This window comes from Pinus tabuliformis, chromosome 9 (assembly GCF_031772625.1).
Source record: "Pinus tabuliformis cultivar Carrire ecotype Pingquan chromosome 9, CPIR1, whole genome shotgun sequence".
Taxonomy (NCBI): Eukaryota; Viridiplantae; Streptophyta; class Pinopsida; order Pinales; family Pinaceae; genus Pinus; species Pinus tabuliformis.
In genome coordinates, this window is record NC_142307.1 from 1,085,981,761 (window position 1) to 1,086,053,849 (window position 72,089).

A 72,089-nucleotide genomic window follows, 5' to 3' on the forward strand; every position below is an offset into this window, starting at 1 on the left:
AACTCTTTGTCTTTCCCTTCAGGAGGGCTCTTCTCATGCATATTTTTCTTTCCTTTATCTCTGCCCTTTGACTGCTGGCCAACCTGTATAGTTGGAGAAGAAGGCAAAGCTCCTTTCACCCCCGGTGAAGATAGCATTTACCTGTGGTTTGGTGACAAAAACGAGACCCCTTCCACCCCTTGTGGAGATAGTACTCGCTTGGTAGCTGCAAAGAGAATCCTAGAGCCTTTTTCATATGTGACAAACACAAGAACATGAACATCCTCTGTTTTATTTTCAGGCTCCTTTTGTTGCCTAGAAGGTTCACCTTCCACTCGAGGCACTGATGGAATCACCTGAGGGCCTTTGAAAATCTCATGGGAAATAGATGTATCTCATGGTATGTTCAGCAAGCTTAGCTGATGCAAGACAACAATTTTGATCAGTGAGAAGTGGTAAATACTGTTGAGTTGTTGAGGAAAAGGTTTCCTTTGCACATAGTGAACTATCTTCTCAATATTCTTGTATATAACGTAAGGGAGGTTCATCATCCTTACTCTTGTGAAGTGCATCAACAACCTGATATGATATGCATATAGGCGGGAAAACCTTCCTTCACACGTGAAATACTTGATGGTGAGTTTCATGAGAGGATCATAAATGTTCTACAAGTGTTTGAAAGGAAAAACCCTGCTGATTTGACTGTGATATCCAACATTAATGTAAGGCTCATAATGTTCTCTGCCCACATACTGCCCCTTATTCCACTGCTCACCTACATTAGGGATGCTTGTTGTTGCTGAAATGGTGGCAGGTATCAAGGTGAAAGAGACACCAGCAAGGTTCACCTGGCCATTATGGAGATGGATAACAAACAACCTAGTAGGTTCATGACAAAATTTTACCCTCTCTACCATTTCACAAAACTGATAACAAGACTGGTGTTTAAAGCTAGCTATAGCAAGAGGTAAAGAAAGCAATTCTATAAGAGTGGTGGGCTCCTCCCGAATGATCTTTCCCCATTTTTGTGGCTTTCTTGGCACATGAGCTTCTCTAGAAGAATCACTGAGAGTTTCCTCTTCCCTCTCATAATCTGAATCTCTCTCCATGCTTTTGATAATATGATGGGTGATGAAATTTGTAGTGAAAACAGATGAGCATGAAGAGATTTTGAAATATAAAGTAAGTGAGATGTAAGGTGAGGGTGAATGTTTGAAGGAATTAGGGCAAAGGATTTATGAAGGAATGGGGGAAATGAGGGAGGGAGTAGGGTTTTGATGTAGAAATTAGGGTTTAGTGGAATAGAGCTTGTTGAGTGATGAAAAGTGAAGATGAGCTGGTAAACTAAGTGTAAATGGAGGAGAATGGCCACAAATGATCCTTAATGGCTTATGAAAGGCAGATTAGCTTATATAGGGTTTATGAGAGAAATCTCAATGCTAATAGGGTTTGCATGAACTGATGACAATCACACTCAAAAACTCAATCAACAAATTTTCTTGTGCAAGATAATAGGCTATACTTACTTGGCATGAGCTTTGAGTAGCTTAGAAGATGATTTGATAACCCAATTGATGAATTTTAAACTTCCCAACAGATGCGCAACGCATACCAACAGGTGCGTAGTGCCAGTTTAATGCGCAGCGCCCGAACAAATTTTCACTGGAAACCTGCCACAGGTGCGCAGTGCCGATTTAATGCGTAGCGCTAGGGAGATAATGTGCAGCGCCAGGGAGAAAACTACAAACTCGTCTCTGCTTCTCTACTTTAGCTCAAAATCATGTTTTCTCCTCTCCTTAGCTCTCCAATTCAATAATGAAGTTAAAAAAACACTTGAAATGGCCTTTATACCTTTCTCCTTTAAGTTTTCATTAACCAAGACCCACTCTTCTACAGTTTTGATAGGTTTTTTCAAAATGCTCCGTTTCACTTACATCTAACTTTTGCCTTTTTGCAGGTGGACGTATTACATTGAATTTTTGCAGTGGCAGGAGTTGACTTTGTCACTAGGCTACCAGGAGAAATTCAATTACATATTAGGACAATAAATTTACATAAAATTAAATCAAGTGATTCATTAAATGCAAATGCTCAATTTCACCTCAAAATAGAGTTTTGAGGTGAAAGAGCTTTATTTAGCATAACAGAAGTAAACTTATGACTCTATTAACCTTTTTATTCTCCTCATGTGCCTGCTAACCTCTTTATTCAATTATGAATGAGCATGATTGACAAACCTTAAGACCCAATGGAACTAAACCCTAGGACTATTTTTTATACATGAAATGAAACAAGATGACTGTGAATGACTAAAAAAAATGTGTAAATAGGTCAGCAGGTGAATGTCATGAGGGAAACTGACATAAAACCACTACCATAAGTTGATCCATGACCTAATGGAATGCAACTGATCGAATGAGACACCTAATATGCATGCAAAAGAGCAATTTGATCACCGATGGAAGTGTGAAGACACTGACACTAACACCTACCTAATGGTTATTGAAGTTATGAAAATTGGGTGGAGGGAAAAACAATTATGTATAATAGAATCAATATGTTTAGTTGAATACTCAATTAGAAGTGAAAATATGAAGACATTTATAACCTATAAATGACCGATAACTATCAAATGCACCAAATATTGCAAAGGAAATTTCATAAGTGGATATCATATGGAAGAAGAGGAGGCAAGGACTTGGAACCCTTGCACATCATGGCATGCCTTAGCACTTGGCACATCTTAGCTTGTTTGACATGTCTTCGTACTATCTGGCACATCTTAGCATGCCATAGCATTCCCTAACACACCTTGGCAGTCATGACCTCACAACTAGCATTGCATTTTTCCATGACTTGGGAGCCTTACATTCACTAGAACACCTTGGCACTCCCTAGTTTTCATGCCCTCTATTATCCTCCATAATGTCCCAGGCTGATGAAGAGATCGATGGAGGTAACCATAGACCAATCTTTTAGTTTGGTAGCTAGCCCTACCAAACCAGAGAGGGTTCTCTCTATGAAATCACAGCTAAGAGATGCCTGGAATGTGAAGGATTTTAGGCTAGATAACTAGGGTGAGGTGGGTTTTTGGAAAATTTAGGGACTTGGAACTCTATCCACTAGTGTCTTGTCTGGTAGGGACTTTGTCAAGGAGGCAAGGACTTGGAACTCTGTCTAGGATAAATCACCTAACATGCATGAAAAAAGCTCCCTAGAATAGAGTACCTTCTACCTAGAAGAGTGTCCCTTGCTCAAAATATAGAACCCTTCTCTACTGTGCACTTTTATTAAAGATAAATCTATGCATAAAATAGTACTAAGAAAAACACCTAAATTAAGAAAAGTGAGCATCTAAGTCAAACTATAAAAGTATAATAAATATGGTTTTATATAAGTTTGGGAGACACTAGACAAGCATGCTTTCATACAACAACAATAAGATGCCTAAGATCGATGTGATTCTTTCAATGTTGCTATACCCTCACAACAAAACTAGAATCTATAACATGTACCCCAAGGTTATATGCATTTGCTGAAGGTGTATATTGAAAAGATCTACTGAGATGAAGTACTATTGAAGGATAAACACCTTCAAAACAATAGATAAAGTCTATTGTGAATTCAACCCATTTGCACACAGACCAAGGCTGCTACTGGGTACACTTCTCCGCTGAATGGAATCTACAATGTATTGTAGTGCTGCTAAAGGAAGAACACCTTTAGTGCAACACGGATAAAACTCTAACATATATTGTCACTGTGGCCTTGGTTGTCAGTGATCTCATCAATATAGGTAACAACTTTGATAATTGAAAAACCAAAAGGTGAGATGCATAGATCATTTGCAATGACAGATTTGGGCATACTTTATTATTGTTTAGGAGTGCTAGTATAGAAAATGCAAGGTAACTTGTTGCGTATTTATGTCACATGCCAAGGATACGAAGAAATACATAAAAAATTAAATAGCATGGTATAAGTCAATTGCAGGTTATTTTGAAACGGGAATGGAATTCTCCTTGTGCGGGTTCTAATCTAGTAGGTATAGCTTTAAATAAGAAACTGATAATTATGGGGTTGAAATTGTCTCACAATTCATGAAAAGTCCCAAATGTGTTCAGAAGAAATAAGTAGAGAAATTCGTCAGGTTTATGGAAGGGAACACCCTATTCGCAGGAAGATAAATTGAAATTAGTCGGGCATATTATTTCTCGTCTTCTTGTACGTGTGTGCTTTGAAAAGATAACCACATCCAAGGACTCAATAACAACTCTGGTAAAGTTTATAGATGTGAAACAATTCTGAGAAAACCCATCTCTTAATGAAAATTGAGTGAGGAATATGTCAGAGGATTCAATCTTGCACTCAGTCATAAAAAGGAAGTTGGGGTATCCAACATCTTGCCAACAAACCGACTCCAACCATAATGTAAAAGGCAGGTTAATTGCGAAACCTCTTTCCCACTTTGTAGATTTTTCCCTCTTGAATTCCAACAGGTATCTGGCTGCTTAGATCCATAAAACTTGTGCCACGTAAACTCTGCATGATACAATTGTGACGTGCAAGCTTGACACACACTCTAGTTTCCCTCTAAAAGAGGGTAAGTCAAAATATTATGACAATCTTAACTGTAATTTGATCATACAATATTGAGGTATTGCATGGAATGAACAATATACTATCAATGCACCAATGAAGAACTCAAAATAAATTAATTTCTTATTGCTACAATAGCACCGCTTAGGATTCTCGGATAAAGCACCTAACCTGCATGGCAAAAACTTCCTAGAATAGAGTACCTCCTACCTAGAAGTGTTTCCCCTGCTCAAAATATTGAACCCTTCTCTACTGTGCACTTTTCTTAAAGATAAATCTGTGCATAAAACTAAACTAAGAAGAACACCTAAATTAAGAAAAGTGAGCATCTAAGTCAAACTATAAAGGCATACTAAATATGGATGTATACAATATTGAGTTATTGCATGGAATAAACAATATACCATCAATGCACTAATGAAGAACTCAAAACAAATGAGTTTATAATTGCTACAATAGCGCCTATTGGGATTATTGGATAAAGCACCTAACCTGCATGGAAAAAGCTTCTTATAATAGAGTGCCTCCTACCTAGAAGTGTGTCCCTTGCTCAAAATATAGAACCATTCTCTACTATGCACTTTTCTCAAAGATAAATTTGTGCATAAAACAAAACTAAGACAAACACCTAAAATAAGAAAAGTGAGCATCTAAGTCAAATTATAAAAGCATACTAAATATGCCTAAAATTGATGCACTTCTTTCATTGCTGATACAACCTCATAGGAAAACTATAATCTATAACATGTATCCCAAGGCTTCATGCAACTACTAAAGGTGCAGACTGAAAGTATCTACTAAGATGAAGTATTGTGAAGGAGAAAAACCTTCAAAACAACAAATAGAGTCTAATGTGCATTCAAATATTTTGCACACAGGCCAAGGTTGCTACTGGGTACACTTCTCCCCTAAATGGAAACTACAGTGTATTGCTGCTCTACTAAAGGAGAAACACTTTCAGAGAAACACAGATAAAGCTATAACATATATTGTCACTATGGTATCAGTTTTAGAAGTTCTCATCAATATAGGTAACAACTTCGATAATTGAGAAACCAGAAGGTGAGCTACATAGATCATTTGAAATGATATATTTGGGCATACTTTATTATTTTTTAGGAGTGTTAGTATATAAAATGAAACTTAGCTTGTTGCATCTTTATGTCACAGACCAAGGATGCGAATAAATACAGAAAATATTAAATAGCATGGTATAAGTCGATTGCAGGTTCTTTTGAAAAAATGAAGTTCTCCTTGTGCAGATTCTAATCTATTGGGTATAGGTTTAAATAACAAATTTATAGTTATGGGGTTGGAATTGTCTCACAATTCATGGCAAGTCCCAAAGTTGTTCACTAGAAAGAAGTAGAGAGAGTCACCAGGTTTATGAATGGAAACACCCTATTCATAGGTAGATAACTTCAAATTATCCGATTATATTATTTCTCCTCTTCTTGTACGTGTGTGCTTTGAAAAGCTAACCAACTTCGAAGACTCAAGAACAACTCTAGTAAAGTTTATAGGTGTGCAGCACTTCTGAGAAAACCCTTCACTTAATGACAATTGAGCGAGGACTATGTCGAACGATTCAATCTTGCACTCCGTCATAAAAAGGAAGTTGGGGTATCCAACATCTTGCCAACAAACAGACTCCAACCATAATGTGAAATCCAGGTTAACTGTGAAACCTCTTTCCCACTTTCTGGTATTGTTGCCTCTTGAATTCCAATAGGTATCTTGCTGCTTATATCCACAAAACTTGTCCCAAGTAAACTTTGCATGATACAATTGTGATGTGCAAGCTTGACACGCACTCTAGTTTCCCTCTAAAAGAGGGTAAGTCAAAATATTATGACAGGCTTAATTGTAATTTGATCATACACTACTGAAGTATTGTTTGGAATAAACAATATACTATCAATGTACTAATGAAGAACTCAAAATAAACGAATTTCTTGTTGCTACAATAGCGCCACTCTTGGGATTCTCCAAGGAGCCACTAATTTATACACATTTGGAATCTTTACTTGGTTTGTAGAAAGATTAAGCAACGGTAGTGGTCACACTTTGCCCTCCCATGGAAGGTCTATACAGAGTCAGCAATAAATTGATTTAAAAGTGAGGTATATGCCTGAAAAATAGGAGTCTGACTCTTCAACTCTAATTTAGTGGCAAGGAAATATTCAACTATAAATGCTTGATCTTCTACAGTGTAAATTTATAGATAAATGGTTAGCGTAAATCTGTCCATTGTCCACATATCCCAAAAAACCATGTATGTCTGGACTCTGGTTGTGTGTAAGAGAGGGGAGATCACATAAATAATCCATTATCAAAAGAAAAAGTTAAAGCACAACATTCTATGGAGAACTTTTTTAAAATTTTATTACATACCTTAGAAAGTTTGAAAGGACATAACTGAAGCTTCCCTCTCCTTCCACACTTATTTAAATATGACCCTTTTCCAATGCAGATGTAGCCTACAGAATCACAATCAGAAAATATAATATGAAAAGTAAGTTTAATGAATTAAAGTAGCTTTGTTATACCTCAAGGAAATGGACTATGAGAAATTGAATTCATTCTCTACAAAAGATGATATAGCAAGATCTAATTACATTTTTAACTGAAAAAAAAGGTAAATTGGATTAATTCTCTCCAATAGATGATATAATGAGATCTAATGATAAAAAAAGACCTTTATTCTTGCTACCGATGAGCCTTCTAGGGGATTCTTGGATGAATTTGATCCTGATCTACTTTCTGAAATCAAAGAGACACTTTTTACCTACTTTGATTTGACGAACAACAACCCTAATGCTTATGAAAATAAATATGGAAAGAAATAAGCATCGATGAACCTGGTCTTGAAGAAGGTGTCCCAAAGTCTAATATGGATAGTATTTTAAGTTTCTACAGCTAGCAGAGGGTTTTCCCAGTTGGGTTCCCTAGAAAATTTTGTTTTTTTTGCTATAGTGTGATTGTGTTTTATTTCTGTTCTATTCCACTACAAATTGGTAGAGATATTTTTTGTCTTCATGCAATAATTAGTTTCATATTTATTCATTCAAGCAGTAGTAGATTTTCAAGGAAATTCTACACAAGGGACAATTAATCTATATTTTCACTTATATCTTTTGCAAGTAAAATTCACAACTAAATTTTCATCCAAAGTGTTTAGGTTACTTGCAAGTGGTATCACAACATATCTCAACATTGCAAGGTGTTAGGCAGTAATTTGTCACTGTCTCCTTGTCAGTCTCCCTACTGTGTCATGAAATCAAATGCACCATACTCATGCTCTCTAAACTGGCTAAATGACCCACTTTGCCAAAGTTTATTTCATCAGCGCGACTGTTATTAAAATAACCGCGCTGACTGGCGGTTGATAATGTGACTGATGCGCTGCCAGCGCGGAAGCACACGGGTTTTCCGCTCTGGTTGAATTTCATGAGCCAGCGCATCCCATGGAAGTATTAAGCCACGCTGACACAACCTGCTCTATTATTAGGATGCGCTGTCAGCGCCCCAGTTAAGTTATACACCCGCGCTGATCTAGTTTGGGCGAATTTGTTCCAACAGCCAGCCTTCCAGATGATTCCAGACTTGGTTGTTGGCCTTGTGAGTATTTCCCTCCCTTCTATGTCATGTCTGTTCGTCATTTGAAACCACCTTCCTTGAAGATAAGCTCATCCTCCCACCATTCATGGAGACTCCTTCTCCTATTTAAACCTCCACCATTGCCATGAGCAGCTAGGTTTGGATAGTGTGGAATTCATAGTGCTTAGACTGCTGCTGCTAGTAGGTAGTTGGTGTGACAAGTGTGGATTTGCTAGAGGAAGCTTAAGGAAGGTTGTGAGTATTTCTTGTGTGAGAGAGAGCTTTGTTTTGGGAGAATCTACCTCCAAGGGTGAATGCTTAAGAGACTTGTTGGCTGGACCCTCTAGAGAAGGACTCAGCGTCAGAACTTCGGTTGTACCTTTCTCTGTTATTGATTAATAATAGATGACTACTGTTATGGTTCCATTCTCATTTGTCTTTGCAATGGTTAATGTGAATTACATCCTTTCTAACTGATGTATAATTGCTTTTATTAGATTTCACGCTCGTGTTTGTCTTTCTCTTCGTGTGTGCAGGTATCTATTCACGGAGATCGTGGAGGATCGTGACCGGCCAGAGCGAAGGAGCGAGAGCAGCATCTCTTCATCAAACAATAGTGTTGGAATCCAAGTAGGTGTTCATTGCCTCTCTTTTATTTGCAATTAGGAACTTGCACAGTAGCATTGATTGATTTTTTCTAGACCCATTCTGGGCTAGTAGGGATCGCCTCTATCCGTAGAGGGGATTTACCTCTCCAACAATTTGGCGACTCCGCTGGGGAGCTGGCCTTTGTCTCTTTTTGTTCATTCTTGTGTTTGAGTTTGATTGTTACCCTCTTTTCAAAATTGGGGATTAGTTCTCTGCTTTTAGACTTCCTGGTTCAGTCTGGGAGGTGTATAAATTGTTTAAAGAGTTCTGGCCTTGGTTTGGGAGTTTTTGGCTTGATTCTGCCTCTTTTTTAGCCTCAGCGCAGTTTATATCAAAACAGTTGCGCTGACAGCGCATAGCTGTCTCTTTGACCCCGTTGTTATCGCGCTTGTATGTAAAACAGTCGCGACGGTTCTGAAATCGAACCAGCGCGCTTAAGTCATGTTCTTTCGCGCTGACAGCGCTTTGTTGCTACGCGTGACCTCTTGTCAGCGCATTGTTGCTGAGTGTTACCCGCGCTGATCCTGTAAAATTGAATTTGTTTCAATTTTGCCTCCTGAGCCTGTTGGTTTGACTATCTCCTGCTCTTTCTACTTGGTTTATGATTTGATCTTTATTGTTTGAATTGTGAAACACTTGCTTGCGAAGTCTTGTCGGACGAATCTTGTTTTGTGTCCTGTGACCTAGTGCCATCATCCCGCTTTCACTGGATTGACCTTGTTTTATCACTCGTTCACAAAGATTCGTTGCTGCTTGCCTTTGCTTTTGCGGAAACCTTCCTCTTTTTGCTTTCTTTGCTTGGTTGTTTGAGGTGATTGTCGTTGGACCAGTCCTCGGATTGTTTCACTACCCAGACATAGATCACAATTGCTTGGGTTCAATCGGCTCTTTTCACGCTTGTTGTGTTTTTCATTGAGTGATTTTATTTCTCTTTACTCAGTGTTGCTCTCTCTCAAAATTCATTTTAAGTGCACGGTGCCATTGAAAAAGAAATCAAACTAATGTCTTTTGCATTCAATAGTTAATGAAAAGAAGAGAATTTCGTTGATTTGTGTTCTCAAAAGAAAGATTTCATTTCTTTGTCATTAGCTTCATTAGATTGTTTGATTGATTGAGTTCATTTTGTTTGATTGAAAACTCTTAACCCTCTCATAGTTAGAATTCATCGAACGAAATGGTATTCTTTGGCATGTAGTTTGCATCTAGGTAATTGTGAGAGATCACACGATAAGGCCTGAAACCAAAACTTAATTCAAGATCAACCATAAAATAAACTGAATAAACCTAAAAACGCATTGGAACTTAATGCAAACATCTAGAGGTCTAGGTTAGAGACGTGTTCCGGCGTCTTTAAACATAGTCACTATTGTTTCACATTACGGTTGGGTGATTCCTCCTTCTGTGACTCGATAGTGGTCTAACACGGACTGTGCTCCCACGTACCGTCGCGTATATAGGGAGACCCCACTAGGCTTTTATCCTTGATCCATAGGAAGCCGAGTCTGCTGCCCTGCGAACCGTAACGCATCGAACACAGCATTTGGGAAGATTGACTGCAGTACGGAAAGTCCTTGGTTCTCATACGATTGCCAAGGTGTATAAGCAGTTTTACGGATTGCTTGGTAAACCCTTTGCCTAGAATCTCTAGAGCAGTCACTTTTGATCCTTTTCAGACTCCCTAAAAGAAAAGGGGCCAGTGAGCGTCTTGTCACTTCGTGCTCATTAAACATTCAAAGGAGACTAGAGTCATCTTTTCGTCCTTTTCTCGACTCTTGAAACATGAAAAGTCCAAGTTTGGTTCCTGTGTCTTAAAAATTTATTCGGCCACGATAACATTACCTGGTTAGTTCTTGTGTGCATTAGCTTGAGTAGGGTCTTTATCGTTAGTTTCCTTTAGGTTTTTGTGTGGGGTTTGTCATCCTGGCTGACCCGTCAACTCCCGGTCCAAGTGATCAAGGTTCTCCATCTTCTGTTGCTCTTGAGGTACCAGTTGTAAGCGATACTCTTCCGGTTATCCCGAGTATCCAGCCTATCAACGTACGTGCCCGGGCGACGAGGATTACGAAGAAGATTGGAACCCTATCTGGGAGCCTGACGAGGACGATATTCCTGTTACCCCTCCCGGTATGTCGTCTCCGATGTCCACTTCCCACATGGATGAGACATCTCCCAGCGCAGGTGAGACACCCGTGGTGTCAAATATTGAATCCCCTATTCTAGCTACTTCTCCACTCCCCCCACGATATCAGTCGATGAGGGATAGAATAGCTGCCAGAATACCTTCTACGACTATATGGGATCCTAGTGTCATTGCCACCACAGAACCTTTTCTTTCGCAACCCCCTAATACACCTGTTACCTCCGTTCCCACGATTCCAACTATTTGTGTAGCATACTCAACTCCGGTCGCCAGTGCTGTGACAACATCTTCATCTATGAACCCTGGGGCTGGTCCCTCTCACGGTCAAGTGAGTAATGGCCAGCCGGGACTTTCTTCTGGAGTCGTCGACCCTGCACAAAGTGCTCAACCCTCTTCTGGTCCTGTTCTAGGAGGGGGGCCATATGATGCCCATGGGCAACCCATTGTGGACCCGAATTACCAAGGTCCACTCTTTTATTATGATTCTACCGGTCAGTACCTCTAGTTCGCTCACTCCGCGCCTCTTCAACATTTTTTTGAAGTCTTGGTACCATTATCAATTACCTATGACACCGGTACTCATTCTTTTCATGGGGGCCAGGCAATTCCCGGTCAACCTCAAGGACCACCTAATCTAGGCCAGCCACCTTATGTGCAAGCCCCCCAAGGGCAATCACTTTATGGCCAGTCTTACCCAGGACAATCTGGGGGCCCACAAGGACAACCCTACCCGGGACAACCTTCGGCCATTGGTGGTCCATCTTTTTCCTATCAGAGTCAACCTTCTGGTTATCCGGGGCACCCTGGTACCCAGCAAGGTTACCTGTATGGACAACCAGGACAGCCTTACATCCAACAAGGCCAACCTGGTCTCCAGCAGGGTTATCCCACCGGACAAGCTGGGCAAAATTATATCCCTCAAGGTCAACCAGCAGTCCAGCAGGGGTATCCTTCTAGGCAAGGGGGACAACCCTACGTGCAGCAGGGCCAACCCACTGCTCAGTCTAGTCATCTTTCTGGGCAAGGGGGGCAACCCTACGTACAGCAGGGCCAACCCACTGCTCAGCCCATGCATCCTCCTGGGCAAGGGGGCAGCCCTACGTACAGCAGGGCCAACCCACTGCTCAGCTAGTACAACCTTCCGGACAAGCGGGCCAGCCTTCTATGCAGCAAGGCCAACCCACTGTCCGCCCTAATCATCCATCTGGACAGGCTAGCCAACTGCAAGGTCAACCAGTCGTCCAGCCTGCTCGGCCATCTGTTCCGCAAGGACAACCCTTGGTTGCTCAAGGACAACCTGGCACCCAACAAGTATGTCCTTCTGGGAAAATAGATCCATCCCAAATTCAACCAGGCCAACCTTCCGACCAGATGATCCAAGCCCAGCCAGTTCAAGGACATTATTCTGGGCCCCAAACTCAAATGGGTTATCAAATGCAAGGCGGGCCACGGCCCCAACCTTCCTACCAAGCGCAGCCTTCTTATCAGGCTCAGTATGGAGCCCAGCAAATGTATGGCTACCAGCAACCCCAAGGGCAAACTCAGTTTACCCCTTATCAAAATTATCAACAGATGTAGGTCACTCCTTACCAAAATTATCAGTATGATGCACCTGCGGGTCAAGTTGCTAATACATGGGGTGTTGAGGGGCAGACCCAGGGACAACTGTCCGCATATGGACAAAATCCGTATGGACAGAACCCCTACGGGCAAGGTCCCTATGGTCCAAGCTCTTTTGGGCCGGGCCCATCTGGGCAGAGTCCATGGGGGCAACCACCACCTGGTTGGAACCCTAGTACTGCCTCGAATCCATAGCCACAAATGTCCTTTAACCCTCAGTTGCCATTCTTAGTGACATTGGAACTTCCGGATGTGTCCAAGTTGACGAATGATCCCATTCTGCATAATCCGTATTGGCCACCAGTTCCAACTAAAATACCCGGTGATTGTCCAAAATTTGATGGCAAAGCTGGTGAAGATCCTCAAGCCCATGTCATGACCTATCACCTCTGGTGTTCATCGAACTCATGGCTTGATGACTCTATCCGGCTCCGCCTCTTTCAAAGAACTCTCACCGGCTCAGCCGCTAAGTGGTACATTGAGCTGAATCGCGGCATGTTTCAAGATTTCAACTCGCTGGCTATGGTGTTCTTAACTCATTTTCAATTACCCATTCGGTACGAGACGGGGACACATCTCCTCACGTCTCTCAAACAGGACACGACGACCCATATATCTGATCATATACATGAATGGAGAAGGCGTCGTCGCTTGATCAAATTCTGGATTCCTGATCAACTCCTGACCGATTGGTTCACAACTTCCTTTGTCCCTGCGATTGCGCGAGACATAGCCATGGGAGCTTGTGTAATTGAAGAGCAAGCGATCGCGTGAGCTCAGTACCTAGACTTAGTATACTCTCAGTCGGGTACTCTATATGATTATTTGCCAGATGCCTCGAGGCCTGGATAGCCCAAGGCTCCGCCCAAACCATCTGTTGATGGAGTCATTGGCTCTGTTAATTCGTCATCGAAGAAATCGGCCGCGAACCCTGGGAAGCAAAAACAGAACGCTTCTAATGGAAATGCTCCTCAGGGCCAATCTAATCCTGGAAGTACCTCTGAGGTAAACACCGTCCAGTCCACTGTGGCAGATAAATCCTCAAAAGGGAAAAAGAAAGGGAAAGCTAAAGATAAATCTGGACAGCCCAAACAGGATGCCCTTAAGCCTCCACCCGAGGAAGGAGCTAAACGAAAACCTAAGTATCCTTGTCTCATCTGTGATGAGGATCACTACACTAAGGACTGCCCAAGGCGGTCCGAATTTAGTCGGTTATTGAAAGGTGCTCCTGGGACTCCTGCCGTGCTTAAAGAGCCTTTCCCTTCCCAGCAGACTCAAATGGTGGCAGACCCGTCTCAACCCTCTTCCTCGTTCGGTTCTCAAGTGTTCATGGCTGGAACGATTCCCATCCATGTTTCAACTCGAGCGAAAGACTATCCATCTCGTGCCGAGAAAGAGCCGGAGGTCCCCTCCAACACTCCTCCGTCTAGTTCTGGTACTCTCCACATCGAAAGGCCCAGCACTGAGACGATCCCCCGACCCCCTCCAAAAGGTGTACTCAGGAAGTCATCTTACAACCCTAATGCTCGTGCTGCCCAACACTATAGCATTGTTGAGGACTTAGCTCAGGCTCTGTCTGCTATGTCCGCTCTAGAAGTCCTCCAGGGCTGCCCCTCCCAGAGGAAGTCCTTGCTATCAGCTATTGGTGGCATCGACCCGACAGATTCAGATTTGATTTCTTTTGATCTCGAGGGTTTTACACAGAGACTGCCTCACCAAGTCGCTTTCCTTATACAGGTCATCGTCAATAGCAGAACGATTCATCGTACGATTATTGATGAGGGTGCCTCAACCTGCATCATGTCCGTTGCTTGCTGGAAGGCGATTGGTTCCCCTACTTTGAGTCAGTCTCCTACGACGTTAGAAGCTTTCGATGGAAGAGAGTCCCGTCCTTACGGTATCCTCCAACGCTTGCCCATCTCTTTGGAAGGGAAGACCGTTGAAGTGGAGGTCGAAGTTGTTGACGCCAATCTCACCTACAACCTCCTCCTCGGACGGAGCTGGACATACGCCATGCAAGCCGTGGCTTCCTCCCTGTTCCGTGTCATTCGTTTCCCTCACCAGGGGAAGATTGTCACGGTGGACCAGCTCTCCTTGTTCTCCTCTTCTTCTGAAGGTAATGTGCCATTCGTGGAGCATACCTCTAAGTCACTCGAGAGCGTGGGTGCCAGACTTTTCAAAGCTCCCACTTTAATGGGAGTCTTTCCCCTCCCACCTCCGAATCTCGCCCCTATTAACATGATCATTGTACGCTCTGATCCGTGGGTTCTTCCTCCTGCTAATCAGGAAGACTCTTAGGGTGATATGATGCCGTTGAGTCCTGCTGAACTCAACTACATCGAGATTGTTGCTGCATCGGCTCCCCCTAATGAACCTGCTCTCCCGAGCAGTGTTCCCGATTCGTATGATCATTTCCCTTGGCTAGGAGATGAGGCTACTTCGGATCCATTAAAGGAAATATTTCCTTCCGACGAAGCCATCATAGAGACAATGTCTCTCGAAGAGCCCCCTTGGTTAGATCACCACCACCGCTCTTCATTTCTCCCTCCCCATCCGGAAATGACCGTATGTCTTGAGCGGTTTGCTTCGTGTCTCCCATCCCCGCCCCTCCAAACACCCATTCAGCTTTATCAAGTGTCTTTAGAGGGAAATATGGGAAATATCACGCAAAACCAACCGATCGACATCTCTGTCAAACCAGGGATTGTCGAGCACATTCATATTGGAGTCACTTGCACTCCAGAGGAAGTTCAACTCTACACTGCTCTATTTCGCGAATTCCGTGATGTCCTTGCATGGTCCTATGAGGAAATGCCCGGCATCGATCCTAGTATAGTGGTGCACGAAATACCTACATACCCAGGTGCTAAGCCTGTTCGTCAGCGCTTACGCCCTGTGCACCCCCAAAAGGCTGCAGCCATCAAGGCCGAAGTCGAAAAGCTTCTTAAAGCTGGTTTCATCTACCCCATTCCCCTTACGGATTGGGTGTCTAATATAGTCCCTGTGAATAAAAAGCAGGGCACTATCCGGGCCTGTGTTGACTACCGTGATATCAATCGTGCTTGTCCGAAGGATAACTTCCCTACGCCCTTCATCGATCAGCTTATTGATGAGTGCGCAGGAAGTGAAATTTACTCGTTTATGGACGGCTTCTCTGGCTATAACCAGATCAACATTGCACCCACGGACCAGCATAAGACGACTTTTATTTGTCCTTGGGCACCTTCGCCTATAAGAAGCTTCCTTTCGGTCTAAAGAATGCCGGCGCTACATTTCATCGTGCAATGTCTTATGCCTTTCACGACATTCGTCACATTGTACAACCTTATCTGGATGACCAACCAGCTCATTCAGCTAAGCGCCAGGACCACCCCTCTCATCTTCATGAGATTTTTCTCCGCTGTCAACACTACCGCATTAGGCTTAATCCTCATAAGTGTGTCTTCTGCGTAGAATCAGGCCGACTGCTCGGGTTCATCGTCTCCCGAGAAGGCATCCGTCTGGATCCCCTCAAAGTTGAGGCTATCTTGAGTCTTCCTCCCCCTGCCTCTTTGCAGCAATTGCAGAGCTTGCAGGGCAAAGCGAATTTGCTTAGACGATTCATTCCAAATTATGCCGAGGTGGCTAAGGGTTTCACACGGTTATTAAAGTGAGACACACCCTTTCGTTGGGATGCCATCGCCCAGGAGTCTTTCGAGCGACTCAAGGACCTCCTTGTCTCGGCCCCACTCTTAAGACCTCCGAACTACTACCGTGATTATACTCTCTATCTAGCTGCCGCTGACACCACCATCGACATGGTTCTCGTGCAGGATGATAATGATGGCAATGAGCACGTTATCTATTACCTTAGTCGCAATCTCTTGGATACGGAAACTCGTTATGCTTATGTCGAGAATTTGGCATTGGCAGCTGTCTGCGCCGTCCAACGATTCCGGCACTATATCCTGTTGCGCACTACGACCGTGATTTCCGACTGCAACCCAATGACCTACATCTTGTCGCGTTAGCTGCTGGGGGGCAAGTACTTGAACTGGATTGTCATCCTACAAGAGTTTGACTTGGAATTTACCACTGCCAAGTCTAAGAAATCTCTGGTCTTTGCAGAAATGCTCTGTTCTTTGCCATCCCCTTCTGCACCCTCTCGTTTGGAAGAGCATATCCCGGATGAGACATTGTTTCTAATCAGCACCCTCGACCCTTGGTATGGGGACATCATCGTATATTTCAGACATCTTCCTTCCGTCCCAATGTATCGAAAGACGCTCGATGAAGGATTCTCCACCAGTCACAACCCTATCGCATTATTGGCGATACCCTGTACCGCCTCGGCGTTGATTCTGTTCTCCGCTGATGTTTGACTCTCAAGGAGGCTGAGCGGGTATTGAATGACTGCCACTCCAGTGCTTGTGGCGGACACATGTCCGGATATGCCACAGCCCAGAAAATCCTCCGTGCTGGTTATTTCTGGCCTTCTATCTTCAAGGATTGCATCCTTGCCGTCCGTGCATGTCATGAATGTCAGATCTACCACCGGAAAATGCGTGCACCTCCTGCACCACTGCACCCTGTTGTTACCGTAGGTCCATTTTCCAAATGGGGCATCGATTATACGTCTTGTAACCCTCGTTCGGCCGGGGGGCATGGGTATATCATCGTTGCCATGGATTATTTCACCAAATGGGCCGAAGCGATGCCTACATTGAACGAAGACGGTTACACAGCGGCGCAGTTTTTGTTTAATCATGTCATTACTCGGTTCAGAGTCCCCCAGGCTATCGTCACGGATCACAGAAAAAATTTCCGTAATCACATGATGACGGAACTAACGACCCAGCTAGGCTTGCGTCAAGATAGCTCGACGTCGTATTACCCTCAATCCAACGACCAAGTTGAAGCTGTGAACAAAGTTTTGATCACAATGCTCCAATGTACCTTGAATACGCACAAGTCTAACTGGCATCTGATGCTTTTCCCCGCCTTGTGGGCCTACCGGACCTCTGTGAAGGACGCCACCGGTTTCACTCCTTTTCAGCTTGTTTATGGACTGGAGGCCACCCTTCCTATTGAGTGTGAGATTCCTTCATTAAAGTTAGCTGTCGAGTTGCTTACCAACACCACTCTGGTGGAGGAACGACTTCTTTATTTAGAATGGCTAGACGAGACTCGTTGCTTAGCCTCTCTAGCTATTGAAGCGCAGAAGAAGAGGGTTAAGGCTCACTTCGACAATACTATTCAACCTCGTTCCTTTGTTGAGGGAGATCTAGTACTGCTCTATAATCAAGCTAAGGATAAGCTGGGGGCAGGTAAAATCGAATCCATGTGGCTAGGCCCCTATATCGTGAAGAGAGTTTTGCAAAAGGGGGCATATGAGCGGATCGACTACGAAGGAAATCCTCTCGACAAGCCCCGCAACGGGCTCTATTTGAAAAAATACTATGCATGATTTCGTGCACCTAGTTTGTACATACGTGTGTGTTATGTGTACATGATTTCTTGTTTTGCTTTGGTGTGAAGGCGTGTTTGCCTCTTATTTTGTTTTCTGCTTCTTGTGCAGATGTCTAGTACACCTTATGTTGGTTTCACCGTTGGCGCCTGCCGTAGCACTTGCAATTTGTCTTCTGCGGCGTGGGCGATCTACGATCCTCACGGCGAGTTGCTAGATCTTCAAGGCGTGTGCTTGTGCCGTACCACCAACAATGTTGCCGAATACAGTGCTGTAATTAAATTACTAGCCAAAGCAGTTGATCTCGACATTCGTGCATTAGTGGTAAACCTGGACTCTCAACTTGTCGTCCATCAACTCAACGGGAGATATTCCGTCAGAGACCAACACATTCTAAGGTTGTATTTACGTGTGATATTGTTAGAAAGGAATTTTGATTACATCACATATCAACACATTCCGAGACGATTAAACACGTTAACTGATGCATTGGCGAACCATGTGTTAGACAGACATTTGCGTAATAGATAAACATCATACAAGAAGACATAGAAAGCATAATAAGACCATTGAATAAGCATGTGTAAATAAATTCTTTTTCCAAGCATAGTTTGCATGTGTGCTCGCATGTGTGTTTTTAAGCTTGCATAAAAATTAAAATACACGGGACGTGTGTTGTGCAACTGATACATTAGATCACATTTGTATTAGACATTTGCATAGCATATAAAAACATCATCACATGTGAAACGATCCATCCAAAAACAACATATTTATATATATATCGCGGCGCACCAAGGCGCTCAAAAAATAAGTGTATATGTCCAAAAGTAAAGCCGGTGTCCTCAGGACATTTGAGACATATGTCTCTCAAAAAAATCAGTGGAAATAAAACCTAGATGACTACTGAGCTGGGTTATGCTCTCTATAGCATACAGCTGCCCGTGCCACCCGCCTCAAAAGGCAGTGCATCTTGGGTTCCACCCCCACTGTGTGGATCTGAGAAGCTATGGGGACCTCCTCGACCCCTTGGTAATCTGGCACCCCCACCAGTAAACCCTCGAGGTTGTGAGCTATAGTCTCCGTCGTGTCAACTCCTGGAGGAGCCAGGGCCAGGACTCTAGCACCTTGCCCCTCTCTCCGTGCCTCTAGGGCTAGACCAATGGGTCTCACGGGTCCCACATCTGCACACCATGACATTTCTCAAGACATGTACATGAAAAATCAAAAACATTAAAAAATATTAAAAAGAGATCAAGTGTCATACCTCCATCATCCCAATGCTCTCCAGCGGGCAATGGCATGTCGGGATCACCGCGGAAGTCCATACCGGCATATGGCCAGTCTACGAAAATGACCTGCCGATCCAGCCACTCTCGAAAATACACTCCCCAAGCCACTGGGCGGCCGCCACCTCCGCGCGGCATGACACGGCCCCATCGACTGGCCCTCGTCTCCCGGGGACCTCTGGGTGGATCCACGACCATGTCCTGTAGCTGTAGGGCTAGCACCTGCTCCAGCATGAGCGGAAGTAACAGCGACCCATAAGCAAACTGCTTTGACTCTCCGCGTCGACAGTTGTTCAGTTGCCTCTTCATGCTGGTCGTCACTGCTGCTGCCCAGTTAAAAACGGTGGACTGTAAGCACTCAAGAGCCAGTAGTAGATGGGTCTTTGAGGCCTCATGATTGGCCAAAGAACCCGCTGCCCATGTCACCATGAAGAGTATGGTGCGAAGAACGATGTCGTCCACCGTCGGAATACCAACCTTCCCACTCCGTGTTTTAATAGCCCGTGGGCACACTCGAGCCATGAGCTGGTCAAGGGTCTCACCGCTGCGCTGTTGCCCCTCCAGGACAGGCATCTGGCCCTGGCGTGACAATCCAGTCAAAAAATAGATATCCGTGGAGTCAAACTCAATGTCCCGGCCACGGATTGTGAATTTTCTGTCGATTGGGTTCCAAGCTCTGATTAAGAGCTCGAGAAGATCAGGTTGCGCCCTCAGGCGCGGAGTGAGGAAGAATTTTAAGAACCTGCATGCCCGCATTGCATTTCAGCATTCCGCAATGGCATAAGCGGCTATATCCTCGTCATCGTGAGCTCTCTCTTGCCAAACAAAGGCCATTATGTCCTGCAAGACCATAGAAAAATATTAATACCCTAACCGTTGAAGTTTGCACGTTCAATTTTTCAAAAATCAAATTTCACGGCGTTAGCACGGCTGTTTTTAAAACAGTCGCGCTGATAATGGCGCCCCAGTGTTTTTCTTCCTGGGTCAGCGTGGAAGCACACGTGTTTTCTGCACTGACCCGGGTGGTGGTGTGTGTAAAATAAATCGATCAGTGCGGACCCGATGAGGATATCCGCGCTGACCAAGAGCGCATCAACGCTCAAAAAATTTGCCCAAAGGGCCACTTCCCATCGTGGAATTGCTCTCAAAAAGACTCAAATTAAAGCGCAGGGGGAGGAGAACCTACCTGGAACAAGCTGCCGGATGAACGGTGTCCGCACGGGATGGAAATCGCTCCGTCAACCTCGCAGCTCCACAACGTTCTTCACAACTCAAAATGGTAACAATGGTAAAAAATGACTTTTACCCCCTATTTATAGTAAAAAATTTGTAATTGACTATGGTTTTTTATAAATGTGGGTTTTTGTCATGTTTTTACCATGGATTTAGCACTAATGTCGCTATATTATGCTTTTATGCATGTTTTACTATGTTTTTTAACATGTCGAACAGGTTTACGCGGGTGGTGTTCTTGTGCAGGTTCTAACAACCGGCGTGGTCACAGCGATTCTATGAACACTTGGCCCCAAAAAAAACGTCGTCTTTACGCTCTTTTCCGACGTAAAGTAAGAAAAGATGGCCGGGTTCCTTCTCGACTCGTTAAACGGAACGAGAGGCGGTCGCTTTTAAAGCTCTTTTTTCGACCGTTTAACTTAAAAAGATCGTCGGGTGTTTGTCGTTTCACACTCGTTATTGGCCCCAAAACGACGTACTTCGGACCACTTTTTTACTTTTTTGGGTCGAAGTCACTATTCACGAAAAGTACTCCTCGATCATACTGGTCGGGCGGTTCTTTCGAGCATTGTTTTATACTTTTTCGGGCTCGAGAGACACAACTTTACGAAAAAGGACCCCCCTGGAGTTTCCTTTTCTGCTGTCTTTTCAGACTCTCTAAACAAGAAAAGATGCCAAGTTCTTCCTTTGTCAGGCTTGTTAAAACTTAATGACATCGGACATCGTCGAAATGACGCCTTCCCAAGCATATGCTATCCCCGTCAAGCTTGTCCTCCAAAAATAATCGGGGTACCTGCTAGAAATGGTGGGGAAAATGAAACTGTAATAATGGTCGTGTCGGCAGTATGTCGCTCTTGAACATGGCACACGTCTGCATTCGTGTCTGGGTGGGGATTTCTCATCTTGTTTTACACTAGCCTCCGTGGGTTTGGGTGATCCTGTTTTGACCTCTCATCTGCTCATTGCCTTGTCACCATGACCACTGCTCATTTGATGTCAGATACTGCCAAATCCGCTTTTGTGCCGCCGATATGTTCAAGAGAAGTTGGCCTCTGCAAGCTTACCACCTCCCTCTGATGTCTCGCACAAAATATTTTATCCTTCTCTGTCTCGTGTCGATGATGTGGGAAACATCATGGCCCACCTTCGATCAAGGTTACTTCCTGTCGACTTCAGCTCATTATCCAGGAAAGTGACCTAGAGACTCCCTTTAGGTGCCTTAGTGCCTGCATGCCTCAATGGCAGGTTCTTCGTGTTCGACGTGAGGTTTTCATCATTGGCCTCTGCTCGAATGATTCTGCGGATGTTCAACACCAGCTCATTGATTCACACGCCGCGGATTGTACCTATAAGTACCTTGAGGACCATTGTCATTATTGGTGGTACCTCTCGCGTCTGTTAACAGTTTTCATTATTGGCTGGTAATCAGACGATGTTCATGCATGTTCGACTTCAGCTCATGTATTCACATGCTTGGACTTGTACTTTGTTCGGGTTGGGATGGAGCGCAAGACCCTGGTTTTTGTCTATTAGGAACCAGGCTGCGATTTTGTGGATTATTATTACATGACTCATTGATGGATGGCTGCGCCCATACCTGAGTCTTTGGGATGGCTGCGACCATACCTTCTTATCATCATGGTCTCTTCAGCTGGGTGGCTGCGTCCATACCACAGACCTTCTTCGTATGTCTTTTGGATGGCTGCGCCCATGCCTAGACTACATGTAATCGAGATATTAGTTGTACATACGTGCAGGTTCTTCCTGGTGGTGTTCCAGTTCAGCAGTTTTGTAAAGCATTTCACCCCTCCCACTCTCTCAGGCTTCATGCTTTAGGGGGCATCTGTTACGCAGTAATTTGTCACTGTCTCCCTGTCAGTCTCCCTACTGTGTCATGAAATCAAATGCACCATACTCATGCTCTCTAAACTGGCCAAATGACCCACTTTGCCAAAGTTTATTTCATCAGCGCGACTGTTATTAAAATAACCGCGCTGACTGGCGGCTGATAATGTGACTGATGCGCTGCCAGCGCGGAAGCACACGGGTTTTCCGCACTGGTCGAATTTCATGAGCCAGCGCATCCTATGGAAGTATTAAGCCGCACTGACACAGCCTGCTCTGTTATTAGGATGCGCTGTCAGCACCCCAGTTAAGTTATACACCCGCGCTGATCCAGTTTGGGCGAATTTGTTCCAACAGCCAGCCTTCCAGATGATTCCAGACTTGGTTGTTGGCCTTGTGAGTATCGCCCTCCCTTCTATGGCATGTCTGTTCGTCATTTGAAACCACCTTCCTTGAAGATAAGCTCATCCTCCCACCATTCATGGAGACTCCTCCTATTTAAACCTCCACCATTGCCATGAGCAGCTAGGTTTGGATAGTGTGGAATTCATAGTGCTTAGACTGCTGCTGCGAGTAGGTAGTTGGTGTGACAAGTGTGGATTTGCTAGAGGAATCTTAAGGAAGGTTGTGAGTATTGCTTGTGTGAGAGAGAGCTTTGTTTTGGGAGAATCTACCTCCAAGGGTGAATGCTTAAGAGACTTGATGGCTGGACCCTCTAGAGAAGGACTCAGCGTCAGAACTTTGGTTGTACCTTTCTCTGTTATTGATTAATAATAGATGACTACTGTTATGGTTCCATTCTCATTTGTCTTTGCAATGGTTAATGTGAATTACATCCTTTCTGACTGATGTATAATTGCTTTTATTAGATTTCACGCTCGTGTTTGTCTTTCTCTTCGTGTGTGCAGGTATCTATTCACGGAGATCGTGGAGGATCGTGACCGGCCAGAGTGAAGGAGCGAGAGTGGCATCTCTTCATCAAAAAATAGCGTTGGAATCCAAGTAGGTGTTCATTGCCTCTCTTTTATTTGCAATTAGGAACTTGCACAGTAGCATTGATTGATTGTTGCTAGACCCATTCTGGGCTAGTAGGGATCGCCTCTATCCCTAGAGGGGATTTACCTCTCCAACACAAGGCATAAATCATACTATTAAATAAGGTTGAGACTTGAGATACAAAAATCTTCCCGAGTTATGCAAGCAAGAAAACTGCTGATTTTTAGTTCTAAATCTATCCAACCAGAACAAAATTATGCCATTTTCAACACCCTCTAGTCAAAGTTAATCCTGGCCTCATTCAACTCAATTAAGAATATGTCAATCTCGTTGAGATTTATTCTTCATTTCATTCTTCTAAGTTATATATTTATGCAACCTAATATATAATTTATGTTAAGTGATTATTCACTAAAAATTATTTAGTTCATCGAGCGCATATACCTAATTTTCCGATCATTTTCTGGGCAAAATCTATCAGAAATTTGTAGTAGAAAATAGAAGATTGTTTTAGTACCTAGTGTTATAAAATTCTAATCTGGAAAAAGTATTTTTTGATTATTTCCCTAAAAATATTTACAAAATTTTCAATCCCAAAGCCATTTCAGGGAGAATTTTAGTCAGGGAGAAATTTAGTATTATTTTTGGAAATTTTGAATGCAACTAAAAGAAATTCTTCCCTTTTTCTCAAAAGGTTCCAGCACAAAATATGAGTGAATCCACAGAAATTAAGATTTGGAAATAATTAAATTTCACTCACTTTTCTAGGACCATATATGAGTGAATTAACAAAACTTGAGATTTGGGTTCTCGAAACATTTAAATTTCACCTCATTTATTGGGATTGGAAGTTCCTTGAAATAAAAACATGTAGCATTAAGGATCTACTTTGCTTGTTTAAGGGAAATGTTTAGTTTATAAATATTAATACAAGAATCCTTGTATACATGTTTGACACAGTTCTTTGGTCACAACTAATGAAACTGAACTCCATCAATACATAATAGACAAGGTAGAATGTAAGAGAGCATCTACTTTTCAACATACACTCTGACAAAAATAAACATCTATACAATCATATAAAGCTGTCACCACACCAAAGAAGAAATTAAAAACCAAAATAAAAATAGGAGCAAGCTTGGATTGTTATGGTTACACTAATAAAATGTTAAATAGGATCAATATGTTAATATGGAAAATAATGTAGTTGATACCAAAGAAGGATTTAAAAACCAAAATAAAAATAGGAACAGGCTTGGATTTTTATGGTTACTCTAATTTTTTTTTAAATAGGATCAATATGTTAATATGGAAAATAGTGTAGTTGATTATGATTTATTGAGCCCAAGCGGTTAGCCCAACCAAATGTCATTAATGTTACTAGGTATTTGGCTAGTTCTGTGCTAGCAGGCGCCTGTTTGGAATCCCTTGGGTGAGGTGCACTAGTCAATGCCAATGGGTTTATTGGGGATGCCATCCATGAATGTGGGGAAACATCCATTGGGATTCCCTAGAGAAGAGTTTTTCTTGGAAAGAATAAAAATAGGATTTCCTAAAGAGAAATTTTGAAACCATAAAAGAAGGAAAAATACATCTGCTTTTACCTATGTTCCCTTGTTTTCCCTCTAAAAAGTGAAAATATACTACTCATAAACTTAAAAGAAAGGATGAAAAAAGTAGTGAATTTTGAACCAGTCCTCCTTGTGTGGAAGAAGGCTAAAATTGGGGTGGAAATGGAGCGAGGTTAGAAATGAAACATACCTGGTCACCATTAATGGATTGAAGAGGTAAAACCTTAACTCACAATTCTCTTCAATCTCGTTTTCCATCTCGCCCCATGAAAAGTGAAAATATGCTACTCGTAGACATAAAAGAAAGGATGAAAAAATTAGAGATCTGAGGTGTGTGTACTCATCCCTATGTGGAAGAAGACTAAAAGTGGGGTGTAAATGCAGCGAGGTTAGAAATGAAACATACTTGGGCGCCATTAATGGATTGAAGATCCAATGGTGGGGGATTTGAGGTGTGTCTACTCCCTGTGTGGAAGAAGACTAAAAGTGGGGTGGAAATGCAGCGAGGTTAGAAATGAAACATACGTGGGTGCCATAATGGATTGAAGATCCAATGGTGGGCTTCGATATCAGTCTGCTACTGGTAAAACCTTAATTCACAACACTATTCAATCTAATTTTCCCTCCCTCCCCGTGAAAAGTGAAAATATGTTACTCTTAAACTTAAAGAAAGGATGAAAAAAATAGTGAATTTTGAACCAGTCCTCCTTGTGTGGAAGAAGACTAAAAGTGGGGTGGAAATGCAGCGATGTTAGAAATGAAACATACCTGGGTGCCATTAATGGATTGAAGATCCAATGGTGGGGTTCGATATTAGTCTACTACTAGTAAAACCTTAATTCATGACTCTCTTCAATCTCGTTTTCCCTCCCGCCCTGTGAAAAGTGAAAATATACTACTCGTAAACTTAAAAGCAAGGCTGAAAAAAATAGTGAATTTTGAACTACTGGTAAAACCTTAATTCACGACTCTCTTCAATCTCGTTTTCCCTCCCACCCTGTGAAAAGTGAAAATATACTACTCGTAAACTTAAAAGCAAGGCTGAAAAAAATAGTGAATTTTGAACCAGAGATCTGAGGTGTGTGTACTCCTCCCTGTGTGGAAGAAGACTAAAAGTGGGGTGTAAATGCAGCGAGGTTAGAAATGAAACATAAATAGGTGCCATTAATGGATTGAAGATCTAATTGTGGGGTTCGATATCAATCTGCTACTGGTAAAACCTTAATTCACAACTCTCTGCAATCTCATTTTCCCTCCAACCCTTTAAAAAGTGAAAATATGCTACTAGTTTTCCCTCCCTTCGCCTTATGAAAAGTGAAAATTTAAATCACAACTCTCTTCAATCTTGTTTTCCCTCCCACCCTGTTAAAAGTGAAAATATTTACTAGTTTTCCCTCGACCCTATGAAAAGTGAAAACATACTACTTGTTTTAGAAATTAAATGAAGATTGGAATTAGGAGGGCTTTGTTACATAAAAATTAACGCTGAATTTTTTCAAAATGTTAAAATTTCCCTCCCTAAAAAACAATAAATACAATATTTAGAGAGTATAGAGTAGATGTGTAGGTGTAATGTAAGTATGTAAACAATTCTAAATATGGGCTTAGTTAAAGAATAATAGTAATAATAATAATAAAAGTCAAAAGTATGGGGATGAGTGCAAAAATCTAAATGTTGGCTCAATTAATAAATAAAGATAATAAAATTCAATTTGTTATATTTTGGTTTTTTTATTAACTTGTGAATAGGTTTTGTTACAATACCATGGCTTATCAATACCTAAAGCCCAAAAACTATAACTTATTTCACAACCAAAATATTTTATAACAATATGACAAGATTTTTAACCATGGATATTCACCCCCCACTTTACAGTGGTGTTATAAACATTTTTTTGCCTTACAGCTCTAAGCATGAAATGTCCATAAACCAAGGGATCCTAAGTACCTAAAAGTGTTGTTATTGCTCCTAAAGGAACAAGGTCAACAAAATACAGCTTCTCCCAGAAGTTCTCCACCAGAAACTGCTCAGAAACAGTCAAATCAGGATCATTTCAGCTGCTCCACTAGCTAGCTGCGTTGCATAGCACCCCAGTACACTAGCTAGGTGCATTGCAACGCACCTAAATGCACTACCAGGGTGCACTGAGCGGGAAATGACAAATGGAAGTGTCATTCCGCGAGGTGGACAAACAATGGAAGCTTCCAAAATCTTCCCCAATGACACTTGCCTCACTGAGTTCGACCAGAGATGAGTAAGAGGCTCTCAGTCTCCAAGTGGAAGCAAGAACTGGCAGAGAGAGGCCACAAGTCAAATCATAAGCTGACTCATCCTCTTTGCATACATCTATATATGGATCCCTCATCCCAGAGATCCAGAGGCTGGAATTTTGTACTTTGTAGAGAATTGCTGTTGGTTTTGAGATAGAGATCAGTGCATTGGGTGATTTATGCTTTGTTGGAGGTGAAGAGGGGATTACTTTGCTGGGGGGTTGATGCTGGATCAGGAATCATCGGTTGTAACTCCTCCTGGACCTTCTTGTTATATCAATAAAACTATTTGAGTTTCTCCTACATGCTTGTGTATCAATGATGTTTTTTTATATTTGCATGTTTAGCTTAAATCTGATCCTAAGCTATTTATGAATGTAAATCCATGTCTTTGTGTAGTTTTCCTCTTCTGTGATCTTGCAGGAACTTGGTGAAGCTGGGCAAGTGAAGGAGCAGGTAGCTGGAAGCTGTCAAAGAGGAGAGAGATTGGATCAAAGGACTAGCGCAAGACATAGGTTAGTTCATCCTATTCCTCTTCATTTACAGTTCATAAAGAAGAATACGAAAGTAGTTTTCCTTGTTTGTTGCTAAGGCACTGTCACACCTTAGTGGGATAGGGGAATTCTGAGTAGACACTTTTCCCATCAACAAAATGGCGACTCCACTGGGGAACGTGTCTAGTTAGTTTGTTTGTGTTTCTCTTGTTGTTTGTTTCATAAACACAGAAGTAGCAATCAAACTGCATTTGCCATTATCAAATTCAAAGTAGACACCTGCTACTTCAATCCACTCACTGGATTTGTTTATGATTTGAATAGCTAATTCACAAATGATCTGATTACCCTTTGTGATAGGTCTTAGACCTCCTTTAAATCCACCCTCTGATTGTGCATTACTGATTGCTTTTACTCGGCCAAAATCCATAGATTAAACTGCAAACCGTGACCCAGAACCCGGATAGAAGTCTCGTTTCTGCCCCAGCATAGGCATTGTGAAGAGACTCTGCATTTCAACGCAGTTCCCGAGAGGGCTACCTGCGCTGCAATTTAGTTTCTCTGTGTAATAGGTGCGCTGATCAGCCTAGCCCTGTGCAGCTGAGGTTCTTTGCTTCATTTTTTCAGTTTTGTCTCTGATTTTGCAGCCTGTGATCAATGTGTGTCTGTTTAAAAACCCCTTTTCTTTGCCTTAATTCCGCCTCCTTTGTACAAAAAGACTGTAGATGTTCTTTGTGTGTTTGTTACATCATTTACAGTTTTCCATTGAAAGAGTAAAATAGTCATACTATCGTCCTTGGATTTAGATCTGTCGTAAGTGTCGATTTTGATCTTAGGAGAAAGTTTCTTTGCTGTTGACAGTCGATTATGCTTTTAATTTTGCCTTTGGTTTGAATTTGTCACTTTCTAGTGTCGAAACGAGTGTTTATTTCAAAATCATAAAGTGTCGTAATCTTCTCTACATTTTGATTTCCAAAAGAAGCTTGTTTGTGTTTTTCACTTGAAAGCAAATTCAGATTTGTACATCAACTTTCTTTTTAGGCATCAATATTAAGAAAGTGAAAACAAATACATGCATATGTGCATTTTCATATTGATAGTTTGTTTGGCTTGATTTAGGAAAATGTGCATTTACAGTGTGCTCTTTGCTCTTTGAGAAAAGATTGTGTCTTTCTTTTCCCCTTGTAGCTAGGATTTTCATTAATGAAAAGAGATAAAAGCTTGCTTATCATCTTTAGATTGCATTCTAGGAATTACATCTACATCTCGTGGTGATCCCCAAAAGGCAAACTTCTAAGAAAGATCAACTTAAAATAAACTGAATGAATCTAACAACGCTTTGGAACTTAACTCACAACATTTAGAGGTCTAGGCTAGAGACGTATTCCAGCGTCGTAAAGCCTGGTAACTGTTGTCCTCATTGATGGTTGGGTGATTCCTCCACTTTGAGACGATAAGTGCCAGTACGGACTTGTGCTCCCACTACCATCGAGTATATATTGGGAGACCCCTATAGGCTTAAAACCTTTTATCCATAGGAAGTCGTGTCGGCCGCCCTACTGATCGCAATGCACTGAACACAGCATTCGGGAAGATTGAATGCCATACCGTAAAATGTATTCTGCAGTTTTGTGATTGGTTTGGTACGCCCTCTACCTAGATCTCCAGAGTAGTCCCTTTCGTTCCTTTTCAGACTCCTTAACGGAAAAGGTCCATCTGAGCACTTGTCACTTCAGGCTCATTAAAAATCGAAGGAGACTAGAGTCATCTTTTGTTTTTTCTCGACTCTTAAAAATTGAAAAAACAAGTTGTGTCTAAAGCATATAAAATTCATTTAATTCGGAAAAATACTTCCCCTTGTTATTTTAGTTGATCGAGTAATCCACAATCGTGGAAGAAAGTCAATTGAAACCCCGTCGTTCGCGGAGGCTTACGAGTCAACCGTCTTTGTCTTCGGAATCGAAACCAGTACGGACAAAGCGAACTCATTTAACTGGTTCGAAATCTCCTATTAAAGTTAGAACAAGTGTTCCAACAACATCTGAGATTCTGGTTACTCCAAACATTTCTGGAAACCCTGCCTCTACAGAAGAAGTTCAACAACCACAGAGGGACAGTGATACTGATCCTAGTCTGAGAGTAAACACTTGTGTTACCGAACCAGTTCCATCTACAAAGGTTCGGAGAGTCTTGCTCTTCAAACATCTATCGCTGTCGATTCCAACCCTTCTTCGGCACCAGAAATATTTTACGGACCTGACGGTCTTCCCCTTCCACCTGGTCTGATTGCGATTGAAGAAATTGTAGAAGATCCTCAAACAAGTACTCCAACACACTTTGGAGTCGGGGTCACTCTATTTCCTTCTTCATCAGAAGTTGGTCTACCACCAGTGGAAGTTCCTGTAGAATCGCTAGGTAATCTTTTGGATAGACTCCAAATGTTTGAACAACCGTCAACATCTAGGACTGTGTCGTCTGACACAGCGACAACAGAACTCCCTGCTGTCACTCCAACAATGTTCGCCGGCATACCATCTCTCCCAACTAGCTCTCAACCGCTAGAAGGAGCCCACTCAGGGGCTATTTCGACAGTATGGTTCGTTCTTGTTTGTTCCTCCGGAATAATATCTGACAACTCTTATGTTGAGTCTCAACAAATTGATCCATTTGGAGGTCAATTTGGGTAGTCTGGTCCCCAAGGGCAAACAATTCCCTTGAGTTCTGGATTACCACCGTATGGGGGGCAGTATGCCCTATCATTATCCCCTCCAGGAGGATATCCATACGGGAGTTCACAACAATATTCAGGTTATACCGGAATTACCTCAAGTGGTTGGGTACCTATACTACCTCAACAACCAAGGGTTGTGTATTCGATGCAACAATGTGTACCTATGTCGAATATCCCGACTACACCAGCTATTGTGACAGTGTCACAAGTTCAAACACTGCCTATTGTATGTCAACCTCATATTTCTCAGGTTGTAATGCAACAGCCCCTTGACCCTGTGACTCAACCACAATCGCCAACTAGTGGGGCGACACAGGTCCAGACGGGTACAATTACCCCACACCTTGGTCCAACGGTTAGTATAGCGCAACAGCACATGGCTTCTCAACCATGGATGGTGCAATACCAACAACCACAATTCCAACAAGTATACCAAGGTTCTGAGCAGCAAATCTTTGCGAACAGTGGACAGCCGTACATTCAAAACAGTCAAAATCAACCATTTTACAATGGTCATGTCCACCAACCGTATCAGTCATACCAGCATCAAATGCATTATGCTGGCATGCAAAGACCAACTGCTCAGGCAATCCCATCTTACCCTGGGTATGCTTCACCTAATCTGAATCAACAGTTACCATTCGTGGCAACTTTAGAGTTACTTGATTTAAACCTGTTAACAAATGATCCAATTGCTTACGCCCCTTGGTGGCCAGCGATTCCTCATAAACTTCCATCAGATATTCCTAAATTTAATGGAAATCCAGGCGAATATCCATCGAATCACGTGATGACATTTCATCTATGGTGTTCATCAAACACCCTAAACGATGATTCGATAAGGCTTCGCCTCTTCCAGAGGATGTTAACGGGTCCAGCGGCAAAATGGTACATTGAATTGCTTAGAGCTTTGTTCGACAACTTCAGTACCTTAGCCACGACTTTTTTAACCCATTTTCAATTACCGATAAGGTATGAAACGGGAACAAAACTTCTTACCAACTTCAAACAGCCAATAGCCACTCACATATCTGATCATATACATGAGTGGCGATGTCGTCGTAGGATGGTAAAAACGTACGTTCCCGATTAGCTATTAGATGAATGGTTTATCAAGTCATTACTACCTTCCATTACGGAAGATGTGGCAAAGGGGGGAGTCGTAATGGAAGAGCAAGTTATAGCTCGTGCGCAATATCTGGACTTGATTTATACTCAGTCCGACACGCTCTACGACAAAATACCTGACGCCCCTAGATCAGAATTCTCAATTCCTCCTCCTCCTAAATCGAACAATGACTCTCACGCCGGCGATGGAGTGATTGGAAAAACAGACACGAAATTGACAAAGGCTACATCTAAGAAGGCCCGTAAGATTTCAGATCAAAATGCAAAAGACGAACTTCTTGCTTCGGAAGTAAATGCCGTATCGACAGATAAGGGCAAAGAAACCAAACAACCATGAAGCAAGAAGAAACAAGGCAAAGGGAAGAAGAAGAAACAGGATGAGTCATCTCCTGAAAAACCTTCTTCAAACCCTCCTGGAAATAGGAAACCCCCTTTAGGGTGTCAGATATGTGATGAGGATCATTGGACGAAAGAATGTCCATACAAAGCTGAACTTAAGAAATTCTTTAAGAGTTCAAAAACCTCAGCAGTGTTAACTGATCCGTTTCCAAATCCAGGAACAAATCTGGTTGATAGTGGAAATGCTTCCCCGTCTCAAGTGCTAATGTTGTCGGTTTCAAAACAGCAAAATGATGCTTTGATTTCGACAAGGAACAAAGATTACGGGAATCCACAGTTGTCGAACAACACGGATAAATATAAACCAAGTAGTTCGACAACAACTTCGACAGAAGATGTAACACCCACCATTCTTGAATTAACAATAAAACCGCCAAAGGGAGTAGTACACAAGTCGACATTTAATCCCCGCGCTAGAGCGGCGCAGAATTATAATATAGTGGAAGATTTGGCCCAATCGCCGTCCGCTATGTCGACTCTTGAAGTACTTCAAAATTGCCCATCCCAAAGGCAGGCTTTGTTATCAGAGATGGTGGGGTTGACCCAAAGGATTCCAATCTTGTATCCTTCGACCACAAAGGATACGATCCTCAGTTACGAGCCCAACTAGCTTTCCTTATTCAAGTCAAAGCCCTCAACAAAACTGTTCATCGAACAATTATTGATGAGGGGGCATCCACATGCATTATGTCGATGAGTTGCTGGAAAACTTTAGGATCTCCAACCTTGTCGCGATCTTCAACGACATTAAAAGCATTCGACGGAAGGACATATACCCCATATGGTATCCTAAATAACTTGAAAGTTGAACTAGGGGGAAAAATGGTAGAAATAGATGTTGAAGTCATTGATGGGAATCTTGATTACAACATCCTACTAGGAATAGCATGGATATATGCCATGGCAGCTGTTGTGTCGACCTATTTTAGAAAGATTGCATTTGCCTTTCAAGGAGGGATTACAATCGTCGATCAACAAAACTTCCTCCCCAATGGTTCTCAAGTTACAGGAAGCATTCCCATGATCCATGGAAGCCCCCATTCACTTCAGAATATCGGAGTAGGCCTACTAAAAGATCCTATACTAATGGGAAATTTCGCTCTTCCACCTCCAATCAATCTGGCGGAAGTAGCATCGATAGGAACCTGCAATATGATATCTTCCACAAAGATCTCAGAAAACGATATCAACATGGATCATGCAATGGTTTTGCCCCCAAGCCCAATAGAAATATTATAGCAATCAATGTTCCTAGCATGGGAGGCAAACCCGAATCAACGCTCATCAAGCGTTTGGGTAGATAGGTCTAGAGAATATGGTACCCCTTCAGATCCTTGGTCGCGAGTGCATGGAACCGACGAAGAAATTGTACAATCAATGTTGATTGAAGGGGCACCATGGAGTGATTTCCACCATCGTTCCCTTCTTCCGGATTATGAAGAAGATACTCAAGATGACCTTTATCATCCTTCAGTTTTTGAATTCCTATCAAATACTGTAAATACAGTGGATTCCGAGCGAAACTTATCCAATATTGAAGAGACTATCGCCATAAACATCTCGACCAAAACAAATGTTGTAGAGAATATTTATGTTGGCAAATGTTGTTCTCCTTCAGAACTTGAAATATATAACGCTCTTTTTCGCGAATTCAGAGATGTCTTTGCTTGGTCATATGATGAAATGCCAGGCATTGACTCGAGTATCGTTGAACACAAAATTAAGATGTATCCAGATGTCAAACCGGTAAGACAACGGCTACGGCAGGTGCACCCCAAGAAAGCCGCTGCCATTAAGGCAGAAGTTGAAAAACTTCTCCATGCTGGTTTTATCTACCCGGTTCCTTTGACCGATTGGGTATCCAATATTGTCCCTGTTATGAAGAAACAAGGGACAATTAGAGTGTGTGTCGATTATAGGGATGTAAATCAAGCTTGTCCAAAAGACAACTACCCTACACCCTTCATCGACCAGATAATTGATGAATGCACCGGATGCGAAATCTTTTCATTCATGGATGGATTTTCCGGGTATAATAAAATAAATATCCGCCCACAGGACCAGTCAAAGACTGCATTCATTTATGCATGGGGCACATTCGGATATCGAAAATTACTCTTTGGTTTAAAGAACGCGAGAGCGACGTTTCAGAGGGCAATGAATTATGCCTTCCATGACATCAAAAACATCGTTCAACCATACCTTGACGACCTTCCAACTCATTCGCGAAAGCGGACCGATCATCCGCAGCATTTAAGAACGATATTTCTATGTTGCCGACACTACAAGATACGACTCAATCCACACAAATGTGTATTTTGTGTCAGTTCTGGTCGTTTACTTGGCTTTGTAGTCTCCAAGGATGGGATTCGTCTCGACCCGTGCAAGGTCCAGGCAATCATAAATTTGCCTCCACCTTCAAATTTGCTTCAGATTCAGAAACTCCAAGGGAAAGCAAACTTTCTGAGGAGGTTCATTCCAAATTACGCCGAACTTGCTAAAGGTTATACATGTCTTTTGAAAAAGGAGGTACCCTTTGTATGGGATCAGGTTGCACAAGCTTCCTTTGATGCTTTGAAAGATTCCCTAATAAAAGCATCATTAATGTACGCCCCTGATTATCAAAGAGATTTTAACCTGTATCTGGCTGCAACAGATACAACCATCGCAATGGTTTTAGTTCAAGAAGTCGATGGAATTGAACATCCTATATATTATTTAAGTAAGAACTTAAATGATACAGAAAGCAAATATTCTTACGTTGAAAAACTGGTGCTTGCAGCTGTTCAAGCGATACAAAGATTTCGAAAACTATGTCCTCTTTCGGAAAACTACCATTCTGTCTGATTGTAACCCCATGACTTATATATTGTCGCGACAGTTGCTGGGGGGCAAATATTCGAAATGGATAGTGATCCTTCAAGAGTTTGATCTGGAATTCGTAAAATCTAAATCAAAGAAAGCTCTAGTTTTTGCAGAATTATTATGCGATCTCCCATCGTCGTCCAACGATGAAACATCCGAAGAATCAATCGTGGATGAAAATTTGTTTCTGATATCTACAAGCAATGAGTGGTATGGAGATATAATAATTTATCTCCAAACCCAAAAGTTTAGGCCTAACACCTCTCACTCTGAACAAAAATGTATTCGATACCAAGCAAAAGACTACATGATCGTCGGTGATACACTTTACTGTCGTGGTATCGATACAATTCTGAGAAGGTGCCTCACCCACGAGGAGGCCGAAAAATCCCTGAATGAGTGTCATTCAGGGGCCTGTGGGGGGCATCAATCTGGATATGCTACGGCACAAAAAATCTTACGAGTAGGATACTTCTGGCCAACAATGTTCAAAGATTGCATAACCGCAGTCAGAAGTTGCCATGCTTGTCAAATTTTTGATAGCAAAACCAGAAAACCACCCGCACCTTTACAGCCAATAGTTGCTGTTGGGCCGTTCGCCAAATGGGGCATCGATTTCATGACATGTAACCCCACCTCGACCGGGGGGCATGGGTATATCATAGTCGCAGTTGACTATTTTACCAAATGGGCCGAGGCGATGCCTACATTAGATAATACTGGTGAAACAGCTGCCCTTTTCTTTTTCAATCATGTAGTCGCCAGATTCGGCGTACCACAGGCTATAGTCACAGATCATGGATCGCATTTTCGCAATCACATGATGCTCGAATTAGCTGCCAAACTAGGATTGTCTCACGATAGCTCTACTTCGTATTATCCGCAAGCCAACGGATAAGTTGAAGCGATCAACAAGGTCCTGAAGCGTATGTTGCAAAGGATGATCGGAGTTCACAAAATAAGGTGGCACCTAATCCTGTACTCAGCCTTGTGGGCTTACCGAACATCTATAAGGAATGCAATCGGGTTCACACCCTTCGAACTGGTATATGGCCTGGAAGCAGTCTTACCAGTCCAGTGCGAAATCTCGTGTCTTAAACTCGCAATCGATCTCCTCCCCGGAACTTCAGAAGAAGAGGCTCGGTTCTTGGAATTAATCCAATTTGATGAAACCCGTCGTGATGCCGCTTTGGCTAACGAAGCCCATAAGAAATGAGTCAAGGCGCAGTTCGACAAAAATGTCAAACCCCGTGTCTGCTCAGAAGGTGACTTGGTCCTGCTTTACGACCAAGAATCCGATAAATTGGGAGCAGGTAAATTTAAGTCTTTATGGATGGGCCCCTATATTTTTAAACGGGTGTTATCAAAAGGAGCCTATGATTTAATGGATTATGACGGAGTTCCACTGGTGCAACCTCGTAACAGGTTGTACCTCAAGCGTTACTATGATTAAATAGTAACCAATATGCTTTTGTTGTATTTTGTTTTCGCTAAAGTGTTCGTTTTGGTCGAGAAATCCACCTTTTTATATTTATTGCAGATGTCAAACTTTTTGGAGACATGTGTTGGATACGCCGACGGAGCGAGTCGTAGTTCGCGGAACATGTCCTCTGCGGCCTGGGCCTTTTTTGATCCAAGCGGCGAGTTAGTAAGTTTCAAAGGTGTATGTATTGGTCAATCAACGAATAACATCGCTGAGTATAGCGTGTTTATAGAACTTCTCTCTGATGTCATCGCCCATGGTATATGCTGACTAATTGTCAGGCTAGACTCACAACTCGTAATACTACAACTCAATGGTATATATTCCGTCCGAAACCCATCTATTTATCGCATGTTCCTAAGGGTTAAGATTTTGGAAAGACAATTTGATCTTATTCAATACCAACATATTTCCAGAAACTTAAACACATTAACTGACTCATTAGCAAACTATGTGTTAGATAGACATTTGCAACATTTATAAAAAGAAACACATCATCAATGTTTTACATGTGGATCATATAGCTCAACCAGAATAAAACCCCGAAAATCAAAATATATATATAGCTGTTTATGGTTTACATATAATGTTGTGTAACCAAGACAAAATCGGTCACATGACCCAAAAACTCAAAATGCTAGGGGACACCCTAGTCTAATGATGCTCGTGATAGCAAGTCACAGCCTGTGCGATCATGCGTAAGAGACGAGTCCATCGTCTAGGCACACCAGTAGTATGCCGCTGTAACTGCAAAGGTAGCTCGTCGATCCTCACATCTGGAATACCAAGAGTAAGGCTCTCAACCTGCTGCTGCACAGTAGTGAGAGTCTCGGCCACATCAAGGTCACGAAGAATAACCCTCCCGACGGCCTCTCCTGCTGGGGCAACGACTGGCACTCTCAGGCGAACTACTAGACGAACGGGACCAACATCTGCATGTACACATGAGTTTGATTAAAGTCTTGATAGAATAAAGCACAAGGACATTATAAATAAAAATAGTAAACAGTGATATGGTCAAAGATTTTACCAATAGCGCCCCACTACTTGCCATCCGGCAGTACTAAATCTGGATCACCCCGAAAGTCCATGCCAGCATATGGATACTCGACATAAACCATCTCCTGATAATCAAACCACCTGAAGAAGGTATCAGAAAACGAAATCTGAGACTGGCCAGCATGCCTAGACATATGGTCAACCCATCTCTGCATACGTGGTTCAGTAGGAGAAGGTAAGTCGAGTGCAATGTACTGCGGCTACATCAGTGGTATCTTCTCCAAGGCAAAGGCGGTCAAAATAGAACCGAACCCAAAGTTCTTCAACCTCCCGTCCTTTATCTTGGTCAACTGATTTTTCATCACAAGAAGTACTGCATCACACCAGTTGAATATTTTCGGTTGGAGGCATTCCAAGGCATGCTGCATATAGGATCTGTTGGCTACATGAAGAGACGCACTACCGGCCATCCTACCAAAAGTAAACAGGATAGACCTAAGGGACCTGTCAGTGACATCACGGATGATGATCTTGCCGTCTTTACTCGACTGAGATACTTCCTTGCAATACTGGCGGATATAATCTCTCACAGAGTCACTTCCTCGGGCCGAACCTGACAAAGAGATGGGGGCACCCCGCCTCGACAAGCCAGTCAAGAAGTAAATGTCTACTGCAGTCAAGGGGATAGATTTTCCCCTAATCTGGAAAACTTGATTGATAGGATCCCAAGCATCGAGCAAATACTGCAGTAGGTTGATCTACTGTCTCATGCTAGAGATGCGGAAGAACTTCAGCAAGCCACAGTTCCGCAGCGCGTTCACTATAACCGGATCATGTAGGGCAATCATGTCCTCTTCTTCATGTTCTCGTTCTCACCATGTAAGGGTCATCTTGCTTCAAGATCTCTGAAAAACAAACAAGAGAGGAGTTAGATCCTGATTTTGATGAGAAACAGGCAAAAATTTTCATCGAAAACTGTGCAACAAATTCCTTTTCTGCGCCCAACGCACCTGCATCAGTGTTCCACCTGCGTTGAATGTCAAACTGCCTTCATACTGGCCAACATTCAGTGCAGGTTTCAATGTACCCAGGGTGCGTTGATGGCAGAACGAACCCATCAAACCCCGGGGGCTCCGAAAAGCAGAGAATGAAGCACAGAATGCAAAAAGGAAACCATGAAATGAAAGAGCTCGGGTTTAGCTCCTACCTGGTCCAGACGGCACCGAGAATTGTCCACAGAATCTCCCGAAATCAGCTGATGAAAATCACGGGGGAAAAGGCACCTCCAAAGCTCCAACAAACCAAGTTCAAATGAAATGGTAAAATGAGAGGTAAAAACACTTTTTAATTGCTTTTTACATAGTTCAAAGTAAAATATTAGCGTTAATCTCATTTTCAAGCAAATGTTGTTCATTTCTAACTAGTTTGATGAAGCAGTTGAAAATACTGTACTATCTTTGGAAAGACGAAGCTATTTATGGTAAAAAATCAAAACAAGACCATCTAATCGATCAGTTTTAGCACATAGTTCAAGCTTGTTAAAAAATAAACATAAGACCAAGCAAGTGTTTCAATCCGCGTTTAAGCTTGTTAAAAAATGAACTATCCTCCGGTAAATAACCACCGTGAATGTAGCATTATCACCCATTAAAGCCTTGGTCATGTTTGCACCGTCACCTCCACTTTTCATTGGCCAATCATTCACCTCCATTTGATTGTTTACCCATTTTGAGGAATAGCTGCGAAGAGTAATTTCACTAGCCATCCTTGTAACACTGCCATGATTGGAAAATTCCAAACCTTACCTGGAATCAGCTGCTGCCCATTTTATCACTCGTTCCTCAAAAGATGAGTCTTTTTTAAGCTCTTTTCATCTGACTCGTAAAATATGAAAAGATTGCCGAGTTTTGGCCTTCCAGCTCGTTAAAATGACTGGAAGTGCTATCCCTCCTCTAGATTTTAATCTTTTTGGACCTGAGGGATTATTGCACAAAAAGATCGAGCGCTTGTGTTGTTCGGCTCGTTAAAACTATTGAAAATTCATCCCTTCTGTATTGTTTTATACTTTTTAGGACTTAAGGGATTAGATGACGAAAAAGGAATTCTGGAGTTAACTTTACGTACCTTTTCAGACTCTCTAAAAATGAAAAGGACCGAGTTATCTTTGTCGTTAAACTCATTAAAAAGATTAATAACGACAAACTTGTCTTTAGACGAGAACGAGTTTCACTATCGCTAGGCTCGTTAAAACATAGCGATGGGTTTGCTCGAAGGGAAAATTATAGAACAAGCATATGTTATCCTCCTCAAGCTTGACAAAAATAAAGAGGTACTGGTTAGCAATGACTGGGGAAAAATTGGGAAGAAACTCAAAGAATCTTTATTGGTAGCAAGTCGCTCTTGAACATGACACTTCCACTCCGTGCCTGAGTCGGGTTGGGTTGTTTCAGTCATCGGTCACATCACCATGGTCACACCATACCATCCACATTTGGGGTAAATTCTACCGATCCATCACATAAGTGTCGCCGACATGTTCAAGAGAAGTCATCCAGAGAAGTCACCCGTGTTCCATCCACTACCATACATTATACTTCATTCCTTCATGACCACCATCCTGAACCATATATCATCAGATCGTTTTCACCTCCCTCAAAATCATTTTCTCCGTTCCGTGTCATTGATGTGGGATTCATTAAGGCCCTCCTTTGACGGGTCGCTTCTTGTCAACACCAGCTCATTATCCAAGAAGTTGATCTAGGAACACCCCATTCAGTACTTTGAAGCTTGCATGCCTCAATGGAAAGTTTCTCACTTCCGGCGACAGGTATACATCAATGACCTTCGACCGAAAGATTTTGCGTGGTGTTCGACGCCAAGTCCTTTATTCACACCACGTGAATTGTACTGCAGTACCTTGAGGTTCATCATCATTATCGGTGATTCCTCTCGCGCTTGTTAACAGTTTACATCATCGACTAGTAATCAAGCGATGTCTTTCCATGTTCAAATTCAAAACATTTCTCACATGGATCGACTTGTACTACGAGTGAAGATCAGACGAGATTGAAGACCCCGGATCTAGTTTCATCCATCCGGGTTGCGACATATATTCAGGAAAAATAAAGACATTGACATGTACAACATTGCAGCACAGATAATCATCCTACCAAAAGGATGATGACTTCATCAAAATCATCAGTCTACCATCAGACGATTGTCTGTCCTATGTACATAAAAATGAATTTATAAAGCTGAGCATGGGAATGCCCGCCTCAGCTAGATCATGAAAGCAGTATGAAGATAATGTATTGTATTGTATCTTATTACAGGTCTCCTCCCAGCATTGAAAGAACTTCAGATCCTCCTAATAAAGCATTTCACCCGATAAACGGCCTCATACTTTAGGGGGCAACTGTTATAGACATTTTTGTGACTTACAGCTCTAAGCATGAAATGTCCATAAACCAAGGGATCCTAAGTCCCTAAAAGTGTTGTTCCTACCCCTAAAGGAACAAGGTCAACAAACTACAGCTTCTCCTAGAAGTTCTCCACCAGAAACTGCTCAGAAACAGTCAAATCAGGATCATTTCAGCTGCTCCACTAGCTAGCTGCGTTGCATAGCACCCCAGTACACTAGCTAGGTGCGTTGCAACGCACATAAATGCATTACCAGGGTGCGCTGAGCGGGAAATGACAAATGGCAGTGTCATTCCGCGAGGTGGACAGACAATGGAAGCTTCCAGAATCTTCCCCAATGACACTTGCCTCACTGAGTTCGACCAGAGATGAGTAAGAGGCTCTCAGTCTCCAAGTGGAAGCAAGAACTGACAGAGAGAGGCCAAAAGTCAAATCATAAGTTGACTCATCCTCTTTGCATACATCTATATATGGATCCCTCATCCCAGAGATCCAAAGGCTGGAATTTTGTACTTTGCAGAGAATTGCTGTTGGTTTTGAGATAGAGATCAGTGCATTGGGTGATTTATGCTTTGTTGGAGGTGAAGAGGGGATTCCTTTGCTGGGGGGTTGATGCTGGATCAGGAATCATCGGTTGTAACTCCTCCTGGACCTTCTTGTTATATCAATAAAACTATTTGAGTTTCTCCTACATGCTTGTGTATCAATGATGTTTTGTTATATTTGCATGTTTAGCTTAAATCTGATCCTAAGCTATTTATGAATGTAAATCCATGTCTTTGTGTAGTTTTCCTCTTCTGTGATCTTGCAGGAACTTGGTGAAGCTGGGCAAGTGAAGGAGCAGGTAGCTGGAAGTTGTCAAAGAGGAGAGAGATTGGATCAAAGGACTAGCGCAAGACACAGGTTAGTTCATCCTATTCCTCTTCATTTACAGTTCATAAAGAAGAATACGAAAGTAGTTTTCCTTGTTTGTTGCTAAGGCACTGTCACACCTTAGTGGGATAGGGGCGTTCTGAGTAGACACTTTTCCCATCAACAAGTGGATATTATTAACTTGTAAAAAAATGGTTTTGTTATAATACCATGGGCCAATACTATGGCTTATCAATACCACATGATCTAAAAACATAACTTATTTCACAATCAAAATATTTTATAACAATATGAAAATATTCTTAACCGTGGATATTCATTCTCACTTTACCATGGATATTATTAACTTGGAAATAGACTTTGTTACAATACCATGGGCCAATACTATGGCTTATCAATATCACATGCCCAAAAAACATAACTTATTTCAAAATCAAAATATTTTATACGAATATGAAAGGATTCTTAATCTTGGATATTCACCCCCGCTTTGTCATTGATATTATGAACTTGTGAATAGGATTTGTTACAATAGCATGGGCTAATACCATGGCTTATCAATACCACATGCAAAAAAATCATATCTTATTTCACAATCTAAATATTTTATAACAATATGACAAGATTCTTAACCATTGATATTTACCCCCACTTTACCATGGATATTATTAACCTGTAAATAGGCTTTGTTACAATACCATGGGCCAATATCATGCCTTATCAATACCACATGCCCAAAAACCATAACTTATTTCACAATAAAAATATTTTAATTTAATTTAATTTTATAACATTTTTTATTTGAAGCTAATACGAAAAGGGTTGTAATTAGTTTTGATATATATATATATATATATATATATATATATATATATATATATATATATATATATATATATATATATATATATATATATATATATATATATATATATATATATATATATATATATATATATAAACCCTATATCCTCACGACTACTAAAATTATTCCCATATAAATTAAATTAAGGTTTTAATAAAATTAAAAATGAGAATACTTTTGTATTTAAAGATGTGAAATTTATATAATACAAATATTAGTAAGAACCAACATAAATCTATCTTAACTAAGGATCCAAGTGATGATAGCAAACAAAGTGAAGGGAAGAGAGGGGGAGGGAGATAGTGACAAAGATGGAGGGTGGAGAGAGAGAGAGAGAGAGAGAGAGAGAGATGGGGAGAGAGAGAGAGAAGTAGGTAGGAAGGGAGAGGGGAGAGAGAGAAGAAGAGAGTGGGGAGAGAGAGATATGGAGTTGGAGGGGGAGAGAGAGGGAGGAAAGAACTAAGGCATAGGGAGATAGAGGTGGAGAGAGAGGGAGGAAAGAACTAAAGAATAGGGAGATAGAGTTGGAGAGAGAGAGGGAGTGACAAGGGATAGATGGATAGAGAGAGAGGTAGAGAAGAGAGGAGGGGAGAGAGAGAATAGGTGGGGATAAAGATAGGGAGATAAGGGAAAGAGAGAGAGAGGGAGGCACAAGATGGAGGGGGTAGAGAGAGAGAGAGAGAGCGATGGGGGGGGGGCAGAGGGAGGTGAGAGAGAAAGGGAGAGAGAGGACTAAGAGAGAGGAGAGAGAGATAGATATGGAGAGAGAGTGTGTATGTTTGGGGGGTGAGATAGAGAGAGGGAATAAGAAAGAGACACATAGATACAAATATAGATATTATATAGTATTATAGAACCAGCCTAGATCCATCTTAACCTAGATCTATCAAGTGCCAAAAAAGAGGTTTGCACGTTGAGAGATTGGATCCCTCTCGGCGCTTGATAGATCCGGGTTAAGATGGATCTAGGATGGCTTAATAAGTTTGTAGTTGTATTTGATAAACTAACACTTTTTTTATGGTTGTGCTTGATTTTTTTTTTCCATATTTGGTGTATTTATCATAATAATAATAATAATAATCTAATTTTAATTTAATTTTAAGCTTACCTATTTTATGCAATGATTTTGTTTTTAGTTTATAGAGATAGACATGCTATACTTTTGGAATTTGAAAAGGAAACATGTGCTCTTAACTTGGTTGTATTGAAAACATTTAAGTGTAAGAAAGAAACATACCCTCTTACCTTGGTTGTATTAAAAACATAAGTGTTCTTGTATACTAGGTGGGTGCAAAAAAGAGAGAGTATATGGTAAGTGGATTAATTAGTTAAAAACAAATGTTAGTTAAGGAGAAAGTTACAAAAATCTAACAAATAGGCTAGGGTTAAGATATTACTGTTTTGGGACATTTAAAGTTGAAGGTACATTTTATGGAGGTGTAGTCTAAGCCCTTGGGCATATGGCACATATTATGGGTATCTTGGACTTTTGGTGTGTGTTAGTGGTGTCAACTAGTGGTAAAGAGTTTCCAACCAATGAGTAGGAAAAGTTTTTCATTTACAAGGTTGGCAACAATCAAGTATTCTCCCTCTCTACCCAACTCTAAGATGAGGAGTGTGCATAATGGACTTATTATTGTAACAAATTGCAAATATTTGATTACCTTTAAGTTCAATGGCTTGAAGTGGTTGCCTCAGCCTACAAATCTTTAAAGGAATTATGTGTTTTTCAATTAAGCCCTTGTGGTCAAGGTGCTGCAAAAGAGGAAGGCCTTATGGATATTTTAAAGGGGTTGTAATGACCCTCGTCTTGTGGTAAATATGTAGATATGATGCTAATGGTCCTGATCTTAGTATATTCATGTATATAATGCAAATATTTTCGCATCACCTTGCATTGTGTAAATATGATAAATATTTTGTGGTTATCCTAATGTACATGTTCAAGTTCCACTTGCATGATTATGGGAAACACTTCTCAATTATCCTTGTGTACATGGGGAAGATCATAATTACTCTATGCGATAAAAACACCTAGTAATATTTTCACACTTAACACTATACAATAAACTCAACCCTAATATATTAGTTAAGAATGAGTAACTAGATAGACTCTGGAAGGGTTTTTGGATTGAATGTTAGTGAAACTCATTGCAGTTAGGTGTGCCAATGCGTGGTGAGTGTTAGTGAGTGCTAGGGAAACACAAGGGAGCACTAGGTAAAAATGCAAGGAAATGAATGGATAAGAGTGTGTGACAGGGAGTGTCAATGAGTTCCAGGTGTGGTAAGAGGGGAGTGACATGGTATGTTAAGCAGCGCTAAGTCATTCTAGCGTGCCAGAGTGACATGTCGCCAATATGTGCTAGGCAGTGCTAAGGCATTCTAGAGGCCAGGGAAACATGACAAGATGTTCTAGGTGCTAAGGTGTGCCAATGCATGCCAGGGAGAGTTATGGAGTTTCAGGGAAAAATAAGGGAGCACTAGTTTCAAATGCATGGAAATGAATGAATAAGAGTGCGTGATAGGGATTGTTAGCAAATCCTAGGTGTGCTAAGGAAGGAGTGACAAGGTATGCTAGGTAGTTCCAAGGAATGCTAGAGTGCCAGGGTGACATGCCAAGATGTGCGAAGTCCTAGGGTGTGCCAATGTGTGTTAGGGAGTTTCATGAGAAAAAAAGGGAGAACTAGTTCAAATTGCATGGAAATGAATAGATAAGAGTGTGTGATAGGGAGTGTCAGCAATGTTAGTGTCAGTGTATTCACACTTCCATCGGTGATCAAATTTCTCTTTTGCACGCATATTAGGTGTCTCATCTCATCAAATGCATTCCATTAGGTCATGGATCAACTGATGGTAGTGGTGTCATGCCAATTTCCCTCATGACGTTCACCTGCTGACCTATTCACACATTTTTTTAGTCATTTACTGTCATCTTGTTTCATTTCATTTGTAAAATCAGTTTTAGGGTTTAGTCTCACTAGGTCTTAGGGTTTGTCATCATGGTCATCCAAATTTGAATAAAAAGGTCAACAGGCACATGAGGAGGGTAAATAAGTTCATAAAACCATAAATTTACTTCTGTCATGTTCAATAAATCTTTTTTTACCTCAAAACTCTGTTTTGAGGTGAAAACATAGTTTTCCCATTATTGTAAAAATTTCATGTAATTTAAATGTTTCTATATGTAATAAGGATTCAATAGCTATTCTTGATGACTTGGTAACAAAATCAAACTCCTGCATTTACAAAAAGCCAATGTATAAGTCCACCTGCAAAAAGGCAAAAGTCAGAATGTAAGTGAAAAAGAGCGTTTTTGAAAAAGCTAGCAAAACATTAGAAAACTGGGTCTTGGTAAGTGAAAAATTAAATGAGAGGGATATAAAAGCCAATTCATGTATTTTAAGTCCTCATTGTTGCAATTGAATGAGCCAAAGGGAGAAAATCACGTTTTTGAAGAAGGAAGGCAAAACAGGGGAAAAACCCAGTCATCTTGCTGGCGTTGTGCACTTATTACAAGAGCCAGAATTGTTTCAAAATAGTTCCAAACTTCCTAAAAATCAAATTAATTCATGTTCATGGTAAGTAAATCATTCCTCCTTGGTCAGGGCAGTTATGTTTGGTGGCTTGGATGTGTTTGGTTTTCTTGAGGGCTAACCCTAGCTAAATGATTAATACAAACCCTAGCTAGTTGCTAAATCCTCTCTTCCAAGTTTTTAAAGGTCATTGCTCTTCTTTCTCACTCCATCCATATTGAGCTTGTCAAATCCCATTCCCTCTCCCTACATCATCAACATTCATTCCCCAAACCCCACTCCCATTTACCAAACCCTAGCCCTATACCTTATTCCCAAACCCTAACTCTCACATCCTACTCCTACATCCACTTCACTATCAAACCCCTTATCTCACATTCATAATACCATTCACTCCCCACATTTCCCAAAAGAAACCCTTCCTCCTAGCATTCACTTCCTTATACACACTACTTACCTCATATTTCAAAATCTCTTCATACTCATCTGCTTTCACTTGCAAATTCATAAGCATGGAGACAGATTTAGAATATGATAGGGAAGAGGAAACTCTCAGTGATTCTTCCAGAGAAGCTCATGTACCAGGAAAGCCACAAAAATGGGGAAAGATCATCTGGGAGGAGCCCACTACTCTTACATAATTACTTGCTTGGCCTCTTACTGTAACTAGCTTTGAACACCAGTCTTGTTATTAGTTTTGTGAAATGGTAGAGAGGGTGAAATTTCATCATGAGCTTGCTAGGTTGTTTGTTATTCATCTTCACAATGGTTAGGTGAACCTTGCTAGTGTCTCTTTCACCTTGACACCTGACGCCATTTCAGCAGCAACAAGCATCCCTAATGTAGGTGAACAGTGGAATAAGGGGCAGCATGTGGGCAGAGAATATTATGATCCTTACATTAACGCTGGATATCACATCAAATTAGCAGGGTTTTTCCTTTCAAATACTTGTAGAACACTTATGCTCCTCTCATGAAACTCATCATCAAGTATTTCACCTGTGAAGGAATCTTTTCCCGCCTATATACATATCATGTCAGATTGTTGATGCATTTCACAAGAGTTAGGATGATGAACCTCCCATACTTTATATGCAGGAATATCAAAAAGATGGCTCTCTATGTGCAAAGGAAACCTTTTCCTTAGCAATTCAAAAACATTTACCACTTATCACTAATTAAAATTATTGTCTTGCATCAACTAAGCTTTCTAAACATACCATGGGATACCTTCATTGCCCATGAGATTTTCAAAGGCCTTCAGGTGATTCCGTCAGTGCCTCAAGAGGAAGGAGGGCCATCAGGATAGCCAGGTGTTCATGAGACTGAAAGTACAGGTGTTCCAGTGTTTGTCACCTATGAGAGAGTGTTGAAAATGCAACAAGATGTTGGAGCTTAGTGGAAAGGAGTCGCCTTCACTAAGTGGGCCTGCAGGCTATTTTTGGCGCAAAGTCTATTTTTAGACATATGGATCATGGTCTATGCAGGATGCTATTTATGGATGATTGGTCGTGTTGGGAAAAATAGATGGACTTCTATTTTTGGTTCATAGCGGAGTGATCAGAGTCTATTTTTATACTTCCAGGCTAAAAATAGAAACAGTCAAATATTATTATCCCTTAGTAATATTTGGACTCTAAACATTATCTTATTCTCTTGGAGCACTTCAGTTTGAGCTACAAATGTGGCACATGTAGCTAACAGAAGGAATCACATGGTTTCTTATGTGTTAGTTGAGCTATTGTATGGAGGATTTCAGTTAGAACTCATGCATGTGAGTTCTGTGGAGTTGGATGTGGAGTTGATGGAGTTGTGTTCAGTTTGACTTAGTTGAACTAGTTGTATTTTAGTCTAACTAAAGAATACACTAGCGATGAGTTGTGTGAATTAAATATTAATTAATTCACTAATTATTAACTCATAAAGCAACTAAACAATACATCAGTTAACTCAGTGCATGTACATTTCAGTGGAGACAGGTGTCAGAGGTTGAGATTGCTATCAGTTGTGACTATCAGTTGTGCATGAGATTTGCACATGCATGGGATTGAGTAATGCTAATGAAGACTGCACAGTGTGGCCCAATATCAAGGCAATTGTAGCCTATGCTCATGTGATTTTTCACTTGGCATTGTGCAGTGGAGGCAGGCAAAGCAGCGGAGGAGATTTGAACCTGTGACTTGTTCGGATCTGAGCTAGTTTTGTGTGTAACAGGTGGAGATAGTACTAAGTACTTGATAGGAGTATTATACTATGTATTGTTACATGTTCTCAATCATTAATATACAGCTAGTGTGGGGTTTTCAGCTGTATGCTTTCCCCGGGTTACATATTGTGTTAATGTGCGCATACGATTGATGTTTCATTGTTTTTAATGCTGCTAAATTGATGATCAATGTAAAGGAGGTTATGTATTGTGCATGTATTCTACAATAGTGTGTAAACGGGATAATCTCTATGAATAAGTGTTTAATTATTCAAAATTTCTACATCGTATCGGAGATCTTTGATTTGTAGAAAAATTCTACATGATATCAAAGAGAGGATTGATCATCAGATCTATTATTCAAAAAATGATTACATTTTATTTCTTCAGGCAGAGTCTGTAATCGGGCCAGGTAGCCTCTAGATTCATCCTTCTTTTGGAAGGTGAGATATCTGGTGAATTCCTATACAGTCAATCTCTGTACAAGAAATACTTTGTTCTCATGAATTTTAGATCAGAAGCGATTGAGTTTTGAGCTGGTGGAATGGCGCTCAAGGATAAACTCAGAAACATCTAAGTGTGAGAATGGAGACAGTATGCCCCAGTATCTCATGAAGTTCACCCAGTGCCAGGATGAGCTGGGAAGTGTGGGGGTGACTGTCGATGATGAGGACTTGGTGAGCTTGGCTCTCCTTGGTCTTCTGAAGAGTTGGCATTCCTATCAGGACTCTGTCAATGGTCGGGAGAAATTGCCAGGATGTGAGTGAATTTGGTTGGATCTTGTGCAAGAGGAGATCAGGCGAATACTAGGGACGGATCTTCATCAAAGGCATCTGATGAAGAATATTGCACTTTGGCTTCCAAAGGAAAGAAGGGGAAGGAGAAGGGTTCTCGTTCTGAATCCAGTTCTTCCAATGATGGGAAGAAGGTTGACAAGTCGAATGTGAGATGCTTTAGTTGTCATGAGTTGGGCCATTATGCTACTAATTGCCCAAAGAAGAAGTCCAAGAAGGTATCCGGGGAAGGATCTGAAGGTGAGGCACTTGCTTCACAGTTTGAGTTGGATTTCACACTCTTCGCATGCATGGTTTCATCCATGGTGGGAAGTGGTTGGTTTCTTGACAGTGGAGCTTCTTTCCACATGACCGGTGACAAGAGTTTGTTCAGTACTTTGGAGGAGAAAGATATCCAGATACTCATAGCGATGGGTAATGATGAGAATTATAGTGTCTCAGGTGTAGGCACGGTTATTTTTTAGAGGGAGCATGGAGCTCGCCTTACCTTAACCGATGTCAAGTATGTACCAGGACTAAAGAGAAACTTGGTGTCGATTGCGATGCTGGAAGACAGAGGCTATGATGTAGTCTTTTGTAAGGGAAAGGTTTTCCTTAGACACATCATCACTAGACAGGTGAAGTAGATTAGTTCACGGGTCAAGAACCTGTATGCTATTGAGGTTCAAGATGCATGAAAAGCCTTGAGCAGTGAGGCAACTGATGGAGACATGGTGGTTGAGAGGGAGCATATATTACCTCTCAACATGCAGAGCCAGAAGAAGTCTCACACGATTGTGGAGGAGCCATGATTGGTGCAGCAGCTTCAGGAGGTTGTGGGGTAGCCACAAAAAGGGAAGCTGAGAGGAGATTGAGTAGAGACATCTACTCATGCAGAGACCTTCAGTAGGGATAAACTTCGAGCCAGGTGGGCTGAGGGATCGCATGCAGCCATACCTCCAGGTAGGAGGTGGGGTGATGTGGATTGATCGTCCCAAGGAGGAGGGGCAGGATCCTTGAGGTAACCAACCTCTTGGATGAGACCTTGCCACGGGAGCCCCGATGTGGAGTAGCAGGAACTGACTAATTGGGTAGAGACAGATGCGGAAGGAGTGGCAGTGTAGGGAATCCTAGGACATCGCATAGCTAGCAGGTTGCAGCAATGCAAGAGGCACAAGTGTTTTGCACAGTGCTAGGGGGCATAGAGAGGTGTGCAATGGTGCGAGATGCATGGAGATGTTGCAGTAGCACAGATGTCAGAGAGGGAGCACTTGTCAGTAGCAGGTAGAGCTTCAGCATCAGAGTATGTTCCTAGCCCAACATAGTGGTCAATTGGGAGTGTTTTTGTTCCAAGCGTTGATGGAGCAAGTGGATTGGGAAAATGTGTTTCATACAGAACATTCCAGAGTTGCAAGATAGGGGTTGCAGATAATCCATATCTTGTTGAGAGGGAGCGTTGAAAATGCAACAAGATGACGGAGCTTAGTGGAAAGGAGTCGCCTTCACTAAGTGGGCCCGCAGGCTATTTTTGGCGCAAAGTCTATTTTTAGACATATGGATCATGGTCTATGTGTTGCAGGATGCTGTTTATGGATTATTGGTCATGTTGGGAAAAATAGATGGACTTCTATTTTTGGTTCACAGCGGAGTGATCAGAGTCTATTTTTAGACTGCCAGGCTAAAAATAGAAAGAGTCAAATATTATTAGCCCTTAGTAATATTTGGACTCTAAACATTATCTTATTCTCTTGGAGCACTTCAGTTTGAGCTACAGATGTGGCACATGCAGCTGACAGAAGGAATCACGTGGTTTCTTATTTGTTATTTGAGCTATTGTATGGAGGACTTCAGTTAGAACTCATGCATGTGAGTTCTATGGAGTTGGATGTGGAGTTGATGGAGTTGTGTTCAGTTTGACTTAGTTGAACTAGTTGTATTTTAGTCTAACTAAATAATACACTAGTGATGAGTTGTGTGAATTAAATATTAATTAATTCAATAATTATGAACTCATAAAGCAACTAAAGAATACATCAATTAACTCAGTGCATGTACAGTTCAATGGAGATAGGTGTTAGAGGTTGAGATTGCTATCAGTTGTGATTATCAGTTGTGCATGAGATTTGCACATGCATGGGATTGAGTAATGCCAATGAAGACTGCGCAGTGTGGGCCAATATCAAGGCAATTTTAGCTTGTGCTCACATGATTTTTCACTTGGCATTGTGCAGTGGAGGCAGGCAAAGCAGCGAAGGAGATTTGAACCTGTGACTTGTTCGGATTTGAGCTAGTTTTGTGTGTAACAGGTGGAGATAGTACTGAGTACTTGAGAGGAGTATTGTACTATGTATTGTTACATGTTCTCAATCATTAATATACAGATATTGTGGGGTTTTCAGCTGTATGCTTTCCCCGGGTTACATACTATGTTAATGTGTGCATGCGATTGATGTTTCATTGTTTTTAATGCTGCTAAATTGATGATCAACATAGAGGAGGTTATGTATTGTGCATGTATTCTGCAATAGTGTATAATTAGGATAATATCTGTGAATAAGTGTTTAATTATTCAAAATTTCTACAGAGAGGCACCAGGAGGCTTTTTGCTACTACCAAACGAGTACTATCTCCACCAGGGGTGGAAGGGGTCTCGTTTTCTTCACTGGACCACAGGCAAATGTTATCTTCACTAGGGGTGAAAGGGGCTTTTCCTTCTTCTCCAACTATACAGGTTGGCCAACAATCAAAGAGCAAAGACAAAGGGAAACAAAGATGCATGAGGAGGGCCCTACTGAAGGGCAAGACAAAGATTTTATTTTGATTGAAGAGGATGTCACTGATTTGGGCTCTCAAAGCTCAAAACTCAAGGACATGATTATCAAAGAGAAGGAGGCTAAAATACAAGCCTTATCACTTAACCTTGAGAGGGCCAAATGGATCATCAACTTTCTTGAGCAGGAAAACAAGCAACTGGAAGATAAGCAAGCTATTATGGAGCTGCAAATGATTAGGGAAAAGAGGCAAATGGCAAAGAAAAGAAAGATCAAGATGACCTCCCTTGAGAAAGAAATTGAGGCTGACCGAGAATCATGGTTGGAGAGGGAAAAAATTCACCTTGATAAGATTCTTGAGAAAGCCAACAAAGTGAAGAAAATGTTGCGCCATATGGCCTATCACTAGCTAACCCAGAACAAAATTTGCAAAACAAGGGTGAAGAGGCTAAAGAACAAGCTAAAAAGAGATTTGAGGAGAAAAAAAGAGCAAGATAAGCTCAAGATCTTGGCTGAAACATCATTGGCTCATCAAAGCACTTAACAAGGGTCAATCACGCCAAATTTCAAGAAATTTGGAGAAATTTTTGTCAATTTTGAAATTTTTAATGTAAAAAACAGGTTTTTTCAGCAACGCTTTTTTTGGGGCATCCATTTGAAAAAAATCTTATTTTTTTTAAACAACATGGAAAAATATAGAATATTAGAAATTTCTGAGAATTTTGGACAAGTTCTAGGTCTCCTAAAGCGCAAAAAACACCCAAAAAGTGCCCTCTCTACCACTTTTTTTCCACATAGGAAGCAGTCTTGGGAGAATCAATTTTTGGAGGGGAAAATGGACTCCAAATTAAGAAATTCAAGTTGTTGCAGAAAGTCGACTCATAAAGCTTTCCAACGAGCTATCGTGCACCTGATTTGGACTCTGGTAAGCCTTCCAAAATTGGCTTATAAAAAGAATTGCGCATAGGATCAGTGGCACTATGCATAGGATGATTTTTTCCAGTTTTACCTGATTTTCCAAATTTCGCCTAGTTTTCTCTACAGTTGACTTTTTCTTGCTCCCTTGGAGAAATTGGCATGGTAAATGATGTAACTTGATGTAATTATGGATTTAAAACACTTAATAGGGTAGATTCATCAAGTCAAAGGTGGTTTTTAACTGAATGAATTGGTTTCCTTGGTTTTGGAGGCAAGTTGTTCCACTACCTATATTGCTGTTCTTAGTTTAGATATGGTTAAAACCACCCCTTTTCTCATGGATTCGACCCTAATTGCTAACTTGAGTAGTTTCCTTGCCTATATCATGTACTTTTTGATTCATTTGTAAAGGCTGGACTTTAGCAGAAGTATTGGACACATTGAACATTTTGTATCAGCAGTTGGCAAGGAATAAAACCATGTTTCAGAGCTATTTTTGTGGGATTCTTGTGACAGTGAGTTTTATGTATTGTATCTTCTCTGTAATGAGTTTTTTTTATGTTTTATATGTATCAATATCTCTCTCTTTCTTCTAAACCAAATGAATCAAGGTGAATGGACAAAATACACTAGATTTACAGTGCTTTCTCTTGGGCTTGCATTTAGTTTTCAATGTTTTCACTGTTTGAAGAGGATTCATAGTTTCTTGTGCCCTCCTCAACTCCTCTCAGTCTCACTCTACCATATCAATCCTTTACTAGTACATAAGCTCTTGTCTATCCTACCCCATAGGACATGACTGTATGCCTGAGTTGATTTCCTAGATCCAATTTTCCTTCTCCAATTGATCCAGCAACCAAAACCTAAGATCAAAACCAGAAACCCTAATCTACTATACCTAGCCTAAAATCAACATTCATTTCAGTCATCTCAAGCCTTAGTTTCCATATTCCAATTGAGATTGACAAGGAGAGAGCCCTCTCACGACCTGGTAGGGCTAGCTACTAGGTTAAGTGTGGTTTGATGTTACCCTAAACCTGCCTTCCTTCAGCCTGAGGTAGATTTAGGCACTAAAATAGTGGCAACCATACTGGGGAAGAATTGAAAAATATTACCCCCGTACTTTTAAAACAATTATAAACTTTTGGATGATAGGTTTAGAATTCATTAGGTTGAAAAGATTGTAATGTTCATTTGAATTTTGGGGAAAAATTAAACACACTGGCTTCAAGAAGATACACCAAGGCTAATACTGATCCTGATCCTCCTCTCGTGTTTGAAAATCCTAATCTCATTCCAAGAATACTAAGGCAAGAAATTTCATTGAGTCCAAGACCGGTTTTCAGATCTCATTCATACCCAGTCATATTTCAATATCTTGAAGATCTCCCTTTTGATGAACACTTTGATCTATCTTTGTTTGAACTAAATCTGAAAGTACGATTGGTGGTACTGTTTTAAATCCGCAATTTTTCCAATACCTTGAAACTGAAAGAGTGAATAAATCAATTGATGCTTATATTTTAATTCACTTCAAACATCTATTGTGGCTACCAATATTCCCGAGCTCCTAGATCAACATCTGCTACTCTTGGTTCGTCTGCAGTCTTATCTAGTTCTGGAATTCATACTGAACCTCCCTTTATCCCCACCCTTCTCGTTCAACCCACCATATCTAATCAGAGATCGGCCATTTCCTCTCCTCCTTCAACACCTCAAACATTTATCATCTCTTCTCCTCCTTCGACACCTCATACACCCATCACATTGACTGTCGTTGTTGTTATAAATCCTTCTACTTCCCCAAGGTCAGTTTCCAATCCACCTCGAGTAATGGCTGCCAGATATGCACCTCTCGTTTTGCCATAGAACTTGGATGCTATGCTTACTGATTACCAAAGTAAGATGCTGTTTTTTGATGCTACTCAAGGTATCATAGCGCAGCAGCATGTTGACAGGGTGAACGACTTCTTTGATCTTCATGAGATAGATGAAGAGAACATGAACATGCAATTATTTGTGCACAGTTTTGGAGGCGAGGTTTGAAAGTGGTTTAGAGCACTACTCACGGGGACTATCAATACATTATTGGTTCTTCATAGACGATTTCTGGATCATTGGGAGGTAAAGAAAAATCCACTCCAAATTCTTTTCGAGTATGAAAATATAAAGAGGAATGCTGGTGAAAGTGTTTAGGATTACTATGTAAGATTCAATACTATCTATAATGCTATTCCAGCTGATATCAAGCCACCGATGGGACTGGCTTTGATAAAATTCCCCACTGGTTTCGATCCTGACATGGCATACCAATTGAGAGAACGAGATCCTCCTATATTGGAGGATATGCAGAAAATTGCGGTGAGTGTGGAAGAAAATCTGCTAGCTAAGAGAGCTAGGACGAAGACTGAGAAGAAAGTGAGCATAAAGGAAGAAGCTTCTTCCTTAGATCACTTGCTCCATAAAATTGAGAAAATGTTTGATAGATTCAGAATTGTAGACAAGCCTGAGACACCAATTAGAAATCCAAATTTCCATGGTCAGCAGCAACCATAGTTTAGGATCAAACAGCGAGAGCAAAGAGCACAAGATCAATCAGCACAGCAGCAAATCAAAACACCTTTACAGCAGAACTATGTGCATGGCCCAGAGTTAGAGGATGATGAGAATCCAATAGGAGAGGAAAATCACTTTTTCACAGCAGATGGTTTGCCTATTTATATCGTGGAGGATGAGGAATATTCAGAGAGCCTAGCTGTACAGAAAGATGAGGATTTTATACTAGCCAATGAAATAGTCCTAGAAGAAGAATCAGATGAATATCAGAGGGGATATATGAATGCACTGACAGCGCAGCAAAGACAGTATTCACTTAGGAGCAGGGATGTACCCATCAATCCGATTCAAAAGCGAAAGGAAGCAGCACAACCTAAGAATGATTCTCCAAATGTTTAGAAAAAAGGAAAGGAGCCAACAGATCCTACTTCCAGCAAAGTACAATATGCAAATGAGAAGTCAAATCAGCCAAGTACAGCAAAGGAAAAGTCTGAAAAGAAGGATTCTCCAGTCAAAGAGGTAGATAAAACTATAGCCTTTAGCTTAGAGAATGAGATTGCTAAGTTAAAAGTGTCGATACCTTTGACTGAATTAATGAAGAATAACAGTTATTTTTGGACCAACATTAGAAGGCCAATCTGAAGATAGTGAAGTAGCCCCGTTTTACATCAGCCTTAGATTGCATGAGTATGTCTTGCACAACACCATGTTTGATTCAGGAGCATCTCACAATCTGATGCCAAAGGCAATTATGGAAAAATTGGGTCTGGACATTACTTGTAAATATCATGATCTTTATTCCTTTGATTCTAGTAGGGTCAGATGTATTGGTCTCATTAAGGATTTGGTTGTGACTTTAGATCAGATTCCATCAAAGAATGTTCTCATGGATTTACTTGTGGCCAACATTCCCCCTAGATTTGGCATGCTTTTATCTAGGTTGTGGGATGCAAAACTATAAGGAACATTGCAATTAGATTTCTCCTATGCCACTACTCCCGTGTTTGGTCAGCTGAGAAAATTATATAGAGAGAAGAAGATGAAGTATATGATCACAGGTAAGGAGAAACCTTTGAATCATCCAATTAATTCTATACATAAAGATTTAGAATCCTTTGTTCTTTATTCAGATAATGGTTTTAATGATGTAAATAGTCAACAAGTTGAAGTGGAAGATGTTCCAGAGATAACATAAAATTTCAGGGCAGTACTTGATCATGAGAGACAAAAGTTTGCAAGTACCTCTGAGCAGTCTATGTTCCGCCAACAACAGGAAATTGATGGACAACAGCCGAAGGTAGAAGAGCAGGTAAAATTCCAGCACTTGGAGGAAGAAGCTAGTTTATGGAGTATGGATTTCAATGGAGCAGTAGGTAAGGATGATGCGGGAATTGGGATTTGGGTACAAAACCCTATTTTCCTACCAATTAAAGTCCCATGCAATGTAAGAATTTGTTCATATAAATTGGCTTTTGATTGGTCCAACAATGAAGCCAAGTATAAGGCACTGATTGTAGGGTTGAAGATACTCAAGAAGTTGAATGCAAAAAGAATTTCAATTTATGGTGACAATTAGTAATCAAACAAGCCAAGGGTGAATACCAAGCCAAACATCCGCGAATGAGGGCTTACTGTAATGCAATTTTAGATATTTTGAGTTTGTTTCCAGATTATACCTTGACATGTGTCCCTCGCACACAAAATGTTATTGCAGATTCTCTTGCTACAGCTGCAAGTAACTTAAAGATCCCAATGAATTCAAACAATAAGTTTGAAATTCATGTGAAGCATTGCCCAGCTGTCCCTGATAATATAAGATATTGGCAGGTGTTTCAGGATGATAGAGAGATTGATGACTTTCTGCAAAATGAAGGCCAATGTAAAGACACTTCTATAGATGGTGAGCAAGATGATGGTGAACCAGAAATAGAGGTAAGTTAGATGGAAGTCTTACAGTTGAAAGATAATGCCATCCCTAAAGGCCTTATACCTTTAGAGGAATTATTTGATCAAGATGATGTAGCCCGAAAACCAAGTTTAGTGCCGACCGAGAAGGGTGTTGAAGATGTAAATATTTGGACAACAGAGAATCCAAAGATGGTGAAGTTGTCAAAGGCATTACCTTGTCAGGAAATACATTAGTTTATTATCTTCATTTTATGATGTATTTGCTTGGGACTATAAAGATTTAAAGGAGTATGACAAAAGTATAATTCAACATATAATTCCTATTAAGCCAAATCAGAAGCCATTTTGCCAAAAAATGAGAAGGATAAATCTGAAGTTGCTGCCGTCAATAGAAAAAAGAGGTAAATCAATTGTATAATGCTAGTATAATCGTTCCAATCAGATTTTTTTATTGGATCTCCAATTTGGTTCCTATGAGGAAGAAGGCAGGTGAGATTAGATTGTGCATAGATTTCAGAAATTTGAATAAAGTGTCATTAAAATATAACTATCCGCTACCAAAAATGGACCACATTCTCCAGAGAGTAGTTGGAGCATCTCGTATGTCACTGCTTGATGGATATTCCGGCTACAATAAAATTTTTGTTCATGAATATGACAGGGACAATACAACATTCACCACTCCTTGGGGAACATTCCACTATGCCAAGATGCTGTTTGGTTTAAATAATGCTGGAGCAACATTTCAGCGTGCCATGGACATTGCCTTCGTAAATGAAAAAGATGTGTTTTTAGTAGTGTATCTTGATGATTTGACTGTCTTTTCAAATTGAGATGAAGAGCATCTTTACCATCTGAAAATTGTTTTTCAGCGTTGCAAGAAATATGGAATATCACTCAATCCCAAAAAGAGATTGTTTGCTATGGATGAAGGGAAGCTTCTCAGTCACATAATATCAAAGGAAGGAATCCGCATCGATCCTGCTAGGGTGGAAGCTATACAAAAGATAGATTTTCCTCGTAATAAGAAATAGATCCAAGCATTTAATGGTAAGATGAACTTATTACATCGTTTTGTGCCTAATCTAGTTGAACACTTGAGGGAAATCACTAATATGTTGAAGAAGGATAGTGTGTTCAAGTGGACTGAGGAAGCTATGAAGTCTTTTAACCTGGTAAAGTTGGCTCTGTCTTCAACCCCGATTTTAATCAGTCCAGATTATTCACAGGATTTCATATTATTTTCATTCGCTTCTGAACATACTATGGCAGCAGTTCTAATGCAGAAAAGAGATCAGCTAGAAAAACCAATTGCCCTTTTCAGTAGGACAATAAGAGATGCAGCCTTGAAATATAACATCATTGAGAAGCAAGCCCTTGCCTTAATTAAAGCTTTGAAATATTTCCGAGTATATATTCTGCATTCTCATATTCTTGCTTACATCCCTAACGCAGTAGTCAAAGATGTTTTGGTACAAACAGATCCGGAAGGAAGGTGGGGCAAATGGATTGTAGCATTGCTAGAATATGACTTGGAGATAAAGCCAACAAAGCTGATTAAGGGGCATGGTCTAGCAAAGTTAATGGCGGAGTCCAATCTACATGCATTGGACATAAATTTGATTGCAACCATGTCTGAAGAAGACTAAGATAGTTCACTAATTCAGGTATCTAAAATTTTTCTCCATTCTCCTTGGTATTCAGATATTGTATATGCATTTCAGCACCTTTCACCACCACCGGGGAAGGCTAAAAATAAAGGTAGAACTCTAAAACTCAAGGCTGATAGATTTTGTATTTTGAACAATTCACTTTATTGGAAGGATCCCGAAGGCATTTTTCTGAATTGCTTGACCGCAGAGGAAGCACAACAGGTCATGAGTGATTTCCATAAGGGAGACTGTGGAGGTCACTTATTTTGCAAGACAATGGCTAACAAAATTTTGAGAGCAGGGTACTATTGGCCTACCTTGTTTGCTGATGTTTATAAAATTGTCACAAGCTGTCATGAATGCCAAATTTTTCAGTGAAGAAGAAAATTGCAGCCTTTACCTCTCAAGCGAGTTGAAGTTAGCGCACCGTTTCAGCAATGGGCCCTAGATTTTATTGGAGAGATTCATCCCACATCTTCAGCTCAACACAAGTGGATCTTGACAACGACAGATTATTTCACAAAATGGATTGATGCAATCCCCACTCGGCAGGCCATGGACTTGGTAATAATTCAGTTTCTTGAAACAAATATTTTGTCATGTTTTGGCTGTCCTAACAAACTTATTTACAGATAACGCAGCTGCTTTCAAGTCGAAAAAGATGATTTACTTTTGCAGCAAATACAAAATTACCTTAGGACATTCTACTGCATATTATCTGCAAGGTAACGGATTGGCTGAATCTTCAAACAAATCATTGGTCAACATCATTAAAAAGCTGCTAGAAACAATAAGAAGAGCTGGCATTAAAAAATGGTTAATGCACTATGGGCTGATAGAGTAAGCCAAAAGAAGTCAATAGGAATGTCTCTGTTCAATATTGTATACGGTATTGACACGGTATTCCCAACATCTCTCGCAGTCCCGGTTGTTAAACTTTTGTAGGAAGCTCGCAACGAGGAAGATCATTTTCAATGGAGAATAATTCAAATGATCCATTTATAGCAGACGAGAGAGGAAGGTTTTTAGAATACCTTCAGGCTGTAGGAGAGAATTAAAAATATTTATGTTCGGAAGGCAAAGGTGGACAAATTTCAGATTGAAGACATAGTGTTATGGTGGGATGCTAGAAACAAGGATAAAGGCAAGCACGACAAGTTCTAGAACCTGTGGAAGGGACCATACAGAATTGCTGCATATAGAGGTCAAAATGATTTTCTACTCAAAGAAATGAGTGGGGAAGATTGTCCAGGAGGACCAGTAAATGGTCGGCTTCTGAAATGGTACTATCTCTAAGAAGTTTTCTGCTGTCACATTTGGTCATTTTACATACCATTTTATTTCTTTCAATGCAAACTTTGCACTGTCACCATTCATTTAGCTTGGGGCCTAAAGTGAAGGCTATAAAGCTGAAGGCACTAGTCTGCTTTTCCAAAGATCTGTGGTTCTTGGCACCTCCCAGGAGCTACCATCCCCATTGGAGCCAATGTTAGTGTTAGTGTCTTCACACTTCCATCGGTGATCAAATTTCTCTTTTGCACGCATATTAGGTGTCTCATCTGATCTGCTGCATTCCATTAGGTCATGGATCAATTGATGGTAGTGGTGTCATGTCAATTTCCCTCATGACATTCACCTGCTGACCTATTCACACATTTTTTTTAGTCATTTACTGTCATCCTATTTCATTTCATTTATAAAAATCAGTTTTAGGGTTTAGTCTCACTAGGTCTTAGGGTTTGTCACCATGGTCATCCAAATTTGAATAAAAAGGTCAGCAGGCACATGAGGAGGGTAAATAAGTTCATAAAATAATAAATTTACTTGTGTTATGTTCAATAACTCTTTTTTACCTCAAAACTCTGTTTTGAGGTGAAAACAGAGTTTTTCCATTATTGTAAATATTTCATGTAATTTATATGTTTCTATATGTAATAAGGGTTCAATAGCTATTCTTGATGGCCTGGTAACAAAATCAAATTCCTGCCATTACAAAAAGCCAATGTATAAGTCCACCTGCAAAAAGCAAAAGTCAAAATGTAAGTGAAAAAGAGCATTTTTGAAAAATCTAGCAAAACATTAGAAAACTGGGTCTTGGTTAGTGAAAAATTAAATGAGAGGGATATAAAAGCCAATTCATGTGTTTTAAGTTCTCATTGTTGCAATTGAATGAACCAAAGGGAGAAAATCGCATTTTTGAAGAAGGAAGGCAAAACAGGGAAAATCCAGTCATCTTGTTGGCACTGCGCAACTGTTCCTTTGCGCTTGTTGTGCTCTACAACAACCCCCCATGTCATAAAATTTTTATTTTCGAAACTATAATATGAAATGGGTCCCTTTTAGATTAAATTGGTATCAACTTATCATTATTCAAAAGGTCCGAAAAGAAATAAAACATTATAAACCTTTTTGATAAATCATATAATCAGTCTTATAATAAAAAATGAATAATCCTTTATTATTGCGATAAAGCGATCGCAAGATCGCATATCGCAATAACAAAGGATGCATGACAAAAGACCCATTGGTTTTCCCCGATGCGACAATGCACAAATGACTATCGGATATCGGGAAGGCAAACGATCATAACAAAAGGCCCCTCTTTTTGCTCCGATGCAATATCGCTATCGGCGATCGGGGAATGTAGCATGCATCCATCTAAAAGTCCTCGTTTAAAACACCCGATGCGAATTGGAAATATCGCTATCGGTGATCAGGGATTACGAAAGGACACCAATATAACAACTTAAGCATTCCCCCGATCGCCGATTGCGATAAATCTAGGCGCAGATTTCAAAAAGGATTGATAAGGCCGGGATATATTATGGTTAATTAGTATTAAAGGCCTTTCTCTTCCCAAGAGTGATTCACTTACGCTCAACCACAAAAACATCAAAGCCACGCTTAAATGAATTATTCGGCCAATAAACGATATGATGAGCATTTAAAGGATTGACAGGTTTAAATGGCCATTTAATGGAACAGTAAGGCAAAAATCTCTTCAGAGATTGTATCCGCGACCACCTTAAGTTAATCCTCCATTATTCATTGATTAATATATCTCATTCATATTTGGTTTGCGCCACTAATTATCCGCATTACGTCCATTTTTTCTCCTGTACAGAGCTCCTCTGAAGCAGCAAATTCAAGCCAAATGGGGAAGAAATCTAAGAAAACTAGAACAGCTTCAGCTTCAGCAGTAATAGGACAACACATTGCCGATCCAGGACCAAGCAAAAAGGGACTAATCTCGGACACCACATGTCTAGGACTCGGTAAAACTACTTGGCTGAGCATCTACAATCTGATTGAGGCCGAAGAGCCTCAGGTAACAACAGTGCAAGCCACAGCAGACCCGAATCGGAAGTCTGATGCTACTTTAAAGGATTTAGCCGACTCTTACCTTCATCGGATAGCAGCCTGAGAGAAAATTCTCCCATATACAGATGTAGTAAGATGGGCAATTGAAGAAATCCCAATTACAAACAGAACCTTTTGCACCATCGACGGGAGAGTGTTCGGCTCGTTTCAACCCGATGATTTGAGGCAAATGTACCATTTGCCTGCACCAGAGAAGAAGTACAACAAAGAATTTCTGGAGAAGTTTAGAAATGAAAATGACATTGAATCAGAACCTATATAGGATTGGAGGCAAAACCCAGCGAAACAAAAGCATGAGTCTTCGGGTAGCTACTCTGTTGATTCCTTGTGTTCTCCTTATTGTTATGCCAGAGTAATGATGTGTAGGATTTGGGGGTTACATGATTCCTCAAACTTCACTATAGAGATGGTACCTTTAATGGAAGCAGCATGCAATAGTGAAATAATGGATTGGGAGAATATACTGTTTGATAAGTTAGCAACAGCCGTTCTTGAATTCATAAACAAATCCCGTGTTACTGTAAGGTTCATTCCCCCATTTTACTATAGTGCCTACATCTTGGATACCCTCTATTTTAATTCTGAATTTCCTGTGCTGGGGTGGAGATGGACTCCACAAGACCCCATGCCCATTCATATATACCACCAGAAGTTGTGGAAATCCCACTATAAACACCACCTATATCAAGTTTGCAATGGATTTATGTTACCCATTCACTATGACATTTTTGACAAACTTGCTCCTAAAATTTCCTCACAAGCAGAGATTGACTTGACAACCATAGGGAGATGGTTCGGAGAAGAAAAATTCACCTATGTAAGAGTTTTCGGCAGTCATGCCAAGCCTCATGTCCTCCCCTTATATACACCCGACAAACTGTTGGCCCGAGAGATAGCATATCAGCTTACATCCGAAGGATTTACACAGACTCTAAGGAATAAAAAGAAGCAAGTTTTCCCTCCTTTTCCTCTAAGGTGTGGCATTTACGCTCTGCATGACTATAAACATGCAGAGAAAGAAGTAGATAAGATTAATACACTGAGTCTCGCCACTCTTCCTAACAGGTGATTTGATCCAAACAAAGTCGCCTACAATGCACTTGAACATGCAAAACTCATTAAATTTGAACATAAAGATGATGAGTTCGATGACCTGTTCTCCTCGGCCGAGTCATTATTTCAGGTTCAAACACTAGCCAGAATGAGATATCACGATGACGGGTTAATTGAATTTAACAGACTTAGAGAGTAGAGGTTGCAAACTCTGCCTCTAGATCTCTTAGCAACGGCCGCGATGACACAGTCAAGCGAGCCTGATCAGCGACTTACCAATGAACCGCCTTCTACATCAGAAATTGCTGGAGAAATCCAAACAAAAGAGCGGGAGGAACTCCAGAGGAAAGAACAGGAGGAAGTGCAGAGGAAAGAGAAGGAGGAAGTACAGAGCAGCACGGACGTGAATGTCAATGCCCAGATTGGCCCGAAGTTTCTCCAGGAATGGCAGCAATTCGATTCAATCATAAGCAATATTGAAAGCTCAAAGGAAGCTGATACATCCAAAGCGGCTGATACACAGGATACAACATCAAAAGAGGTTCCAAGTGGAACCAGCGGCCTACCCCCTTCTACAGAAATAGAGATAATTCCCAAAGATCCTTCGGATCAGATCATTTTTCAAGTGGAGGATATACCTCCATTAGATGTCTTTTATAGCCCAAAGCACAGGGCTGTAGTAAAGCGACAGTGGAAAAGGAGAAGGATTGATCAACCTTCCCTATTTCCTGAACAAACAGTGACAGCCAATGTGGTTTGGAAAGAGGATTTTGATCCTTCTGATGACCTAACAAAATTGTCCCAATATGATGGAGCCTATTCGACGGCCACCATGGACAAGGCATCAGAAGTGAGTAATCTGTTAAGAGAAAAGGACCAAGCAATCACTTTGCTACAAGCACAATTATCGAAGGCACAACATAAAGTAGAGCAACTCAAACAACAGTTGTCTACGCAGCAACAAATAAACAATCAATTGAATGAACAATTGCAGGAAAAGAAACAAAGGATTGATTCAAGTGCAATTCAAAAGCAGAAAGAGCTGTCGGAAGTGTTGACAAAATTGAAAGAAGTGAATGAACAGATGGTGAAGTCAAAAGATGAGCAGATTGCTCAATTATCAGGCAAAATAGAAAAGTCCAAGAATCTTCCGCAGCCTGCCGAGTTCAGAGCAGAAGCACTACAGATTAAAAAATCATTGATAACACAAATAAGACTATTATGTTAGAAAATTGCTCAAGTAGAACCCCTATGTGACATAACAGCATCAATAATCGATAAATCAGTTGATGCTAGAACAGAATTGGAGCAGATCGATGAGACCTTGACCAATTTTCTTGATTGGCAGGACACTGATGAGGGACAGGCAACTAATTTGCCAAAAATCTTAGAATCCCATAAAGAGATCCTATTTATGGAATGGCAGTCCCAGTTAATGAAGGTAGAGAGAGCAGTTTCCAGATGCAAATTAACCACAAGTAATTTGGTTGAATTGATTAATGATACTCTCTACTTATCTAATATGTTCTCTTAATGTACCCCAGGTAAATTACTATCGGCTAAAACATTGGAGCAGTCATGTTATCAAGAGCTGGAAAAGAATGGGAGATTGATCACAGGTATTAACAGTTTGACTTGGGACACCTATTGGTTGTTCCTAGTAAACCATACAGCCAGAGAGCCGCCCTCAAGTGCCTAACAGATGCAATTGGGTGTATCATCCCCGATATACAAGATGCCACCTATGCTGCTCAACTCAATTCTCGTCTCAGCCGCCCTCCAGAAGTGGAACCAATGCTAGCAATATGCCAACTCAGGTTGAAAGGCAAACAACCAAAGTGATGAATCATGCTGCCAACTGCCAGATTGCTATGAGGAAGATACTCCAAAGCAAGTTGTACCAATTAAGTAGCATTTTAATTTCATAGTTAGTTAGTTTTAATCAAGTATTTATAGACCCTTTCAATGCATTGGAAAGGGTCGGAAGTTTTTGTATATGACTTAAACCTGAAGTTGCACTATTGTACTTCAGGCACATTTTTTATAAAGACTGGGCCAATTATTCCAATTTTGATAACGAAGCTTTTATGTGGATGTGCATTACTACCTTTATTTAAAAGTATTTCTGAGTCAGAAGAAGGAATTCAAATAGCGATTGATGTTGGGAATGATTTGCAGCTCATATGGTACTACTATCTATGTTTGAGTTCATTCTTTTTATGTGAATTGTTGTTTGATCGCTCTTGCTATTATCGGATATATGCGTGTGTTTCTAACAACATTCTTTATACTTTCACTACTGGATGTTTACAGCATGCTTTTCTTTTATCATACATGTATCGGTAATATAAAAGGATAAGTGCAACAATGTTTTGTTAATCACTTTGTTCAATTATTTGAACAAAGCAATCATTAAGTGAATAAATGTCTATGTTTATTGTGTAGAGTCATCTATATGCCTATTGATGAATAGAGATCATCGAGCGTTGCATTTAAAAGAATAGAAGCCTCCCGGGATAGAATAGTCATTTGTATTTTTGCAGTTAGATTAATTCATCCACTCATTATCATTTATTAGAAAACCAATCACTCATCCATCCCCTTTTATTCATTATTGGGAAACTGGTCCCATTATATCCAGTCGGAGCCACCATCCCAAACAGAAAAGGAGTTGTATTAAGGTCTGGACCGGGTGGTTATCCCCCAATGTTGATACAACGATTTTCGGGGCCTCAATAGCACTGCGCACCTGTTACAAGAGCCATGATCGTTTCAAAACAGCTCCAAACTTCCTAAAAATCAAATTAATGTCTATTCCAAGTAAGTAAATCATTCCTCCTTGCTCAGGGAAGTTATGTTTGGTGGCTTGGATGTGTTTGGTTTTCTTGAGGGCTAACCCTAGCTAAATGATTAATACAAACCCTAGCTAGTTGTTAAATCCTCTCTTCCAAGTTTTTAAAGGTCATTTATCTTCCTTATCACTCCATCCATATTGAGCTTCTCAAATCCCATTCCCTCTCCCTACATCATCAACATTCATTCCGCAAACCCCACTCCCATTTACCAAACCCTAGCCCTATACCCTATTCCCAAGCCCTAACTCTCACATCCTACTCCTACATCCACTTCACTATCAAACCCCTTATCTCACATTCATAATACCATTCACTCCCCACATTTCCCAAAAGAAACCCTTCCTCCTAGCATTCACTTATACACACTACTTTCCTCACATTTCAAAATCTCTTCATACTCATCTGCTTTCACTTGCAAATTCATAAGCATGGAGACATATTCAGAATATGATAGGGAAGAGGAAAATCTCAGTGATTCTTCCAGAGAAGCTCATGTACAAAGAAAGCCACACAAAGGGGAAAAGATCATCTGGGAGGAGCCCACTACTCTTATAGAATTACTTGCTTGCCCTCTTGCTGTAACTAGCTTTAAACACCAGTCTTGTTATTATTTTTGTGAAATGGTAGTGAGGGTGAAATTTCACCATGAGCTTGCTAGGTTGTTTTTTCTTCATCTCCACAATGGCCAAGTGAACCTTGCTGGTGTCTCTTTCACCATGACACCTGACACCATTTCAGCAGTAACAGGCATCCCTAATGTAGGTGAACAACGGAATAAGGGGCAACACGTGGGCAGAGAATATTATGAGCATTACATTAAGGCTGGATATCACAGGCAAATCAAAAGGGTTTTTCCTTTAAAATACATGCAGAACACTTATGCTCCTCTCATGAAACTCATCATCAAGTATTTCACCTGTGAAGGAAGCTTTTCCCGCCTATATACATATCATGTCAGATTGTTGATGCATTTCACAAGAGTTAGGATGATGAACCTCCCATACTTTATATGCAGGAATATTTAAAATATGGCTCTCTATGTGCAAAGGAAACCTTTTCCTCAGCAATTCAACAGCATTTACCACTTCTCACTGATTAAAATTATTGTCTTGCATCAAATAATCTTGCTAAACATACCATGGGATACCTTCATTGCCCATGATATTTTCAAAGGCTCTCAGGTGATTGCATCAGTGCCTCAAGAGGAAAGAGGGCCATCAGGACAACTAGGTGTTCATGAGACTGAAACTATAGGTGTTCCAGTGTTTGTCACCTATGAGAGAGGCACCAGGAGGCTTTTTGCTACTACCAAATGAGTACTATCTCCACCAGGGGTGGAAGGTGTCTTGTTTTCTTCACCAGACCACAGGAAAATATTATCTTCACCAGGGGTGAAAGGAGCTTTGCCATCTTCTCCAGCTATACAGGTTGGCCAACAATCAAAGAGAAAAGACAAAGGGAAACAAAAGATGCATGAGGAGGGCCCTACTGAAGGGAAAGAAAAATATTTTATTTTGATTGAAGAGGATGTCATTGATTTGGGCTCTCAAAGCTCAAAACTCAAGGACATGATTACCAAAGAGAAGGGGGCTGAAATACAAGCCTTATCACTTAACCTTGAGAGGGCCAAATGGATCATCAAATTTCTTGAGCAGGAAAACAAGCAACTGGAAGATAAGCAAGCGATTATGGAGCTGCAAATGATTAGGGAAAAGAGGCAAATGGCAAAGAAAATAAAGATCAAGATGACCTCCCTTGAGCAAGAAATTGAGGCTGACCGAGAATCATGGTTGGAGAGGGAAAACATTTACCTTGAGAAGATGCTTGAGAAAGCCAACAAAGAGAAGAAAATTTTGCACCATATGGCCTATCATTACCTAACCCGAAACAAAATGTTCAAAACAAGGGTGAATATGCTAAAGAACAAGCTAAAAAGAGCTTTGAGGAGCAAACAAGAGAAAGATAAACTCAAGATCTTGGTTGAAGCATTATTGGCTCATCAAAGCACTTAACAAGGGTCAATCAAGCCAAATTTCAAGAAATTTGGAGAAATTTTTGTCAATTTTGAAAATTTTAATGTAAAAAACAGGTTTTTTTCGATGGCGCTGCACTTTTGTTGGGGGCATCCATTTGCATAAAAGTTTATATTTTTGATATCAACATGGAAAAATATAGAAGCTCAGAAATGGCTGAGAATTTTGGACAAGTTCTACGTCTCCTAAAGGGCAAAAACACCCAAAATGTGCCCTCTCTGCCAATGTTTTGCCACACAGGAAGCAGTCTTGGGAGAATTAATTTTTGGAGGGGCAAATGGACTCCAAATTCAGAAATTCAAGTTTTTCAGAAAGTAGACGCATCAAGATTTCCAGCGAGCTATCCTGAACCTGATTTGGACTCCGGGAAGCCTTCCAAAATTGGCCTATAAAAAGCACTCTGCATAGGATCAGTGGCGCTGCGCATAGGATGAATTTTGCCAGTTTTACCTGATTTTCTAGATTTCGCCTAGTTTTCTCTACAGTTGACTTTTTGCTGCCTTGGAGAAATTAGCATGGTAAATGATGTAACTTGATGTAATTATGGATGTAAAACACTTAATAGGGTAGATTCATCAAGTCAGAGGTGGTTTTGAACTGAATGAATTGATTTCCTTGGTTTTAGAGGCAAGCTGTTCCACTGTCTATATTCCTGTTCTTAGTTTAGATGTGGTTGAAACCACCCCTTTTATCATGGATTCGACCCTGATAGCTACCTTGAGTAGTTTCCTTGCCTATATCATGTACTTTTTGATTCATTTGTAAAGGTTGGACTTTGGTAGAAGTATTGGACTCACTGAACATTTTGTATCAGCAGTCGGCAAGGAATAAAACCAGGTTTCACAGCTATTTTTGAGGGATTCTTGTGACAGTGAGTTTTATGTATTGTTTCTTCTTTGTAATGAGTTTTTCTGATGTTTTATATTTATCCATATCTCTATTTTTCTTCTAAACTAAATGAATCAAGGTGAATAGACAAAATACACTAGATTTACAGTGCTTTGTCTTGGGATTGCATTTAATTTTCAATGTTTTCACTATTTGAAGAGGATTCAAAGTTTCTTGTGCCCTCATCAACTCCTCAGCAGTCTCACTCTACCATCTCAATCCTTTACTAGTACATAAGATCTTGTCTACCCTGCCCCATAGGACATGACTGTATCCCTGAGTTGATTTCCCGAATCCAATCTGCCTTCTCCAATTTATCTAGCAACCAAAACCTAAAATCAAAACTAGAAACCATAATTTACTATACCTAGCCTAAAATCAGCATTCATTTAAGTCATCTCAAGCCTTAGTTTCCATATTCCAATTGAGATTGACAAGGAGAGAGCCCTCTATCTACTTGGTAGGGCTAGCTACCAGGTTAAGCGTGGTTTGATGTTACCCTAGACCTGCCTTCCTTCAGCCTGAGGTAGATTTAGGCACTAACAAGCAAGTTCCAATTGTGTTAAGGAGGGAGTGACAAGGGTATATGCTAGGAAGTTCCAAGGCATTATAGAGTGTCAAGGCACGTTAGGGAGTGGTAGGGTCTATTAGGGAGTGGAAAATCATGCCAAGGAATGTAGGAGATGATAATGTGTGCCATGTAGTGCTAATGAATTGTTATATGTGCCAAATGTTATGGCATGTGAAGATGTAAACTATGTTTCTTAGTTGTTTTATGGGCAATGTTGGATGTGAGCCTTGACTTGGTAGCTTTTTAAGTGGAATGAGTTAATATTGGACATGAGAAGCCTAAGATGATCTATATTCGATTAGGGGAACAAGGCATAGTCTAGTTGTAGTAAATGTAACTTGGTAAAGTTTTTGTAGTTGAGGCAGGACTTGGTTGGGTTCCTAAGTCTAAAAGAAAATAAGGGTAGTTATGAGGGAATGATAATTAAGGAGTGCCATGGCATGACAAGGAATGATAATCAACGCTGACATATGCCAGATAGTGTCAATGCATGTCAAGGAGTGTTTGGGAGTGTCAGGGAATCATAAGGGAGAACTAGGTGAAAGTGCATGAAAATAAATGAATAAGAGATTATGCCAGGGAGTGCCAGTGAATTCTAGGTGTCCCATGGATGAATTGTGTTAGGAGAATTTCATATTAGGACTTGTAGGAGGAAAGCCTATGATTGTGATAAGAGGATGGAAAAAGCAGTTTGAGACAAAGGGAGACTTTGGTCTAGCCACAACACTATTTTTTCAATGACTTGGTTGGGTTCCCAAGTCACAAAAAAAGCAAGGTTATCTATGAGGTAATGAAAACTAAAGGGAGTGCCAAGGTGTGCAGGGAATTTCAGGAAGTGCTAACACATGTTATAAAGTTCCAAGGAATGTTAGGCATGCCCATGTGTCCTAGGTTCTAGGATGTGGCGCCAACACATGCTAGGGATTGACAAGGAAACACAAGGGAGGACTCGTTTCAATTACATGTAAATGGATGAATGTGCGTGTGTGATAGGGAGTGTTAACAAGTTATAAGTGTGCTCAGGAGGGAGTGACAACATATGATAAGCAGTGCCAATAGATGATAGTGTGCTAGGAAATCCTACTAAGATGTGGCAAGTGCCATGGTGTGCCAATGTGTGCCAAGGAGTGTTAGGAAGTGGTAGGGAAACACAAGGGAGCACTAGGTCATAATGCATGGAATTAAAGGATTAAGAGTGCGTGGCATGGACTATTAGTGAGTTCCAAGTGTGTTAAGGAGGAGCTACAAGGCATGCTTGGCAATGCTAAGGAATGCTAGAGTTCTAGGGCGACATGCGACCAATATGTGCCAACACGTGTAAAGAAGTGTTAGTTGGGAGTGCTAGGGAAAAACAAGGGAGAAATATGTCAAAATGAATGGAAATGAACAAATAAGAGTTTGTGATTAGAAGTTTCAGTGAGTTCTAGGTGTGCTAAGGTCAACTTTACAAGGTATGCTAAGTAATGTTAAGGCATGCTAGAGGCTACGGCGACATGCTAAGATGTCATAGGTGCTAGGGTGTAACAACACGTGTTAAGGAGTGATAAGGATTGCTAGGGAAACACAAGGGAGAACTAGGTAAAAATGCATGGAAATGAATGAATAAGAGTTTGTGACCTATAGCGTCATGATGTCTAGGTGTGCTAAGGAGAGAGTGACAAGGTATACTATGTAGTGCTAAGGAATTCTAGAGTGTTAAGGTGGTAGGCCAAGATGTGGCAGGTGCTAGGGTGAGCTAGGGAGTGTTAGGGGGTGTCAAGGAAACATAAGGAAGCACTAGTTCAAAATGCATGGAAATTAACGAATAAGAGTGTGTGAGAGGGAGTTTCAATGAGTTCTAGGTGTGTTAAGGAGGGGCTGACAAGGTTATATGCTAGGCAATTCCAAGGTATGCTAAACTACCAAGGCATGTCAGGAAGTGCCACAGTGTGCTAGGGAGTGTCAAAGCATGCCAAGGAATGTAGGGGATGTTAACACATGCCATATAGTTCCAAGGCATTCTAAGACATGTCAGGTGCTATGGCATGTCAAGATGTAAATTGTGTTGCTTAATTGTTTTAGACCAAGGTTGGATGTGATGAGCCTTGTGTTGGTAACTTGTTAAGTGGGATGAGCGATATTGTACATGAGTACCCTAAGATGAGTTACAAGTAGTTCCTAGGTGAACAAGGCATATGTTGAATATCCATGACAAATGAGAATTTGACTTTGGCCTTAGAAGTTTTTAGGCAAACACATTCAAGTGCCACAACACATCTACTATGCAGAACGAAATCTGCCATGAAAGAAAAAGTAATGGATTGAATGCACATAGTTTAGGGTCTGCACATCTTCATATGTTAATGCTTATTATTGTGATATAAAATAGCCATTTATATGTGTGGTGTAAGACTCCTCTGGAGATTTCTATCCAACAACAAAATCTCTGTGGTAAAAGGTGTATTGTCAGAGGTTTCTCCATCAAAAATAGCAAACAAAAGGGACCTTACTATGCACA